Raw genomic sequence first — 70001 nt, 5'->3', positions numbered from 1 at the left:
CTTTTACTGCCCATCACACAGATCAATCAAATGACCAGTACCAACATCGTCAGTTGGTAATTACAGTTTTGACCCAGAATGCTGAAATCTCGGCTAAAATTGATTCTAATTCAGTTTGAGTTGAAGCAACACTGCTGTTACTTCTTGCACAGCACCATCATGCTTAATTACAAAGGAACAGTGCTCTCTACTAGAAAAAAAAGATAGAAAACCTGGGGGGTTATCATACAACATCAGTCCAGGAACCAGGTGTGCTGATGAACATGTTGAGGTGATGCAGGTGTTCAGTACCTGCAGGGACTCTGTGCCCGGCTGCTGCAGCAGCTTCACTGTCCTGCCTCCCGCTGTTTTCTGTCCTCGCCCGTCATGCCAGGTTAGATTCCCACCTGTCCGTCTACTCAACTGGTGCTTGAAGTCCTCAGGCAGAGCCCTGTACTCCACAGCTGGCCTGCAGAAACTGAAACTGGATGCCGCTGGAGAGATAAAAGCATCAAGTTCAACGATTAAACAACCAGGCCTAACTATAATCACTGATCATGTAGAAACAGCATGAAACTTATTTGCTCTGCAAAAACCTCCTTCCCTCTGCGTGACTTGAAAACAAAAGCTAGAGTTGAACCCAACCAGACACCCTGTCATTCTGGGATGATCTCATTATAAAGTATCTGCTCATACCTGCTCTACACTAAACTGAGAAGGCATGAGGCAATGTTCAAAGTTATCTGAGCCTGGACAAGCTCCTGGGTGATTCCTGGAAGTCAGTGTTCAGGTGTAACTATTACTTTGTGCAGACCTTGTAGGTGAATGTTGGAGCTGTTAGACAAGCCACTTTCTCATCATTACGAAGAGGCCTGTAGGCAGACATCCAAGCCCACTCAACAGCAGGTGGCTTCCCAACACCCAGTAATTAAAGAAAGTGTGCAACTACAGTAAACACACTGTTACTGGCACAGATTCTGGCAGAAAGCCATGGGTCATTACTGATTCATGTGCCAGATTGGAAGGATTTTCTTGCTGTGTTTGAAGCTCTGCAGATGTGTTTGTGTGTGCGTAACGTGCACGTTCAATATCTTAAATTGACTAAGAGAATTTGAAAAGAGGACAGAATGAGAGGCTGACACGGGGGATGAGGGTTTGAAGAGATGAAAGAGTGTCTTTTGGTTTTTCTAGCTTTGTGCCTTTTTTTTCTGTCATTCATCATCTCCCGCTGAGAGTGGAGCAAAGCCAAGTCCCGCAATCATCAAGGCAAACCAGCAGCATCGGATTATTATGAATAAAACTCTATATGCAATTTTTTGTGTCTTTGAGGTGTAACCTCAAGACTGTGCACATGTGAACCCTCCTCTCACAGTGTTAATACTCCCCCAGGCTGCTGCTGTAAACACAAATGTGCCTCTTTCAGAGATTGAATACGGTTAATTAAGACCACTTGTCAGACTGAGTTTTTACCTCCTTTAGTTTTGCACATCTATGGGAGGAAAAAGTCCTCATTAACAAAGACATATACTGCCAGCACTGCATAGGAAAACACTTTCATGAACCAAAATCTTACTAAATGTGCTCTGAAGAGCCTCCTGCCAACAATATGCTTCACTTGATATACTGGTTCAATCTAAATTGTAGATTAAAGCTTATGTTGGTAGTGTTGGAGGATTTCTGCCACAAAAAGCAACAACCTTCACCTGGTTGAGATGCCAGATACTAAAATTTCTTTAAAGAAATTTACAGGACTGGTAAGGGGAAATTTGTGGATGAAGAGTAACTCTAAAAAACTGAGGACAACAGTCAGACCATCAAAGTGGTGATGCTGGCATCCTCCAGTGAGCTGTCCGTTTCAGCACCAGCTCACTGTCCACCAGCAGACCACCCTGCCTCCCCCTGCTGTTTCTTCAAAACACCATAGTGTTCCTACAATGTCCCTACAGGCGCTCATACAGCTCTGAATTAAAAGTTGCCGTACTGTTCCGTCATACTGTATCTTATTCCGGATGGTGTTGGGGAGATAGAATGACATTGGCGGCGTTTTTAGCTGTTGATCTCATGTTTTTACCCCATGTTCATACTGAGATGATAGTACAGCAGGCGTTTTGTAACCAGACGCGACCCCTAAAACACCTGACAAACCGGTCTCGCAAGTATTGAGTGTATCTAACGAACTCATGGCTTCAGCTGAAGTTTGATCCTATTTCAAAGAAAACTTCCAAAGAATTCAACGAAATTTAAACAACAGAAAGCTGCCTACCGTCCACAGCCATGGTGTTTCTGTGCCGTAGTGGATCAAGTCAAAGTCTGCCCATCATAGCCTCCGGTGACGGACACACAGGCTGCGGCGGGTCGTGCGCCCAACTCCCCTCCTCTCCGCGCTGTGTCTAGCGACAAAAGTTTGAGCGAGGTCTGTCAGGAGGAAGCAGGCTCCACATCCTCGCAGAGGTCCCGCTGGTCTGACGGGGGATATGCCTTAAAACCAGCTCACGTCGCCCACGGTGTCGTTCGCTGCTGCTGGTGGTGTCTGTGTGCTGAAGTTGTTGACAGACAGACAGGAATGTCGCCGAGCAGCTGGATGACTGGTTCCGCTTGCTCGTACGGGCGCGAGAGTGCGTGCGTGCGCGCGTGCTGCGTGTATTTGTGTGTGGTTTCTATCTGTGTCGTGAGAATCAGACACGCGGCTTTTTCTCAAGAGCCTGCATGAGCGCAGTGAGCTCAAAGTGCAGCCCCGGGCCCTGTAATTAACTCAGCCAGTGGAGACTGAGAAAAAGCCGGATGAAAAGGCTTCTCATCACTGCTGCATCCAACATAAGGAATTCCCCTTTGCCTTTTCTTAAAGAAAGGGAGCTCTGTGCGCGCCTGTGGGCAATGGGCCCTCTCTGTGATGGACCCTCTATGTGGGGTTTGTCCAGAAGAGCTGCAGGACATCAGGGCAGATATCAGAGAGCACTGTTCCTGCTCCCACCTGCCCATAAAGCCACTTCATTGATCACATCTGCTCTTGGATAGCCGTGGATGAGGTGATCTTTGCCAAACACAACCACAACCAATCATAATCAAAAAAGCATTAACTGTTGTCACTTCATTTTCTTTCTTATTTTTAGCTTTATTTAATTTTTATTGTTTTGATTTAATGTCATCTCTTCCACCATTGGGTTGTGCTTATAAGATCAGATATGGAGGTTTGAACATAAAAGATGAATACATTCACATACAGTCAACATACAGCCAAATTACATATTTTATTGATTTTTGAAGCCAAAAGAAGTAAATACAAACCCAGCAGTAAACAAACATTAAACATCAGCCTTTGCTTAAATGTTAATGGAGTTACTTTTATGTCATTAACTTAAAAAATACAGAGAAAAAAAAACACATGGTGCCCAAATTTTTGTTGGCTAATAAATGTTTTCTGAACAGCTGTGGGTCTTTTCAAAGTTAGTTCATGCACAAAAAAGCTCTCACATGGCCCAGAGTCCACTCTTTGGTTTAAGGTTTAAAAATGACTAAATAATTACACTTCAAGTGTTAAAGCATTACCTCAGCAACAATTCCAGAGTTGCTCCCAGTTCTGGTGGATAACTGATGTTGAGGCAGTAGTGTGTTGCAAACATCAGCACAAGGCCTTTGCCAAAATTGGGAACACTGACATCCCTGATGGTCTGGTTTATTGCAATCATGAAGTGTCCAGCTGTCAGGGGAGACTTGCCGATGGTACACAACAGAGGAAAAAGTCACAATTAAAGTAAAAAGAACAGCATCATCATCAACTAACATCATGACCATCAAAAGCCATAGTCAACTACTGTAAAAAATATTTTGTCATTAATTGGCTTACATGTTTGCACAATATGGAGAAAACACTCATATCCAAATTTGACCTTAACTTAATTTTCCACTCAATATGCTAAAATATACTTAATGAAATTAAACGTAATACTGTTTTGAAATGTTAAAATATTTGGTCCACATGGTTTATTTAGTTTATTTATTTTTACTGGTAGTCCCATGGCGAATTATGCAATCAGTGAACACAACGATGCATGGTGTGCTTAGAAGCTGAACAACTTCAGATGGCAGACACATTTCATCAGCTGTCAGGAACAACTTGCCCTGCTCTTCACTGAAATGGTTCAAAAGCAGCACAGGAAACCAGGGAAGATCAGGATCTAGATGCTTTGCTTTGATAATTAAGGTTTCCCCCTCATCATGTTGTCAACTCTTCAGCTTCTTGGTAAGAGAGTCATAACCACTACCTACAACTTTATCTTCAATAACATGACAGAGGATAGGTTCAAATAATCTTCCTGGCAATTTCACTAAGATGTTTCTTCCCTGGTCTAGGGCAGATGGTTCAATGGTCTCCCCTACAATCAGGTCAATCAGTTCATGTCTTTCACATCCTGTTGACTGCTCTTTGTTTTTGAGCTTCCTAGTAATCTCTGATGGCAAGTGCCTGTTGTTGTCCACTTGAGTGTGTCAATGAGAGGTTGGGAGTGCACTTGAGCTTGATGTAGACAGCAGAGAGCTGGAATTGTCCGCACAGTATTCACCTGTAGAGGGCACAAAAAAGTACATAGCAATACTGATTCAATACATTTTCACATTCACAATTGGCCCTAAACACAATTAAAACAATATTTCTACAACACACACAACATTGTTGACAGAGACTGGCTTGTTTTTTTTGTCTCTGTTTAAGCATCAGCTATACCAGATGTACTGTAGCTCTTATCATGCAACCCATAAACCTCTATTAAACCTGGTCACAGAGCTCAGTTAAATGATTCATCATCTGGCTGGTTTGATGCATACACATAGTACACCAAGATGTTTTTTAGTAGGTGGGGAAGTAGTCTAGTTTCTTAGTGATGTAGGGTAGTACACAAAAAGGAACAGGACAAAAAAAAAAAAAAAAAAAAAAAATCAGTTAATTCCATAACAACTCACCTAAGACCTTGAAGTTAATGACCTGTTCTGCCTGAAGTGCCTTGAGATAACGTTGTGATTTGACGTTATATAAATAAAATAGAATTTACTGTCTTGGATTTTCTTGAAAAGAAAAATCATGGAAGCTTCTGTTAAATTCATTCATGGGACCTGGCAAAACCCTATAGCTCTACTTCAAATAATGTTTTAGTTATCAATTTTGAAGTTTGGCCCTCAGAGCAAAATTTCATCATTTTTGTGAGTCTTTGCAAGCCTCACCAATCACTTATTTCGCACTGGACTATGATGAAATTTGTACTGAATATCCAAGAAACCCTAAGGATAATTTGCAAACATGTATTCATGTAAATAGTTGTTGCTTAATGGTTTTATTTCCTGAACGCACAATCTTTAATTTTAAAAAAAATAATATTTCCCTTTTTTGCAACCAAAGTTTGATTCTGTGTAGTATTAGATTTTCACTTCTAGATGTTGCTTGGTCCTGCATAAAAAAGAGTGCTACAGATCTTGGTAAATTTATTTCAATTTTTTTTTTTATTGGGAAAGTGCTAATATTGCATATATATAAGTAACATAAAGATGTTATATTACTCCTTTTTTGAAAATACCCTTCTTCTTTTTTTTTTTTTTACTATACCCTGGCTGTAATATTACATTTAGTGATTTTATTCAAAATGTTGTACTAAGGTTTTCTATCTCTGTGTTTCCAGCTAGGTGCCAGGCCACAGCTAGCTGCAGGCTGTAAACCCCCCCCTAATACCATGAATGTGTGCCAATTCATTTTGAAAGAGCAACAGCCAATGGGGAAACGCCAACATATGGCCAATGGTGTAACTTCATGACTCAATAACGTGACATTCTGCTGACCAATGGTGTATCCTGATCATTCAACTCTATCACTGACTCACTCAGTCAGTCAGCCACAGACATTCAGGTTTATAGGGCTGACCCCGCTGTTGCAGTCCAGCCTAAAATAAGAAATTGTTGAATTATTTATGTCAGGCTCATGGGATGAGTGTTTGTGTCACATAAACATAAAGTTTTTATGTCATTTTAACAGTCCTGAACATTTGTGTGGATTTAATAGTAAAATTTTTTGTCATGGATGTACTGGGGTTTACAATGGTGGTCTACGGTGGCCTATAAATACATAAAAAGGCCCAAAAATGAGGGCAAACTGAACTTGTTTATCCACGGCTACAAGCCTTACTAGAGCTTCAGGGAATAGCCGAGGGATTGCCCCTGAAGGATCTGGACTAAAATAAATTTTGTGGTTCTCATCTGTATTTTATAAATATTTCATACTTTTATATCAGGCTGCTCTGGCTTTGAAACAGTTTGCTTGAAATTGACAAAAAAGCAAAAACAAAAATCAGAAAAATCTGACAATGCAGCTGTTTATATTATTAAGTAGGAAAAAAATGAAATTTATTTATTTTTTCTCGTACAGACTAAAACATGATTGTCCTCCTGTGACAGATTTTGGCAGGGCACTGTAGTGATGAAAGTGTGACGATGAAAGCTGATTAGAGAGATCAAGGTGGCACATGAAACCCAAAATATTAAACAGGTCTGTGCATGGAACTTGATAAGAGAAAGAGGTGAATGTGTGCAGGTGTCCTGTTGTACACTGACGGATAGACACAGTTGTTTGTTACAGGATATTTGCATACTTTTTGAATACAGGTTTAATGACCGTGAAAATTCTAAACAGCCCCAAAAGAAAAACATATATTTTCAGCTAAAGATACTCAAGACTTTAATACTACATCTTTACTTTAAGTTAAACAACAGACACACAATATTATCATTATTATTATTATTATGAGTTAAAATGCAGATCACTGCCACAAAGGGTGTATGACTCCCTCATGTAGTCTAACATGATTCTCATACAAATAAAGCTGTGGAAATTGTCACTTTTGTGAGATATCAAATAAAACACAATTAAAAGACTGAACAGGCACGCTGATATGTGCTATTGTACAATCTGTCTCAGTTTAAAGTCAATTACTCTTTCCTGAAGGTTCAACATTCTAGTTTGACATTTTGGGAAGTATGTTGATTCACTCTCTTGTCGAGAGTTAAATGAAAATATCAATTAACACCTCTGGTGGAGGAAGCATTCAGATGCTTTACTCTGATAATAGTAGCAATATTACAGTGTAAAAATACTCTGTTACAAGTGAAATATTAAAATGATCAAATATTACAAATATTACTCAAGTAAAAGCACAAAAGTATTATCAGAAAAAATGTTCTTTGGTGTTAAAAGGCAAACCCTAGTTTGTATCAGTTTTATTTATATATATATTATTAATTTGTTACTGATGCATTAATGTATAAGGAGCCTTTTCATTTTGTAGCAGGTCTATAGGGAGGTAGAGCAAATTCTGACTACTTGTTATGCTATTATACTAAGAAATGCATCATATTTATATGAAGTGATTATTTATTTTGCATATATAAAATCTTGCCTAATTACACAGGACAGTGCGACATGTACAAACAGCACCTGATTAACGTCTCTTTCCCCACTCTGTTGGTCATTCTTCAAAATTGTACTTGAAGCAGCTATGATTAATATTTTTGTGATAACAACGTATTAAATGACAATGTGAAAACAGTTGGACAGTGTGAAAGGAGTTGCTCGATGTGTTGAATCTACAGAGAATTATCAGCAGAATCTGCAGCTCCCTTCAGCTTTACACAGGTTTATGATGAGTGTAGGTTCATTGTTTATATTAGCCGTCTGACCTGCAAAGTTACTGTCTAGTTTCACTCAAACTGCTCTCAAAACGTTGTTTTCAGCTGCAGAAGGCAGCAATCTTCAGCAGAGAAGCTTTAAAAACTCATAGCATGAAACAGCAGACAGACACAGTTGGAGACTACCTGGTAAATATATTGAGCAGCTGAAGAGCCAGATACCAAAAACAGACCTAAAGCAGACTTAGAATTGGGTTAACATTCACCAGATGGACACGTCTTGTTTCTTTAACCCATACAAAAAGTTTAAAAATGACATGCTGATGTTTTACTCAGCGAGCTTTAGCTTAGATGTGCTGGTAGGCAGATTTTCTTAACTTTGGACAGAGCCAGGCTAGCTGTGCCCCCTGTGTCCAGTCTTTATGCTAAGCTAAGCTAACTGTCTCCTGGTTCTAGCTTCAAATGCAGCGCACAGACCTGAGAGCAGTATCGATCCTCTCAGCAAATATACATTTTTTCTAAAATGTCAGACTGTACCTTTTAATTGAAGACATTGTAGACCTCAAATTTCAAAAACAAAAATTGAGACATTTTAATATTAAGGGACCTAAGGAGAAATGAGGATGAGGGGAAGGTGGAGGTGGCCCAGAGTGCCCTTCAATTCATGGAGTCCACTATACACCTGTCACGTGTCACTCCAGGTGACTTGAATGTCCAGATTTAACTTTCTCTCTCTGGGTTTATTAGGATGAAACGATGCCAGGAGTCCCTGCTGTTTTTGATATTGCGTCATGCGATTGATCTTTATTTGATATGACGCCACACTAGATAACAACATCTGCCAGATACTCTCCTACATCCTCCCACAACCAGTGCCTTAAATACTCTCAGCAATGTTGCCATTCACCACTGGTGATTACTGCCTCATTGGCTCTAGCCTGATTTTTGAAAACAGTGGTCACAGAAACACATTGTAGTTTATCCCAGTTACACCACAGATTCCACATGGGATCATAAACCCAGCTGACTGGTGTGGCTTTAATTGGCTTGGTGGGTATGAGAAGTTTCTGCAGATGTTTCTGAGGAAACAGAGACTGGGGCGCTGGAGCTCCTCTTAAACTTTAAGCATTGACACATTTGGCCTGGTTAGAGTGCTAAAAGATGAAAAGGCTCACTTAAATTAATAGTTTCCACAGGAGAGAACTTCAAAGAGCCTCAAATATTAATAGTATACATTTGAGGTTTACAGTGAGCAGCTGCCTTTTGTTTTAATGTTTAACTAAGGATGTCTTTTCATCAATTGTTTTTATGGTCATTTCAGAGTGAACTAGAAAATCCTGTCCAGTTTATTATTTTTACCCCAAACAATACATTAAACATATTATACTGTAACGCTACGGCCAAGTAAAAATTTGACCCATTTTTGCCAGAGACAGGGTAGAAAGTGTGGTGGCAGTTTCACATCTAAATCAATTGTCAACACAAGGGGGCAGTCTTATTCTGTGTGGAGTGAGTTATATAGTACTGTGTGTTGGTGGTGAGGAATATGTGATGCTATTATTTTATATCAAATTTACAATGTTTTTACAGTTGGTCAAATACCAGTATGCTGTCACTGTCAAAGACAGCCACTGCAAATGATGCAAAATTTCTGATGATAACATTATAAGATTAGCCATTTTGGTTTTTTAAGCCTGTTTGATTTTCTCATACCACCAATTAATATTCAATTACAAAACAAAAATGGCAACTTTTCACTTTACAGCATGTACTAAAGTCAATATTTTTGCCATTTTTTGCATTCATAATAAAATTATGTACACAAAATAATCTCCTATTCATTCATAAACCTATCCATCTAACTACCTATCCATCTGTTTATTTGTATACTGCAAATAGATTGATTTAGATATCAATTTTACTGTAACTCTAATTCATTTAATGTTTTTTGTTGTTTGAAGCATTCACATCATTCAGGATGGACATTACGCCACGATGCCGTCCCTTTGTTTACATGCTACTGGATTGAATTTAGTAGTAGTTTAATTTCAATTAGTCATTGCAATGTAAAAGAGAATTTAGTTACTGTGTAATTCTGCTTTGTCACATTAGATCAGATAGAGCATATATGCAAAGATTATATGAGCTGTGAATGAGTTCTGCTGAGTCCACACAGACTGTTATCCAAAGTGTATAAAAAGGGAAATTAGGGGCAGATTTTTCTAGGCAACTGTAAAAAAAATTATGACTTAAATAAGGAGAAAGCATCTAATGCTCATTTAGAGAAAAAGTGTCTCTGTAGAGCAGTCTGCCTTTATGGAGACATGAGTGTGTGAGTGTGAGTGTGAGTGTGAGTGTGTGTGTCTGTTTTTGTGTGTTGGCTGTCTCCAGATGTGTACACACTGCCGTGAGTCTGGCATCAGTAAACATACTGAACTTCTTGGCTAACGTGTGAAGTGTGCCATGACATGTGGCCACCAAATTAGGTTTGTTCAGGCCAACATTTGTCTTATTTAATGACTTAAGTCTTAAGTTGATTACAGTTCAGAGTGAAATTCACTTTCACATGTATGAAAAAAAAAAAAACATGTTCTCTCAAAGATATCTAAAACTAGATTCAGCTCTTGCATGAAATAATTCTGGGTGAACTAGTGCAGGAAACAAGGTTAAGGTTTGTGAAGTGTTTCGACCAATTACTGCTGTTTGTTCTTTTACATGGCTGTGAACATACAAGAGCAGATATAGGCCACTCTAAAACAAACAGCGCTGCAAATTAGACACAACTTTAACCTTAACCTGGATTTCCAACATTTAAAATTCTTGTAAAATTAATCTGAGGAAAAGGAAGGAAAAGCTGCATTTTCTCCCCGTCAGGTTACAGCCACTGATTTTGTGTATAATAACTACACAGTGCAGGAGGGCGCCAGCTTTGTTGAAAACTAAAGACACACACACAGAGATTGACAGGCGAGCTCAGAATTTGGACCTCTGGTGTTAAAACTAAATAGACACAAAGAAATAGAGAAGGGATAAGCAAAAATCTATTTCCCCATATGTTGCACAGACTTTCATAGACTCATGTGGCGTTCACTTTTTTCATGAGCATGCAGGCAAATCAGGCCTCACCCTGTTCATAATGCTGCAATGTCGAGAAGTCCACCAACAGCTTAAGTCTGACGTAAGCGTTATGACGGGCAGGTGAGTGGAAGCTACAACAGCTGTAACTGTGTGATGCCATTCAAGGAAAACTCTGGGTGGAGTTGCCACCGGTCCGCAGAATAAAGATTCATTTGTTTCATGGGAGCAGAAAGTACGGGCCTGGATGCTGTGCGCTCTGTGACATGTTTCACGTGGTACAATGAGAGCCTGTTTACAAATCAAAAGGGTAAAAGAGCTCACGGAGAGTGTATAGCACGCACTCACACACTGTTGTGTATCTGAACTGAACAGGGTGTTTCCAGGTAAAAGAGGTGGGACCTGGGACAAACAGGATACAGGAAATGGGCCTGCTTCTAAACAGGGTCAATCAAAAGGTCCATGCAGAATAATGGACACAGTGTTTCTCTTGTTCAAAATCGGGTCACGTTACAATGGTCACAGCAAAACATTTTTCCAAGAATGTCTGGCATTAATGGTGGTCCATACATACTGTATGCTCAATGGTAGTGCTCCTAAGTCCTCCATTTAAATCCTACTGAAGAAAAAGTAGCATTATCAGCAAAATGTACTTAAAGTATCTAAAGTTAAAGCACTCACTCTGTAGAAAAATGGCTGTTCTGACTGATTTTTGTTATATGATATTATTATATTGTTTATACTGATGGTCAGTGTGTAAACAGCATTTTACTGTTGCAGCTGGTCGAGGTGGAGCTACTTTTAAGTACTTTATATACAGTTTGGTATTTCAGTCCAGTGGTTCCCAACCTAAGGGTCAGGCCCCTCCAAAGGGTCACAATATGAATCTGACATGTCTTGAAATAGAGGAAAAAACTTATGCAGTACAATTCTATACTGTTGTTTTGTTGTTGTTGTTGTTTTTTATGTTTTTTTTTTTGTTTTTTTTTTACCTCCACCAAGGAGGTTATGTTTTCACCCATGTCAGTTTATTTGTCAGCAGGAATATGCAAAAAGTACTCACCCGATTCGCACCAAACATGGTTTAGGGATGTGGATCATTTACTATGAATTTAATTAACTTAAATCTGGTGTATTTTGTTTGACATTGCCCTTGGCAGAGGTCTGGGCTCTCTGAGAGCACTTCAAGTTTATGTATTGGATACTGCCAACTCAAACAGATATCTAAATAAAACCATCTGGGAAGTGTAGAGAGGAAATGTGTCTTTGGTGGAATTGATAATAACTTACTTCTACACTTTTTTGTCAGGGGGTCACAAGTCAGAGGTCACATGTCAAAATAGACTGGGGACCACTGGTGTCATATTTAACAATGTATTGTACTTTATAATTTCAATTGTTTTTATTTTTTGTAAAATCTTAATCTGAAAAGTAACAAGCAACTATAGCTGTCAGATAAATGAAGTATAGTAAAAAAGTACAATATTTTGCTCTGAAATGTGGTGGACTAGAAGTATTAAGTATCATGAAATGGAAATAAAAAAAATGTATTGCAATAAATGTATCAAATTACTTTCCATCATTGTATATGTTAAAAGAAACATACACATACAACACAGACCTTCAAACCACCCACTGATGGAGATAAACTGTATTTCGTTTTCTCATCCACCTGTCTACATAGTCACAGACCGCCTTGCGATAATAATAATAATAATAATAATAATAATAATAATAATGATAAGTTAAGTTTTTACCTTGTAAAAGAATGACATACTCATTCTAATGATGCCCTGCATTCCACTTTGCAATAGAAGAGAAGCATAGACAGGAGAGAAAGGATAAATAAATGCAATCAACATTTTTAAAGGCCAAAAGAAAAAGCTGTTTGGTGAATGTTTGCTGAATGGTTTCATTTGAAGGTTTTGATTTTATTCAAAGGAGTGTTCAGTTTGTCCTCCAAAAGCTGAGACTGTACATTCCATATTTCATTTTGAAAAGCGAGTGCTGAGATTTGTTAAGGTAAATCGATTAAGATGAATATATGCAGCGACAATGTGGCTCCTTCTGACTGGCATTTGAATGGAAAGTGGCCTCCTTCTGTACTAATGGTGGTGAACTTCTTCAACTATACAACCACTTGTGTTGTGAATGAATGTGTTGGTTTGTGGCCCAAGGGACTCAGGGGCCTGGGTGTGTACTGTCACAGCCTTCAACACAGCGTATTTGTTTTTATTTGTTCCTGCTCCTGGAGGTTTGCTGTTAGGTCGGGGTTTAGACTGTGTCAATGTGCATGTGTGAAGTAAAAGAGCCCAAGATGTTTCACAGATTTCACTGTGAGACTGCCAAGCCTCTGATGTCTCAACAATATCAGCACCAATATATTAACTCAGCTCAGTCATTCCAGCATGAGAAGGTGCGTGTGGACTCCCCTTCAGCACCACATACTAATGCTAAATGAAACTATAGTAGAGGATTATGATGATTTATTAATTGTTTAAGGCCTTCATTAAGTCAAAAGACCAAACATTCTCTGGTTTCATGATACTTTATTCTTCTTCTGGAGGTAAATGTTGCATAAGTTAGTTGGACAGAGTTGGGTATTTTTACTTAAAATTTTACTTAAAATATACAATACTTATGATTCTGTACTTTTACTTCAATACATTTTCAAATGCAGGAATTTTATTTGTAACAGAGTATTTCTACACTGTGGTATTGATAAATATTGTAATACTTTGTCTACCATTGCACCTTGGATTCTGGGAAACTGTGACGGACATTCAATAATGCACGACAACTGAATGTATGACATTCATAGTGAATGATATATACAGATACTGTGTATGAACTGAGGAGAACAGTAGCTCGAAATGGATACAGAGGATGATGTCGATATCACACACGGGGCTTTTAAGGAGCACTGGCATCATCAAAAACGCTTTTCATCGATGTTGCTGGCAGCTTTTCTCATTTCATTAGGTCGAAGGATGAGCCAGGTTTTGTGACTGAAAGGCTAATGTACGGATAATGTACTAGATGTATAGTAGTAGTAGTAACATTAACAACGGCTCTGTCCTATTCTAGTTTCACAGTTAACCATTCATGTGCAGGTCAGGTCCCTGAAACCAAAGCAAATGGAATTCAGCCATATATTTCTTTTATTACTCACACCAGTGCTTTTTCTACTGTGACATCTCAAAATGTCGTCTGTGAAAAAGCCCTTTATACATTTAAATTTCATACAAAATACAGGGTGAGTGTTCTTTACTCTGTAAAGGATAAATAAACATCAGCTATGTCCACTTGTCATCTTGGATTATTATTTATTTCCACCATTACACTAAAATGTTTAAGAAAAAAACAACCAAAAGATGCTATTTTGGGATAAGGCCTGGTCTTGTACACTCTGGAGGTGATGCACTATTTCCCCTCTGGTTTGCCGTGATGTCACCATGGGAAAATAGTTCAGCCTTGGCCCTGATTGGTAGAGACAGCCTTCAAACTAGATGTATCATAAAAACCGTATTTTCTATAAAGTTGAGAACGTCGAGATACTACAGCAATAACTGCTAACTGTGAAAGTGAGGGCTGTCCTCTCTACTCTAATGTCAACCTGGTGTTACTTTGAGGAGGTTGAGTGGGAGGAGATATGCAGATGGTGCCAGTGGGGCCCTATTAGTGGTGTCTGTAGTCCACCAAACCCACAGTGGAGTGCTGTCAGTCTAACAGAGTCCAACACACCCACAGTCAGCATCAGGCTCAACATTCACAGGGTGGAATTCTGCTTTCTAACAAAGTTTGCACTGCAGAGACTGAAATCTTTTTTATGTCAATTTTTTTGCCTTTTTCTGAGTTTCTGCATGTTGATTTATCTTTTTTTGTCAGAAGCCTGGCAATTCAATAATTCCCATATCAAGTGGATGGAGTGGAATATTAAGCTTATTGCTTGCCCTTGAATGGAAGAATACTTTTTTTCTTCAGTGAGATTAGCTTGAAGACTCCTTTCACTGAGCTTTTTATATAACACGTGGATATTCAAGGATGCATCCTGTGATGGCTGTGAGTCCTTTTGTCTTCCTGACTCTATTTTTGTCAATGGTCGAAACCAAGTTCTACAGACCATTCCAGTTTAACCAGTATAAAGCTGGGCACAGTCAACACCATGACCAAGGGAAACCCACCAGCAGACACAAGTAAGTTCTGTCTCTCTCTCGGTCCTCATCTTGTGCTCCGACAGATCAAGTACATCATTTAAGATATTAATTTACATTGTACGGCATTCAGCCAACTAGACATTATATTTATGTGCCACACTTCTGTCATCTTTTATCTCCTCTCTTGAAGGAACCACTGTGCTTATGTCACTGAAAAGACAGTTTCCTTCACCGTGCAGGATGGGGCAGCCCCCTATGTAAAGGCTGAGTACAACAAGTGTTCCTGGGGTCAAAAATGTCCAACTCTGATGTGAGTAAACAACTCTTATTATGTTATGTTAAGATTTATCTCTTGATCTGAGGAAACTGGGACTCATGTCACTTACAAAATATTGGAGTCAAGTGTATGTTTCTGACTAATAATTGGTTGTTCCACTCAGGTATCGCCTGATGTACAAACCATTGTACAAGGTGGCACATAAAACCGTCACGGAGCTGGAGTGGCGTTGTTGCCCAGGGTACTCTGGTTATGGCTGTATGGAGGGTCCTCCAGTATACCAACACCCCATGAAAATGACGCCACCATTCAAGGGTCCACCAATGAAAGGCCCACAGTTTAAGGGGCCACAGTTCAAGAGCCCACAGTACAAAGGTCCCATGTTCAAGGCTCCCATGTTTAAGGGCCCACCTATTAACAGTGCTGTGAAAGTCAACCCATGGAGTCAACCCAAAGGGCCGCCCACTAGCAGTTTTAACTCTTACCCAATGCGTCACTTTGGGCCTCCGAGTTCCTCCTCCTACCCAGACTCCTCCTTCGAGCCCTATCCGCCTGAACCAGAGCCAATGCCAGAGCCAATGCCAGACCACCAGGAGCCACATCACACAGAGCATGACCAAGAACATGAGCATGAACATGAGCATAGCCAAGGACCTGAGGAACATGTACCAGAGGAAATCCCTCCTCCTTCCTCTGGTGGTGAACAGCATGAGGGTGAGACCACAGGTGCGTCCTTATTTCAAACTACTTTCCAATGCTAACTGGATCTGACTATTTAGTGGACAAGTGACAAAACAGGGCACCCTCATACTTTTTTTCTAATAATAGAATCATAATGGGCTCTGAAAGAAATTCAAACTGCATTCACACCAAAGCACCTTTGCGTAATATGTTTGTTCCAATGTTAACAACTTTCTTTCTCTTCTTAGGCCAGGCTCTAAACAGTGAAACGGAGGAGCGAATATATCGAATGGAGGAGGATGTGCGACGTCTAAACCAGGGTCTGGAGACCCTGAGGGGAACTGTGAATGGACTGGAGGATAGTCTACGAGCCTCTCTGAGAGAGGATGCCAACAGGATGCTGTCAGCTCTGCTCTCTGCTGCCCCTGGTCCTGTTCCTGCTCCAGCTGTAGCCTCTAGTCCATCCAGTGTAGGGTTTGGAGAGATTCCTGGGGGACATCCTGAGACAGAGGGTCTAGATGGCACACACGTGTTTCCAGGTCTTACAGAACTGAATGGAAGGGTAGAGGAGCTCAGGACAGAACTGCAAGCCAAGACAGTAGAGCTGCAGGAACTCAAAGCAACAGTGATGGGACATGATGGAGAACTGAAGAAGATGTCAAATAGAGCTGGAGTGGAATCAGACTCCACTGACAATCTTGGGGGAAATGCCCAGAGAGCTACAGAGAAGCTGATGGATGCCAAGCTGAATGCAGCCAGGACAGAAATTCTTGGTGGGCTTGAGAAGCGTGTTGAGACTGCAGAAGGCCGATGCGAGGAGAAAGCTGGAGATGTGCATCGTCAGTGCCAGAGGGAGCAAGGTGAGAGGCAAGAGCAGATGGAAGATGCTCTGGTTGAAAGTACCACAGACTTGAGAACAGAGCTGAGAAACCTCCAGGCACAGATCCATGGTTTAAAGGCTACAGAAAACTGCTGTGGCAGGGTGAGTGGACTGGTTGAAAGGGTGCAGCTGCTGGAAACATCAGTGGCAGGCCTCAACCAGTCCCAGGGGCACCTGAGAGTGGAGCTGGGTGGACACAAGGACCACATCGAGGGAATGCTGGAGGGACGTCTAGGGTATGTTGAGGCCAAGCTCAACCTGACAGGGCAGATTAAAAGTGATGACTTCGGAAAGAAGAGGGGTGTCACAGACGGAGCTGAGACAGGACAGGACCTGGAGGCCAGAATGGAAGGTAAGCTGAGGGTTCTGGAGGGCCGTTTACTGATGGCTTTGGAAGAGCTGGGCAATGCCACTGCCCCAGCACTGTTGGAGGGTCATGCTGTTCCTACTCTGGAGACAGAACTGGAGTCCCTCCGGGGAAGACTAGAGGTGGATGTGGACAGAGTGAAGAAACACCTGAGCAGCCTTGAGATTCTCTGCTCTTCTTCCTGTTCCTCAACTCAAAACCCATCTGCCATCCAGGGAGACTCTGCTGCACCAAATACTAACCTGGCAGAGGAGCAGAATGTGAAGGAGGTATTGGACATACAAGATGACCGTTTGAATACCCTGAATGTTACACTGCAGAATATCCTGAGGCGTCTGACCCTCAGGGACCAGCAGGAACAAGCAGAAGGAGATACTCCCATCCAGGGAGAGCTCACAATCCTCAAGTTTAATGTCCGCTCAGTCAACCGCACCCTGAGAGGCCTCCAGGATTCCCTTGGAACAATCGTCCACCAGGTGGATAAAGCCAACAGCTCCTGGCATGAGAGAGAGGTTCGTCTAGCCAAGCAGATAAAGGGTGTGGTCCAGCTAGTTGGACATCAGGCTTCCATGCTTGGGGCAGGTGAGCGCAGACTCACCCGACTTAAAAGTGAGCTGCATGAGATGAAGAGGCGGCTAGCAGAGGAGGTCCGGGGCTGCCGGAGTACTGCCATGGGGGTCCAGAAAGAGGTAACTGAGGTTGGTGGACGTGTTGCCAGTGTGGAGGATCAGTGCAAGGGCCTGAATTACTTGGCAGAGGATCTGGAGAGAATCAGGGAGGAGCTAGAGAGACAATCAAATGGGCTTCTCCTGCAAGTAAATGGGACTCTCTCCAGCCATGCTCAGCAGTTGTTTGAGCTGAGAGGCGAACTCAGAAACTGCACCTCCAAGGTGGACCCAACACAACAAAGTTTAGAGCCGGAGGCAGAGCCAAAACGAGGGGACACCTTCATTTTGAATTAGTTCAGTTTATATGGACAATTTTGAATGAAAAATCTTATTATTTGAATTGCAAAATACAAAGGTTTTGAACCTGCACTGAACTATGTATGGTTTTAGTTAGCTTACAGTATGCAATTAAAACAAAAATGGCAGCTAATTCCAACTGAACTCATGACACAGACATGTGAAATTGTATCATGAAGGTGCTAAGATGAACTGTTTCTTTCAATGGACCATTATTTAGAGCCACAGTGATTAAGGAAAACAACAGCAAAATGCACCTGTCTTACTTTACTGTTTTCCTAAAAATTCTCATTGGAACAGATGTTTAAAAATGTTTACATGTTTAAGTTTTTATATTGATTTTTCTTATGTCTAGACTAGAAGTATCAAAGATATTATGTTTTTTTATGGTTTCACTTCTTGAGCATTTGCTTTTATACAAAATATAATCCTGCATAAAATGTTACCATTTCAAGCTACAAACAGTTTCTTTTGAAGGTTTTTCAGTAATGATAATCCAATAAACTTTTACTGTCTTTACCGCTCATGCTTTCTTGGTTAACCGACATTTCACACAATATATATGTATCTGACCATTAAGGACTCTTCTGGTGTCTGAATTGAATCTCTAAACAACAACATCGAGAACATCAGAAACTAGTCATGTATTACTTTGGAGGTGAAACGTGTTGATGCAGAAAAGTGGGGAAACCACAAGAGGGCAACAGAGAATTATTAATGCTGCTGACTGCTGGGGACTAGGGAGGCCTGACTTGAATGAAGCTATGTTCATGCAGAGTTTAAATTTTGCTTCCAAAAATTTACTTCATGGGGACAGCCCTTTCCTGCCAGAAGAAAATTACAACTTGGCATCACTGCCAAGGTGATACAGACAAATAACCATGGAGCACTTCAGCACAGCAGCCTACCTCTCATTCTCTCTCTAGGCTACAAATCTACCAGCCCAGCTTTCTGAGCATATTTCTTAATGGATGTTAGAATAGGGCAATAAGTGACCTTGCCTCCCCTCCTCTGTTAGTTCCTCTACCCCTATCGGACAAACAAGCATTAAAATGACACCTATGTGGGAGATGAGCTCACTGCTGTGTGAAAATGTTTAAGCCTGATACACGTGGTGAATAATAACTAGGGAAATGCCAAGGAGGAAAAAAGGTCAGACAGAAAAGATAAACATCAAATTTTGGTTGGAAGTGCTAAGTGACGGACGGAGTGATTTCAAGCCACAGATTCAGTATAAACCTGGGTAATGAGGCCGGCATCTCTGTCATGGTCCAGATTTTTGTTTAAATTTCTTTTCTGTATTCCTTACATGCCTCCTCTAAGTTCACAACTCACACAAACCCAGACAACAACACATTAATCTTGTTTGTTTCCAAGTAGACATTTGGACAGAAAGGGCAGTCAGGGGCTCTGGTGAATTTGTCTCCTCTGACTAATAGTCTCTTCACGGCTCACTCATGGATCCGATTCTGAGTTATGCTCCTGCAAACCTCGCAGACTGTCACTGGCCAAGGCGTGCGCCCAAATCACAAAAGGCAAAGCTGGCACTAAGACAGAGGACAGAGGATATTTGCGTAAACATGGGGCTGCAGTGGTCTAAAATGTGAATCATCCTATATAATGTCCTCTATAGAAGCTTAAGGTGAAAGGAGAGTTTTTGTCCTCATTATAGTGATGGTCAGAGAACGGAAAGTTTTTATTATAGCTGGCATACATGAGCTCAGTACAGGGTCACCTTGAATCGAGGACTTAGAGCTTCTTCATAATAAGCGCCAGCATTTGACATTTTTCAAGAAACAGTAACATGTAACGCTGTAGTGGCTTTTGTTCTCTACACTGAACAAGTTGTTGGTGGAAAGTTGTATTCATGTTTACAAAGCATTGTGAAATCTAGAAACATGAATGTCATAAATGAGAAAATATAACAGATGAAGGGAGACTACATCTTCAATCTCCCAGCTTTTGTTGTGTCAAGAAGATGAAATACTGAGTCCTTATCTCAACACTTCTCTATGTCTAGCCTGTAACACTCACAGAAGATGGATTTCTGCCAGAGTTAAGTGCCTAAAGTACAATTTGGCTCAGTCCCCAAAGTGGAAGATTATTAAGACAAACAACATTAGCAGAAGGGAAATTAATTCATGCCTATGTAGCAAAGACCCTCCATGAACATGAAGATTTTATGAGTAGAAAGTGGAGAAAGGTCTTCCATATAAATCTCAGGACTTAATTATTTATCTTATGAACACTGGATGGATGTTAGGAGCATGAAGTACACAAGGGTCACATGCAGATGTACTGTATACCAACAAACACCCATTTCCTTTCACAGCCTCTTATGTTTTAAAAACATTGTGAATTAAGGTTTTTATTTCTTTCATCAGTGTTATTCACACATTAACTATTCACATCATTTTTAGCTTTAACCGATACTTTTACAAGGTTGGACCCCACCCTCGCCCAATGTCAGTTGGGATTGGCTCCAGCGCCCCCCGACCCTAAAAGGATAAGCAGAATGTGTAATGAATGAATTAATGATAGTTTTAATGTTCATATAATTTTTGGGGATCATGATAAAAAGATAACAGGGTCTCTCAACTAAAGTAACCCAGGTTTCCGCTTCATAAAACAATGTTTAGCAGGGGTTTTTTTTGTTAGTTTCTTTTTACCCCGAGAGTTAGATGAGAAGATGTTCATTGAATATGAAGCTAGAGGATAGATTATCTTAACGTAGCATAAAGGCAAAGCCCACAACATCCCATAAAACAAAAACTTGTCGTTACATTTTGGTTTGTTTACAGATCAATCTCAAAAGACAGAACATGTTAGTTAGTGAGCTTTAGAGGTGCTGGTCCAGGTAGCTAGTCATCTCCCCCTACCTAGTTTTGATGCTAATGTCATGTTTGCATCAAAGTTAAAGTAATTACACTTTCCCTCTTGTAAATAGCGTTCAAATCAAGTTGTAACTGTGAAAATCAAAGATTTCTGAAAGTTCTGGAGCTAGAAAATAAACAACTGCTACCAAAGCCAACTGTTTAAGGCAAAACAATTTGAAATGTATCTATTCAATTTAATTTGATATAGTGCAATATTGAAATAAGCACTATTTTTAATCCATTTAATCACTCTGTGTTATTACACTTTAAATTGTTTAAATTACATGCCTGTTACATGTCGACATTGTGTTTTCGAGCAAACAATTTGCATGGTAGACAGTACGACCTTTGAAGAAATGTAGCAAAAATGTCTTTGTACTTTGTTTATTTATTAAGACAACTAGAATCTCCTGTAATGGGTGAGAAGCAATAGCAAAAGATGAAAAGCCATCTGCCATCTTGAGTTGACTGATGACATGAACACCCGCAAGTTGTAAACATGGTAATCTTTCCAATCATTAACTTCCACCCCACATGACGTGAACAATGCAGAAGCTAAGCTAATAAACTCCTGCCTACAGCTCCCAAGTCAATAGACAGACATGAGAGTGGTATTGATCTTCTTATCTACCTCTAAGCTAGAAATCTAACAAGGGCATTTACCAAAATGTCAAACTATGATAAAGAAAAGTATCATTGGCTGCAGCGCAATATGCTGCCATACTGGCCCAAATGACAAGACTCATTTTCGTAACTGAACCTTTGATAGCCTTATCAGTCCCAACATCATCCAGTTCAGTTTCAGTTCCCTTAAAATAAGCAGCAACAAAACTATTCACTTAATAGTCTCCATGATCCTGGTCCTCCCTAGTCCTTTTCACTGCGACACCGGTAGTGATGTCATCCCTCACATGTTCTTAGTTAAATCAAATTTGCCACTCTCTTCTTTCCTCCTTAAAAACTCATGAAACTCAATTGTTTTCTAACAAAAAAAGAGAAGCAATAACAATGACTAGTATGAAACTTATTTTCACAGCTGGAGGACAAACTGAACGGCTGGGTCACTGGATAGACGCTCTGAATGATATAGTTTCAAATTGTTCATGCTTTTATGATTCTGTCAGCCTCCAAGGGTTGCAACTAAAGTCCACAATGCTTTAGTCTGCCATATTGATTTTTGTTTAAATCATTTAATAAATAGTTACACACCTTCACATAGAACATTGTTGTTCACTCACTTCAATGATGACAATGTTTAACCAGGTAATAATTACACCAGGTTTCAAATTATTATTATTTTTTTTATTCTTACTTTTATCTGTGAGTGTGTGGCTGTTTAATAAATCAACCATGTGAGTGGTTTGCAGCCCGAGATAAAAACCTCACAGAATGCATTAAACGTACCCCTCTGACTCAAAGTGCTGTGACCGGGACATCGTGGCCTCAGCTTTCTCTCTCTGAGGCCACCCAGACAGGAAGGAGTGTAAAATGATCATTTAATACTCATCATGAAACAGAGGAATGACTGAAAATCTAATCAATCTTATGCTAATGACAAAGTTAATATATAAATGTGTATGAAACTTTTTTTTTTTTTTTTTTTCAAAACTGACCAATCCTAACTTGTAAGAAAGGAAAAGTGGTCCTTTAATAGTTTCGGGTGAATCGAACATTATTTCATTTTTTTGTGATGTGACACTGTTTTATATTTAAAAAACATAATTAAGTTAACTAAAGTTGATTTAATTATCAACAGAGGATCTTTTTGACCCAGCTGACCACGTACTGGATACACATTGTTTCAGATATTTCCGATATGAAACCAACAAGATTTGACATTTATTTCACCAATACCTCAAATGTGCTCTTCTCATTTTCTGTTGTTCTCCTTTGTCTTTGGGCAGAAGGTAGTTATTCACTAATTGGATTGACAGTTAGAGTGATGGGCTACATAAAATTAAAAAAAAAAAAAACTGAGAAAAGGGGTCTTCTGAAAAGATGTTCATTATTCTACATTCACATTCAAATTATTCACTGGCAAGAGGCAGACAAAAATTTCCAGCAGCGCCAATTAGTCATATTGCAGAAGCTCATCAGATTAATTCTACAGCCTACAGCTTTGTAATCCAGCCTCTCAAACGTTGAGGGATGGCCTCTGCTCTCAGTCGACTGCCACTGTTAAACTAACACAGGGTTGGATGACTGTTTCAGCTCAGTATCCAGCAAGAATCAAAGTGTAAAAGTAATTAACAGATATTGACTGCATGGGTTAGGTCCAGGATCATTTTTACAGTACTAATAACCATGATAATAATGAAAAATACATCGAATTCAGTGAGTTGATGGAATGATGTTAAAAAAACAGCATAAATACAAACAAGATGTGACCAAAGATGCATTTAGAATTGTTTGTGTCCAATATTCACTCTTGTTTCTCCACCAACTGCTACAAGAAAAGCAATTCATGGCAATTAGCCACTATGTTCACCTGCTAGCCGCTAACTGCGTCTGTCTGCTGTGTGGTTCTGACCAGGGAGTGTACAGTGAGTTTTCAGAGCTTTTTCACTGAAAACAGCTGTGAACCAAAACAATAAAGTTGTGTGGTCGGACAGTTAAACAATGAGCTGAAAATCACTATAATTCTCTGCAGGTTCATCACTACAAGCAACCCCTCTCACATGGTCAGTGTTTTTATATTGTCGTATAAAACCGGATGATGGGAATATCTGAAAAGTCAAAGGATGACCAAAGTTATTACAATACAAATCCTGATGGGGCACATGAATGTTTGTACAAAATGTCATGGCAATCACCCCAGTAGTTGTTGAGAAATTTTACTCAAAACCACAAAAGTCAACCTAGGAGAAGTCGGGGGATCATCAAAGCCATTGAGATACACGGGCACCTTGTTTATAAGTAACACACAACGTTGACCTGCTGCAGCTGGAGGAAAAGCCACTAGGATCAGCAAAGTCAGTCGGATTCATCTCTGGACCTTGAACATCGGGGCCTTGAATGTCATGGCCAATAGCTGAGACATTTCAGCCTGGACAAAAATGGTAGAGCGACCAACTTATAGACATCTGCCATGTCTTTATGATCTGATGGAAAGCGACTATTCTCATGTTCAAATGATCTCTCATAATTTGCCCTCATTCTGATCATTTCCTGCCTACTGTCATCTCTAATAAGCCACTGAAGGGACTTCATCCTACAAGCGGACCACAGGCTGTGACACTAAGTTCATAAATGTGTCAGAGCAAGAGGGCTGAGAAGGACCAGGACCCTGCGCCGAGGTATTAATATGACAGTGCTGCTCTTTACAGCTTTCTGGCAGCCCTGCAGCCCCTGGCGCGAGCCCCAGCGAGTGAGCCCATGCTCCCTTAAGCAGCTTTCCATGACTGTCAGTCAGAGAGCAGCACTGCTGAGAGCAAACTGCATGGGTGGGTATGAAGAAGTAGGATGACACAGCGCTTCAGGTGCAGTTCAAATGCTCCCTCTCAGGACTGCATTTACTGTGTGACAGAGGATGACACCTTTTTTTTCTGAAGTGGCTTTCGCATTCATTTTGCACCGGTGAACTAAGTAGCATCACTTAACAAATCTCACTCCAGTCACAAATTATGCATCAAACATTTTGTAATTCTCATTACCTCCTAACAGTAGCATTCACTCAGGACAATCATCAACTGTTTCTTCGTTTCTTCATCGTGAACTAGGACCATAATGAATGATGGGCATAAGCAGTGTAATATCCTATTGACACGATAAGAAACTGCAATCATGATTTTTCTCACTTTGAGTTTTATCTTAAATTACCACTTCAGAGGCACATCCTGCAATATTAATACCCCCATTAAAATCATATTCTACTTTGTATTCAAAGAGAAATATTCTTCAGATGTTAAATAGGATCAAAATTCACCTTGACATTACTGCATCCATAAACCAACAGCCAGTTTTCCCTCCTTCAGGTTCTGACTACCACCTTTACAGTCACTGATCAAGTGATCTGTATATGCACACACAGCAAGTACAAAATATACACATGCACTGTTGCTCATAGGTGCAGAAATGAGCGGCTGTGTATGAGTAAACTGTGGAAACCCACCTTACATGCATGATTCACATAGATGATGTGAATGTGAATGAATAACGCAAAGTGTAGAAACAAATCAAAGTGTAGGGGATAAGTACAGCAGGAACGTAGCGAGTTAGGACGAATAGAGGAAATGGGGTGGGGAGCGGTACTTTGAGTCATCAGTGACACTCAGAGTATTATACTGATCCCTCTCCCTCTCTCTCTCCCCCCTCGCTCTCTCTCTCTTTCTCTCTGGCTGGCCTGCCGTCACTGTGGGCTTTTCGTTCTACATCAGTGTGGCTCAGTGCATCTCCACAATTATGACGAGTGCATATGCTGTGTGAGAGAGCGAGACTGTGTCCACCTGACCGGACGTGTGTAAGAGTGTGTGTGTGTGTGTGTGTGTGTGTGTGTGTCACTGATGAGGAGGAGGATACCTGAACTGTACTCTTCAGTGTGAGCCAGAAGCAGGTCCAGTGCTCCCCCCTCTCTCTCTCGCTCTCTCTCTCTCTCTCTCTCTCTCTCTCTGTCTCTCCCCCGTCTCTGTCCCCTCTCTCGGTGACTGGCCGAGCTCCTCTCCTCTGTGTCCTGCTCTCCACCTGGCCTCCATGTGTTTGACTGAGGACAAGCCATTCCTTTCTGGAAGGTAAGCAGCACAGCAGAGGGAAAGAAATTAGACAATAACAAACAGGGGGATCATTGATGATGAAGCAGGTGTTTGATCTTCCACGTTTTAGTGATGTTGTTTTCGATGGTTGCTAGCTATGGGTAATCAGACAAAGAAGCTGACATGACTGAAAAAAAATAGATTCTGTCATTTCACTTTCTATGCAAAGGTTTGGTAGTTTATTCTGACTTGCAGTGGTTATCTTACAATTCTCCCTCTGAAATGATAAAACGTGGTCGTGTTAAAACGGTATTCACTGAAGGACATTCAGTCAAGGTTCAAATACTGTCTCAAGGAAGTGAAAACGGATTGTGCGGGCTGTTAAGGCTGATGAGATGAAGGCACAGACATCACAGCCAACTTGTGGGATATCCGGCAGGATTAGTGACAAGATCACTGATGATCTGTCTCTGTAAAAAAAAAAAAAGACTGCTTTCCTTTATCTTTTAGTCAAAGTTGAAGTTGTCAAAATGCTGATTGTATTCAAGACAGACTGTCGACTTTCTCTCCGGCTGCTTGCCACATATTGTTTTTCTGGGCATGCATGCATGAAGTGCCTATTGTTGTTGCCTGCACAGAAGTGTATGTGAGTGACAATTCATTTGTCTGTGTGTTCGCACTCTTGCCTCCCAACAGAAAACCTATATATTTTGACAATGACCAATTATAATGTCTTTCTTTTGCATAAAATATGATTTAACATGGTGAATGACCTTCAACTGAAGATTAGAGTCAAAGGCAAATAACATATGAAAACATATGACCCACCACTGACATGGAAATATTTGCTTTCCCATACTCAATCAGACTGTGGTTATGTAATATGTTTGTGCCATGAAGAGGAAGCAGTCGTGCTGGAGTGATGATGACAGGACTTACTAGGGTGGCAGAATTGTACTTATTTATTTATTTTGCATTCTTTGTGGCTGTTGTCCTTCCCACAGGCGTGGAGATCAGAGACTCAGAGACAATGAAAGAAACAACATTTTTAAACCAGATTAACATCAGGGATACTTTATAGCATCTTATAGAAAGAATTCTGATGAGCATCCCATATGAAAAGTAATCCAGTTAAGATTAAGCCCACATCGAATGACCAATGTTTGTGTTGTTTGCATTAGACCCTGCATGATAAATTGTTTCTGTACCAATCAGATGCATAAGAATCTCCCATCTCTGATACCACATCTTTGTCACCCCTGTCCAACGATTGAATCTTCCTGTCTTCCTTTTCATTGCTCCTATCACACTGGCTAAAATATCTGCAATTACATATAGATTTTAATCCTCCTCTTTAATTTAAAGTTGATATTGTAAGTTGTTTAATTTTAGGAAATTGTCAAATTTGCTACATGTCAAAGCTACATGTCAAAGGATGGTGTACAAGAAAAGCAAACAACAAAAGTGTGAGTGAACTTTTAACAGGCTGAAACAATTAAGCACAAAAATCATGTCAACATTTAAACACCTGTTCAGTCTTCAGGTGACTTCATCATTCCTGATTAATGGTCACATTGTTGTACTGCATTGCTCTGCCTCCTAAACACATCACGTTAGGTGCACATTGTCTCACGTGATCATTCTCCACAGTCATTACATAAGATGTGTCACAGCGTGCCCTGCAATGTTTGAAAGGGTAGCCTCTGGCCACTCTTTGTCATGCAGCTAAAACATGGTGTAAATATTGTACCGTGATGACATTCACTTCCACTGTCACTGTCAGTCACTCTGAGAGGAGGAGGCAGTTAGACACAGCAAGGGTGAACAGACACCACTTCAACCTCGCAAAAGGTCTCACAAGGCCCTCAGGGGATGCGCCACACAAGCACACTGTGTGTTGTATATGTTAAGGTTTGCCTTTTAAATGCTACACAATGCAGTGAACCACAAGCTTAATAAAATACTAATGATACAAATATTTTGCACACAAATAATTTGGATTGGTAATGTGTTTAGTTGATTAGTCAATTGAAAGAAAATGAATTGACAACTATTTTGTTAATTGTCATTTTTCAAGCAAAAATGCAAAACATTTGAAAAGTAAATGAAATGTCTTTGGGTTTTGGGCTATTGACTGGACAAAACAAGCAATCTGAGGATGTCAGTTTAGACTCTGGGAAAGTGAAAGAGTATTTTTCAATTTTTTTGGCATTTTATGGACTAAATGAATAATTGATTAATAGTGATTTTTTTTTGAAGAGTTAGTCAAAAGTAAGCTTCATGATGCAAATACAGAGATCAGTAAACAAGTCAACACTATTAAAGGTCACTGCAACATCATAATGTTGCAATAGGTAGCTGGAAAGTTTTTCTTATAACATTCATTTGCTAAGATGTTTTTAATTTGTAAGAGTATAAATAATTAATAAAAAAATCCAATATTGCATTGAAATTAACAAATGAAAGTAGTGAAGTAAATGAACTAGAGACCATCTTGCAACAACATTATTACATGAGTACTCGCAGGTTGGCCCACACAGGTACCTTGCAGTTTTCACACTATCACAGTGAGAAAATCTGTCCACAGACAGACAGATGAACTCCTGCCAAAGTGTCCTGCTCAAAACTGCCTCTGTGGTACTTCCCGCTACAGTAGGTGTCTCCAGGAACACATTTTGGCATGATGACACACACACACACACACACACACACACACACACACACACACACACACACACACACACACAGTGAAAACAATACCAGCAACGCTGTCATGGCTGGTTACAAGGGACAGGGCAGGCAGATCAACCCATGCATTCAAGATACAATGCGACACTACATTCAGAAACGCGCATGTTTTATGATTCATAACGTCAAAGGCACAAACACTGATGTTTGATTGTGAGTGTAACATCACAAAGATGATGCACTGGAGACTGCTTCAAGATAAAATCAGAAATACCAATGACAACACTATTTCTGCATTTGATGGAAGGAAACACGTCAGATAATATGGACGAGAAAAATTAAGATTAGTCTGACTTTAATTTGATTTTTAATAAACATTAGTTGTCACTGGGATTTTTTTTAGAAATAGTCGTTGCTTCATTATATGCAGAGGTCAGATTTAAACGCAAGTCAAAGATTGAGCTATGCCACCGGCTGCCAGTCTCCGACAACCATGCAGACACTTTCACTTGTAATTGTCACTGCTCATAAGCTCGTGCACGTGGTTGCGCTGCCCTTGCACTTGCACACCCTGACATGCCTGTCAGCCTTTAAATGGCTGCTTATCTCCTCTGACTACAGACATTTAATGGTTATGAGTGACAGCCCTAGTTTCAGTGGTATCACATGAAAATTTTGATGACATGCAGCAGGAATTACTTGTCATGCTGACGACAGCAGTAAACTGCATATGGATAAATTAAAACCTTCTCCTCGGTAAATTATACAGTCAAAAATGTTTCCACGGCGACAGCACACTTGGGCAAATGGGTCAGGGCAGGATGCAAATGTGGATCAAAAATGAAATAATGGGCTGCATAAGCCAGGTCAACAGGCGATATACGGTTTACCACATGCATCATCATCATCATCATCATCATCATCATCATCTGGAGGTCAATGTCACGGTCTCACAGGCGCCCAGTTAATCACAGCTGAACAGAGTTATTCGGTCAGGCTCAGAGAAATGATAACAGTGGTGTCACAGTTCAGCCAGTCTCAAAATACTCAATCTGTCACTGCGGACCAAAGGCGCAGTTCAGCCGGTTAAACTTTCCCCAGCTCTTTGTGTCTCACTTTCACACTCACATGGCTGAGGGTGGTGTAGGTTTTGTTTCTCTGGTTACATAAACACACTCAGACACAGAGAATGAGTTCGCTTTGACAGAAACAGTCTGTCTGTGTTACTGTTGATGAGGCGTTCATTTGTTAAATCAAACTGTGCTGATGCATGGGATGGTATAAGTACAGGGATTGTTCAAAAATCAAGGGGAAATAGCGCTCACTCATGCTTAGTGGAAGAGCTGGAGCTTAAAGACCAGCACACTTGAGAGAGAGAAGAATCCGCACACTCAGATCTGTGCAGAAGTTGCTCTGATTAGTGCAAGCTTTAAATCTTCCAGGTGTGACAGTTCCAAGAGCTTGCATGAGATAAAACATCTTCGGCACAGATCTGTGCAGATGTATCTCTCTCAAGTTTACTTGTAGAGGATGGTTATCACCCGGGAAATAATCCAACACAAACTGAATTGTCTTGCCGTTGTGTACTCAAACTGCTGTGACAGAAAAAAGGGATGATGATTTATGATTGCAGGAAGAAAGAAAGAAAGAAAGAAAGAAAGAAAGAAAGAAAGAAAGAAAGAAAGAAAGAAAGAAAGAAAGAAAGAAAGAGGTAATCATTGTGCTAATTGGTGTTTTGAGGCTGATACTAGCATTGATTTCATATCTAGTGTCAGCCTATGAAAAATAAGAGTGATACAAATGCTGTGAATAAAACACTATATTCATAATTATTTCTGCACATCTGCCAACATGTGCATCAATACTGACAAGTCTGTAAAAAAAAAAAAAACATGTTTACTGATAACAGAGCCTGATAATCTTCACATGCTGACAGGACAGTAGAGTTCTTATATTTGAGTGGTCATAATTACTTTACTGAGTCTCCACCACTCAGACTGACTGGGCATTTCATCATTGACTGGTATGCTGACTTGCATAGCAATGAAGCCTCATTCTTTATCCTGTGTGATTGCTTAAGACCTTGAGTCAATGCTGCCTCTGCATCATCTCTGATAGCGCTCCCAAGTGTTGCTCCAGATTCATCCCTGCAGAACTCTTTCCTCCCCGATTTTATTTTTATTTTTATTTTTTCATTCTTCTATCATTCAAAGTGATGCTCAGTCGTCTTGTTTGCAGGTAGCTGGGCAAGAAGATTCTGACTCGTAACAAAGAGCATGACTACTGACATGTTTCAACTGCTGCTCAGGAGGATCTATTAGGTTAATTTATAAACTCTTTGAAATCCTTGAGCACCTGTCAGCTCTCCCTCACGGCCGAAAGATCAAACTCTTACCTACGCTCATTATGTGTCTATCCTATCACTCCATGTGTTTGTATTTGCGCTTGTGCATGGTTGCATCATGTGTAAACACGCCTCAGCCGGGGACAAAACCTGCAATTTCACTATCCTTTGATCCGGCAAATTTGAGTGTGTGTTATCTTAATCGTAATTGTTTTGGTCTGTGGTTCCTAATCTCTCATCTCATACTCCTGTTGTAAATCCTGAAAGGCACAGTCTCTCAAATTCTTTCCATCTGTCAATCCTGCTTTGCTTTGTATATTTCAATTTAATATGAATTGTCCTCATCTTTTGCTAAGGATTATTTTTTATTTAAAACAGCTTTTTCATCTATTTTTACATCTGATCCCACGGGCTGGAAGTATTGTGCAACAAAGACAGTAAGAATGCACAGCCTGCACTTCAGACAGTAAACCACATTTTAGATGCTTTAGAAACAAAACTGAGGAAATGTTTATTTGGTTTCAAATACTGAGACCAGGCACTGAGGAAATAGCTTTTGCTGCTGTAATTTAAAACTCTTTCAACAATACATTCGCTCCATCTTGAGAGTTTTCATTCAAGTTTACATCATCATCAGTGGCGTATCGAGTGTCTGTAAATTCTTCAATCACTGCATTATTTACAATTAACTCGTGTGTGTGCTAATGTTACCCACATTTCAGATGGGAAATGATTCAGACACATCTGCTGTGTTTGCCTCCACCATCTCCAAGGAGTACGACATCCTCATGGGTTCGCTCTACGGTGTATTTTGTAAGTCTGCACGAAAAGCCGATTCCTGCTGTGTTGATCATTTGCTCACTCCACGCATGCATGTCAAATCCCCACAGGTGCACAATCTCTAGCCAAGTTCAACCTCTCTCTCTTTTTTACAGGTGTACTGTCCCTCATGGGTAATTGCATTCTGCTACTTGTTGCATATCACAAGCGGTCGACCTTGAAGCCAGCAGAGTTCTTCATCATCAATCTCTCTATCAGTGACCTTGGGATGACGCTCTCTTTATTCCCACTGGCAATACCGTCAGCTTTTTCACACAGGTACCTCATGTTCCCCCTCTTATCTTTTTTTATTTATTTCTCAATGAACAATAATCAATAACTGCTGACAGCCATAGGCAAATATTATAGTATGAACTTAATTTATAATGTTTTTTTTTTTTTTTTTTCAAGCAGAAAAGCCAAATGTTTAATTTTTCCGGCTTCTTTATTGTGAGAATTCTCCGTCTTTCTACTTTATATCATTAGTTTTATAATCTTTTGGTTTTGGACTTGCTGGTCAGATAAAACAAGTCATCTGAGGAGGTCACCTTGAGCTTTAGGAAATTACAACAGGCATTTTCATTATTTCCTGAGATCATACAGACCAAATAATTAACCACCTAATCAAGAAAATCCGCAGATTAATGAATAATGAAGATGACCATTAGCTGCAACCCTAACCTCCGTCACAATTCCCCTTTCTCTGTGCATACAGGTGGCTGTTTGGAGAAATCACCTGTCAGCTCTATGCTATGTGTGGAGTACTGTTTGGTCTGTGCAGCTTGACCAACCTCACAGCCCTGTCCTTAGTCTGCTGCCTGAAAGTCTGCTTCCCCAACCATGGTGAGGGGCTGATAAACTAAACTGTTGAGTATGTTGCTGTTGCAAACACTGCTGATTTTTATCACAAAGCTGAGCAGCATGAGGGAAATAAATAACCACTGTAACTGCAGCCCTTTTCTTTTCTTTTTTTTTTTTTTTCTATCTCCTGTCTGATCAGGTAACAAGTTCTCCTCGTCACACGCTCGCCTCCTGGTGGTCGGAGTGTGGTGTTACGCGTCTGTGTTTGCTGTAGGGCCCTTGGCACAGTGGGGACATTACAGCGCTGAACCTTACGGCACAGCCTGCTGCATTGACTGGCATGCACCCAACCACGAGCTTTCAGCTTTGTCTTACATTGTCTGCCTTTTCGTCTTTTGCTATGCACTGCCCTGCACCGTCATCTTCCTCTCCTACACTTTCATTCTGCTGACAGTGCGCGGGTCACGTCAGGCCGTCCAGCAGCATGTGTCACCACAGACCAAGACCACCAATGCACACGCTCTCATTGTCAAGGTCAGAGGATATCAGTGTGTCGCTTCAGCATCACTGACTTCAGGTTTTGCAGTTGGCAGGATTTGAGCAGGATATGAGACAGTGAATTATTCAAAGGTTATAAAAATAATGAATCTTTGTAGAACTTTCTCATGCATATGTAGCTATCTGTGTGTGTGTGTGTGTGTGTGTGTGTGTGTGTGTGTGTGTGTGTGTGTGTGTGTGTGTAGAAATAATAACAGGATGATATTACAGATATTTGTATCTACACCATTTATGTTTAATACCACTGGTATGAAACTAAAGAAATCTTCCGCATGACATGTTTTTACGCTGTGTGTCCATGCATGTATTTCTTTATGTTTCTTCTCCATAGTTGTCAGTAGCAGTCTGTATAGGCTTTCTGGGTGCCTGGACACCATATGCTGCTGTGGCCATGTGGGCCGCTTTCGGGGACGCCACACGAGTTCCTCCTGCTGCCTTCGCCCTGGCTGCCGTGTTTGCCAAGTCTTCCACTATCTACAACCCTATGGTCTACCTGCTGTGTAAGCCCAACTTTCGCGAGTGTCTCTACAGAGATACGTCCATGTTACGTCAGAGGATCTACAGGGGGAGTCCACAGTCAGATCCGAAAGAACGCTTCGGATCCAACTCACAGCGCCATAAGGACATGAGCATCTCCACGCGTTTCTCAAACGGACAGCAGGAGAGTTACGGGGCGTGTCTGCACTGCACTGAGAATGCAGGGCTGTGTCATGTGACACCGCCCCAAAGGACTGCCTGCGTTCTGACTGGATCAACCTACAGAGAGGTGACAGTCAGACAGCTCTCAGCCAAACCACAGGACGACTTCCTCTAGTGGCGCAACCTCCTTCTCTCATGAGGATAACAAGACAGGAAGGTACCCAAAAAGGGAGAGAGATTACTGTGTGTGCACAAGTTATAACAAGCGCGTGTCACTGAGACTTTATAGCGTGACAACACTTGCAAGGACCTTCAAAGGCATTCTTCCTGAAAGTCACTCAAAAGTGGCCCTGTCATTGTGAAATGCCCAAGATTTCCAAAAGTCCACACTGCTCTTACTTCGTCTGAGAAGATGTGCCACAGAAATTTATACTTCTAATATTGTGACGCCTACTTCTGTGTCGGCTTGTTTCCTGTTTCATTTTACTGCACTGTAACTTCACTGGATTCTGAAGGAACAGACGAGGTCTAGCTTCAAGGTTAATTAGACAAATGTGTGAGATTTTTAAGACGCTCATCGCCCTTTGTGTACAGCCGGAACATACTGCTTAATGTGAGGATAAACCCTGTTTGCCAGTGCAAACAAAACAAATGAAAAGAAAAAAATTACATTGAATTATTGTGAAGGATTGTGAAGGAGATGAAGAAATTGTTTACGGTCCCTTCTGTGGACTCGCAGATTAATATGTAACCAATTAAGATCAAGTTTTATAAAGACACGTGTAACTGTTGCATGAATATGTTAAAGTGGTACTCAGCCCAAAACGATCAAGCATTTGCCTGCTGTAGGCTTGAATGTTTCTATGGATGTTTTCTCCTCGTCTCCATTAGAATCTACAGGTTTCAAGTGTTTGATAATAAAAAGAAAGATTTAGTCACTTTGATGAAGGGGTCCATGCTCGACAAAGCTCCACTGTGCTACATAGCCTGTAGTTATTCTCCTACTACAGAGAGTCGGGTAAAACCGGCAAAACCAAGTTTGCATACTGTCGGCCTTAATACTGTTAAATCTGATATGAACACTGATTTTAAAAATTGGACTAGAAGTCAATTACATGTTTAGTCATTAGTTCTGACAGAAATTCAGACTTTTATTTTGTGAAAACCAGCCCTTTCTTTTAGCAGATTCCTTCATTCATCAGTGCCCTTAATCTTCCATGCACATTAGATTATACTGTCGATGCTCTTATGTTTGTAGTTTCTGCTAAATAATGTGCATTTACACAAAGTATTGGGTTAAAAAGTCATCAACTAAATCAGTCGATCATAGTAACAACCATGTCGTGCATGTACAGTATGACTGACGAGTAGCTTTCCTGAAAAGTCAGAACACCCAGCACTGTACTGTATTTCATTCTGCTTTCCCTCTTTAACGTGGTTACTGTGCTATGTGGCGTCATGTATGTATATAAAGGAAAACATACTGTGTGTGTTGATCAAAATCCAATTCTTGTGCAGCCTTATTTACTAAAGAATAAAACATTCAGTGGAAGTTTGTTATCAGATTGATCTGAAATGCTTTCCTGTTTTCAAACTAGGAGGCCCAGTGTTTTTAAACATCACAAACATGTCATGAAGATCAATGATAGAGTAAAATATGGTTAAGGGAGAATGACTTGACTCTAGCCAATTCTAGCATAACAGCGAAGTCAAAAGAAAACACTTAAAAAGTTTTTTTTTTTCCTGTAAAAATGATCCAATGATGTAAAAAAACAAAAAAAAAAAACACTTCTGTGGCTCATTTTAATTTGTGAGGACGTTTTGCTTTGGGAACTGTTCATTAACTTGAGAGCCCACAAGGTTCAAATTCACTTGCAATCTCATTTTCTACAAAGGAGTGGACTGACATTATTGGCAGCACCTTGGTGCGGTGTCTGTTTAAAATTCCTGGGTTGGTGTGCAACATTTCTAAAGGCTGAAACAGCAGCTTTAGTGCTTCCGAAGACAGAGAAACTGAAAGATTAAGACCAAATAAAAGTGTAATGCTTGCATTCCAACATACTCGACATTTTAGGACAAAGTGCCTCAAAAATCAACAAAAACCAAAACAACCGTGTATTTCATATTACTTCATTACTTAATTAGCTTAAATAGCTAATAAAATAGCTCATTACAAAAGACTGTCCATCCATCTAATCATTTGTCTACATAAAAGGACAAATCAGTTTTTTGGTTAAGCACTTGAAGGTGTAACCATGTCACTGACTAAAAGAAAAAACAGCCAAACAATTAATGAGATGTTGAAATTGATGTTTCACTTGGTAGATTGGAAGCCTATTCTGGGAGGGCACTCTTAGAGGGAAATAAAATATTTCCCACTTAATGGACTGTAATACTTCCATTTTACTGCAGCTTTTTCATATCTTTGTTTTCCAATGAGACGGCTTTTTCAGAGGAGTATCTTTGACCACACTGACTGAAATCATGATGACAGCAAAGCTACAGCTGGGAGGGGGGGTTGCCAAGCCTTTGAAGATAATATGTATGTGCATCCAAAAAGCGCATATAAAAAGCCCATAGGATGTTGAATCTTGGAAATACAAAACATTAATATGTATATCTATATCTACTGCAGTAATTTACTTCTAACAAGGTTGAATTGAACTGAATTGAACTCCTATGCCAGCAGGGAGCCAACGTAAATATGCACAAAAGATCAACTGAAATGCAAAGTTATTTATTTTTCCCCAGTATAATATTTTAAAAAAAAACATTTAAGGAAACTGGCAGAATAATCCTGCATGGACACATATAGTAGGTGGGTATTTTTCAAAACCTACAATTCTTTGTTTCTTGAGATTCTTGATTTTGGGCTGTGCAGGCTTTTTTTGTAGAGACAGACAGAACCAGATGGAGTGAGCGTTTACCCAGCACAGCACCCGAATATAAAAGAGATTCAATTAAGAGTCACATCAGAGATAATGACAGTTATCTTACACAGCAAAAGATCCAAAATATAGTACTGCACATTCTTATCGTCATCTGGTTTTCCTCTTTACAGTCCCACTCTCACTCACCAGTCCTCTTCTCTTCCATTTCCCTAAAAACTCTGACTCTTAAACTCTGTCTCTCTTCCTCTCTGTTGAAATGCAGACTGTGACCTGCCATACCAGCTGTTCTGGCGCAGCCTCACAACCCCAGGCATGCAGTTAATACAAAACACAAATTTATTTTGGCATGTTTAATTCTCGGACTGAGATCGGCGCCTCAATGGTGACTTGAGGACAATCTCTGTTCTCAAGTATGTGTGTGTGTGTGTGTGTGTGTGTGTGTGTGTGAAAGAAAGAGAGAGAGAGAGAGAGAGAGAGAGAGAGAGAGACAGAAACAAAAAGAGAGAGACAGAAAGAAAGAGAGTGAGACAGAAAAAAAGAGGGAAAAGAGAGATTAAGGGATGTGTCTCTGTGTGTAGGCTCTTACCTCTTGGCTGAGAAGTCCACAGTCACGTCTCGGAGGTTCATCTTAACATCACACCCACACCCTCCTGTATTAATCAGAATGAAGCTAGTTATGATGCTGCACGGAAATAAATAATTAAACAATCTATTCATCTGTATATTGTTCCAAACTTAAAAGTCTTGGAGGAGGTACCTGCTATATGGCCACTATGACTAAATATCTTTTAATTAACTATTTACCGGTGTTTATCAGGCTCCTTTTGTGTCTTTTTTTTGCCTCCGTTTTGAATCAGTAATGAACATAATTGTTAGCTGCAGCTCTACAGCAGATGACAAACTCAGGCTCAAACATTTACCCAAGAGTAGAAACAACTCTCTGACATACGCAGTCTTAAGATTGTTCTTAAGTAAAACTGTTGTATTGGGCTGAATTAGAGGCAGTATCTCGGTGACTGGCTCTGTGCTTATGCCCTGGTGCCCTCTAGTGCATACAAATGGAAAAATATGAGGAAGCACTGCCAGGCAAACTGAACCAACAATTCTGGCCCCAAATTCCATTTTCATAATTTGATGGCAACCCTCCATCCAACCCTCCATCCTTGTGCAAAGACTGAGTCCAGGTAAAAGACCCCCCACCTCTCCTACATAGGAACAAGACTCCCAGACTGTCCACATAGTTATTCTCTCTTGTCTCTTTATGGTCATTTTGCATCTTTTCTGTGGCCATTGAGTGATTTTTTTGCATCTCTCTTTTTTTATCATTAAAAAAGCTTAAAAATAGCCCCACTTACCTCAGTCTTTTTCTAGTGGAAGCTGCTTATAAGCAGTAGTTTGAGCACCTCCTCTCACTCTGGTGTGTATTCACAAATAGCCTGCAATACATAGACAATATTTTAAGATCAGATTCTGGCAACATGCTGTCGTCTCAGTGCTGTTGCTGTCATTAAAAATATCAAAAGACACGCTTCTGAAAATCATAACAGACACACTTATCAATCACAAGTTATCCTGAGCCTGCTGTCAGACACAAACGACCAACATCACTATTAATATTCATTAACTCAGAAACTCAGTCAAGTCTGAACACAGACATATTTTGGATTCAACGTGACGTACCCTCTTCTATATGATCATTATCTCCAGTGTTTCTCAAGTAAACGTCCATAAACCCAAATATAAATCATAGAAAAAAAAGACGCTTCTCAAAAGTGCAGAACTTCATGTTTTATCATCGCGTTTTTTAACTTTTTTTGTGTATCAAAGTAATTAATTGTCAGAACATCCAATGGTACAGAGCAAAGAAAAACTGTTTACAGCGAATTCGGCGTCGTCAAATTTCCAAATGCAAACAAACACATACTATAAAGTCAATAGTTTAATATGAAAACAAGCAACAACAATAAATGGGGCTCAACTCATACAGCTAACTCACTGAATCCATGGCAACGTTTTACTAACCCCTTTTTTTGTAAAAGTTAATACATGTTCATATGTGAGGACTTTCGACGTTTAATGTGACATTGTTAAAAACGTAAACGTTTAGACTAATACCAAAGCTCCACTGGGCGGGTTTTTGATGCTCCGTTGCTCCTCGCGGTGATTTGCACGTTCCTTACATCCAAACGCGGTACTTTCAAATTTAAGGTAGGTTGTGTAGCTGATATCTAGCTAGCTTAATAATTGCATAACTTCCAAAGAAATTAATTAAAATAAGCTTTGTATGTTTCTACATAAATTGTGAGATGTATTAAAAGATGTGACGCCGCCATGACGTTTAACTAACGTGCAAGCCGAAAAACTAGCCTGTCTTAAAGTTACCTCCTAGCGAACACGGTGCGCTAGCCGAGTTTGACCCTGGAAGTTAGCAAACTTCGAGCTTAACTTTCGGTAAAATAGCTCTGACAAAACGCCCAAATACTCTCTAATATCAGTGTTGTGTTTGTCACAGGTGACATCCAAGTTTCCAACATGTTGTTCTACACGCAACTCTTCACGTCTAAGCGGGGGCCTCTAGCCAAAATTTGGTTAGCAGCGCACTGGGAAAGAAAACTCACCAAGGCTCATGTATTTGAATGCAATTTGGAAACAACCATCAGAGACATCATTTCTCCACAGGTAAACTCTATCAAAAAGGTACACCCGGCACCGGAAGTTGTACACCAAGTGTGCTGTCTAAGATGTATGTCTGATCTTTGCAGATGAAAATCGGTTTGCGTACATCCGGTCATCTGCTCCTCGGTGTGGTCAGGATCTACTCCAGAAAAGCAAAGTATCTCCTGGCAGACTGCAACGATGCCCTGGTTAAGATTAAAATGTCATTCAGGCCAGGTATCACATCATGTTTGTTTTGTAAACAGTTATTTAAATAGCTCTGACAAACAGAGGCACCACAGGGTTTGAAAGCCTGTGGTTACATTGGACTGGCTGAAATGTTAATTATGGCTGTGCAAAGGAAGGGAAGTGACAACTATGGCCAAGGGATGCATTTATTGAATGGAAAAAAGATAACATTTCAAAATACAAACTGCTTAATGTGCAATTTTAACCAGTCTCTATTTTTGTATGTGTATTTTGAGTGTGTATGTGATAGCTCCTCTTGAATAAATGAGGCTAAAACCTGTTCTGTGAAAAAGCAGACTGTGGTTTAACACTGCAGAAATTTGGCTTTTTTGCAATCAGACTGGAAGGATAGGATGATTGTGCAGAAACTAAGTCATTGTCACAGTTTCTATGCACAGATATACAGAGCTTCCCATTTTTTAGGTACACCGACAGGTGTTTCTATTCTTTTGTCCAATTCATATTAATGAGAGTGGCCCAAATAACAGAAACACCTCTGTATAATTCAATACTGTGCAACAGCAGTCCAAACTATATTCTCCAAAATGATCATAAAGTTTCAACAAAAACTGAACATTATAACCTTCAGGAAGGAGGATTTGTTACAGGCCTGTTGTGTTAGACCGCACTAGTTGTAGCTAAGTGTACCTAATATGCTGACAACTTAGTGTAAATACTGGTTGGTAACTTTACTTAAGGCCAACCACCAGAGGGTGACATAGACATAATTACTTAACCAACATATTTTGGAAAGCAACGTGCTCACTGCATTCTTAGAGAATGTTAAATGCATTGATGGACTCTCAAATGTACAATATCACACAGAACGAACAGTCCCACAGGACAGACACAGAATGCATTCAGACATTTCTGTAGCTAAAAAAATATTCTAACACACTTCCAACAAAGAAGTTAGCATCTCCGAATTCAATACACTACAATATAATTTATAGATATACTACATTAGCTCAGCTGACAAATATGCATGTGTAAGATCCTTAAGATGTCTATAAATTCAGATGTCTACTCAACATGAGCTTTTTAATACCTGTAAAAGCAACAGTACACTGCCTATATATTTTTTTCCTTTTGCCGGTTCCAAAGAAATATCTCTCTTCAGAGTAGTGCATGTTTATATTCGCCTTGTTTTTCTCTCAACCCACCAGGTCAGACAGATATGCCTGAGGAGGGACTCGAGGCAACAGTAAAAGCAATTACCTTGGTCGAGGATTTCACTGCTTTTGATGCCCATCTGCCACCCCTCGGGTACTGTTATCTCCTATTCTCCATTACATCCTAACCTGTTGTTTATGTACTGCAGTTTTCAAGTTATGTTGCAGTTTAAAAGGCACAACCAGGTTTATTCACAAACGCAAGTGAAACTTTTCTGTCACAAATGGAAAATCAGCAATTTTATATTTCTCAAATGCTCATAATTGAGACTCTTTTCCTACAAACATTTCAAATCAAGCTGTGATTTTGTGTTTTGAATTCTGGAAGAAGGACTAACCTGTTCATTTACATGAGGTTCACTGATTGTTTCTTTAATACTAATTGATAAATATTCTGTCTGTGGCCACACTGTGTTGTCTTGATACTGGGACACCAGTAACATAGATGTGGTGGACCACTTTTCATTGAACCAGAGTCGATCAGAGGAAATCACTTTGAAAGAGGATTTTGGAAATGACTTTCTGAACTTGGCAGACATCGGTAAGAACCTGCTCTCTGATGTGTTATTTTGATTTTGTTAATGCAGAACCTTTTGGTATATTCAGCATAATTTTATTGCTGCATTAAACTTTTCTATAATAATCAAATTTAAAAGATGTAATAAATCTGATTTTATTTTTCATGCTACCAACAATGAACTAATCCTTCTACATATTCTCTTCTGTATTTTCATTCTTCTGTGCTCCACTGTTGTCCAAAAACTACTAAAAACATACCACAGCATACCAAATATGCTATATACTACTGATTGAGTAACATTAATTCAGAAATAAAGTCCCCAGATTTTTTTTTATAGTAATGTACAGTTTTGTAAAACAGTTTCGTAATGAAAGCATATTTTTGTGAACCTTTTTCAAAGATTTGTGTCGGCAACAAGAATGAACATTGGGGCTGTGTGCCTTAGGACACAGTCAGATTGTATTGAGAGACAAACTAACACATTGTTGGTTCTAGTCTTTTCACAGGATTTGTTGACACTAACAAAAATGTGTATCATCACCCTTCTTCTCTAAAGCTAGATTTATGTGCAGAACTGGCATTTGATATGAGCAACTTTTTCCCTCCTGTTTGTTCTGATGGGTAGGAGCAGAGTCCCAGAGCCACCAGAATGCACTGCTGGATGTGAGCTTCCATAGCTTGGCTCAGCATGGAGACACTTTTGGAGATGAAGATAAAGTATTCGACCTTCTTGGTAGTTATTGTAAATTGATCAGTTTTTGCCATATTTTAACCTGAATCTTGAGCTGAAAAATATATAATACTTGTGTCTTTGACTTATTTACTGTTGTTGATAGTGGCTTGAGCAACATTTTTGGCAAACCAGGCAAGTACCAGTTACCAATTAACATACTAATATACTTTATCTTGTAACATTAAATATGTAGTAGCAAATTTCTTTTCACCACTTGGGGGCAGCAGAAATAAGTTGTGAATACAAAGTTGACATACCATCATATTTTAAGTTGATATTATGATATTACTTGTAAGCGAACACTTGCCTATTTATACAATTATCAGTTAGGAAGCAAAGCTATCATTCATTTGTATTCGTGTTTGAGTCCACCTGGCACTTAATATTCAATATCAAGGGAAATCTCTGGTTCCTTTAGTTGCTAAATGCTCCACTATGTTCACCAGCTAGTTGCTAACTCTGAAAATGATGCTATAAGAGCAGTGAGAGTGAACCAAAACGGTTAAGTTGCAGCCTGACAGCTAAACATTGAGCTGAAAATCACTACCAAGTTCTGTAAAGCCGATCAGAGGTGCAAATTTGGGTAATCAATCTACGAACAAACCCATTCATATTGTCAAATAGTTTGGACATTGTCAAGTCAAATTTTACTTACACAGCTCAAAATAACAAATCACAATTTTTTCTCAGGGGCTTCACAACCTGTGCACCCCCTTTTAATGGGGGAAAAAGAAAATTCAGACATTGTTATTGTAAAAAAAAATATCACTTATATAGAGATACCTTGAAGGAAACGACTTGAGTAACTGCATCCCAATTCAGGAGCTGGATCTTCCAAAATCAGCATCTGCTGTCCGATTATGTCATAAAATATGACATAATTAATTATGTGATAGAATTTTTCATTGTTTGTTCTTGTTGTTATATAATGGACCATAAGACATTAAAAGAAAATCAAAAGGTACATGGATATATTTACCATTAGTCTGGTCCTATTTGCCAGACATTTATTATGTGTTTCAGTGAAATGTCACAACTCAAAGTGTAAACTCATACGAGGGTGTCATGGACTTGCCCCAGTTTCCCAGTGATGTTTGCACTTTGTCAACAGTTTAAGGGCAATGTCCTGGTCATAAACTGTGAAATATTTGACTTCACAAGTTGACAGGGATTGCCCAAGTGCACCATTAGGTTTGGTCTCTGTGAGGCTAATAGCTTGTCTCATTTGGGGAGGAAGCACAGATTCAGCCTGGCCTTCAGGTTCTCTGATGGGGTGTATCCTTTCAAGGACCCAGCCTCTGAACTGGGATGCAAAGAAATATATAGCTTCACTGTTTTATCAGTTTTTGATAACCTTTCAATGATAACCCAATAGAAAAAGATTCTCTCTGCCTTCATTCATCATTGTTGTTTCTTTGTGGCAAGGAAATCCCACATCTGCTACAAATTACAATAAAATACTAAAACAATCGAAATCTTTGCCCATCAAAAAAAGGTAAGTCATTATTTGTGCTGATTCTCTTGCTGCTTGAGTGACCAATTCTTGTTATTTTTACTGACCCTATAGACTTTCTGACAAACTCCAGTGATAAGGCTGAGTCCACCAACTTCATCACAGAAGATCCAGAGAATCCAGATAATTATCAACAAGGTGATAATACACCAGGATAAACACTTTATCATTATTTACATCCTGTGTTCACTTTCCACTAACAATGTAAAGCACTTCCATTTGAATAGTTGCTTTATAGTAGTTGAATGCCTGTATTTTGTACTTTCCACTTGGGTTATTTGTACGGATAATGGTTTTGGTTGATGGCACAGCAGCACCACTGGATAGTGTTGTCATCAAGTGAGTACGTTTGCATTCAAAGATTTTTTTAAACTCAGAATTGATTCTGTATTTTTTTTTTTTTTTACAGATGCTCACAGAAGACATTCAGTGGACGTAGAGACCCCTACAGTGAACGAGACCACCTTGCTTGCTGATGAGGAGGAAGCCTTTGCCCTTGAGCCTGTGGCCATCACTCGTAGGCGTGCAAACTAACACCTGTCAAACTGTGGTCCTTTAACTCTCAAATGCATATTATAAAAACAGTCAGTTATTCAAGCACTATCAGAAATGCTGGCGTCAACCCTCTGAAACTCTACACATTTACAATGCTTACAAATCTAAACATTGTTAGTCGAACCAAAAAACTTATAACAATTTATCCAGTGTCCATTCTGTGCCACATGTAGACTGTTTGTACTTAAAGTAAAACCAGCACTCCTTTGACCTTCTACCGTTTTTCTTCAGCGAACTCAGAAAAGAAGAGGGGGAAGAGGAAACGCAAGTTGATTGTGGACCAGGCTAAAGAGCTGACCAATGAATCCATCAGAAAGCAGCTTTCTGATTATTCAGACCTGGTTGCCCCTTTGGACATGGCCCCCCCGACCTTGCAGCTCATGCAGTGGAAGGAGAGCGGAGGTGCAGACAAACTTTTTGCACTGCCATGTTCCACTGTAGTAACTCCACAGATAAATGAGGTATAAAATCTCTCTGCAGTGTTGGTTTATATCATAAAACAATTAATCTGTCTGTACTGAGTATTACATTACAGTGTTAAATCTCATTTTGCCTCTTCAGCTCTTTGCCAAGAATGTTTTCCAGGTGAAATATTTTGGTGTTACTGAGGAGGCTGAGGAGATGCGACAGGATGGACAAGAAGGTAGGAACTTATACACAGTATTCAAGCAGTGAGAGATCTATTATATGAATTATAATCTCACACTTTAGTGTGTCACTGGTGTTGTCCTCTGTTCTTTCTCCCCCTCCCCAAATCTACATCATTATGTCTGTACAGTTCAGAGGGACATGAGTGCCCTCACCACAGACATCAGTGTCGTAGATTCATCAACCAACACTGAAAAGACACACCACACTGAGCTGACAGTTCTTGATCAAATGAACAACAACCAGAATGAGAGTTACTCAGAGGTAGTATCATAGTATAATTTCTGGTGTATAGAAGATTAAATTCTCATTCATGATGCTCCTCCACATTTTTTCACCTTTAGTTTATAATCTGCTCTGTGTGTTTACCAGGATGAAAAGAGGTCAGGGTTCACTGATCCAGAACTCCCATCAGAAGTCTCCATGTTTGTCCACCCATCTCACATGGAGCAGGAGACTCAGTCAACATCCCTCCACACTCAGGTGCTTTTGAGCACACACAGTTTCAAATGGAAACAGGGCAGGGAATTAGACTCTGTCAGACTCCACATTTCACTCGCCTTTTTCTTTGGGATGAAAGTGAACTAATAATAGATGGTTATCTGTGAAAATGGCTGGTACAGTAGACAAGCGTTTGACAGATGGCGGGTGTTAATTTCACATGCTGCCTTGGAGATGTGCCGAGCATCCCTAAGTGAATTATGGTCCTCTTTTTCTAACCTGCAGTGTATGCTGGACAGCCAGGACTTTGAGGAGAAGAGGATAACCAGGCGAGCACAGAAGCTTCTGAACACTCTGAAAGTAAGAACCTAAAAATAAAATTTCACATATTAGCATCACAATAACACTAACTACTCAGTGTCACAAGTAAATTACATTAATTCAGAGCAATGCGTTTGTAATGTCTGCATGTCCATGACACAGGACTGTTGCCACAGTGGACAGGGATTTAAAGATGAGAAAGCCGGGACAGGATTAGAGATGATGCAGTGAAATTAAATTTGTGTGTGTGTGTGTGTGTGTGTGCGTGCGTGCGTGTGCGTGTGTGTGTCAGAGCCAGGGCGACCGTGAAACCACATTCAGCTTGAAGGCACTCTGTGAAGGGGGCAATCGCTCGCTGGCTGCAGCCACTTTCTTCTGTCTGCTTGTTTTGAAAAAACAACAAGCTCTCCACCTGCAGCAGAGCACTCCCTATGAGGACATCTTTGTCACACCAGGACCCATGTTCTACAATTGGTAAAACAGGAATTAGCTTCTTAAAATAATTGGGTTCATAAATGAGTTGTGGTCCTGGTTCTACTGGATCTGACTCACAAGAGTTGCACAGGTTAAATAAATTTTACCCTGGGAAACGTTTAAAAACTGTCTGAAAAGAAAACACTAACTTGAATATATGTCACACACGTTTGTACCAGGGTATGTGCAGGTCTTCAAAAGCACTAAATTCAGTTCGGTAAAAGAAGGACCATAAAAGTTATTAAATAAGTCTTAAATTTCATTTACAAAAATCATAAATATTTTATCTCAGCTTTGTTTTCTTGTTCCGTTCGCCCACCGTTTCAAAACTCCGTTATCATTTACCATCATATACAACCCAAAAAGCATCAAAGCAAATTTACATTTTTTACTTAGTAAAACCAGCAAACACAGATTAAATGTTTGCATTAAAAATGACAATGAATCAATTATCTAAGTAGTTGTCAAAAAATTTGCTTTATTTTAATAAATTATATTATCAGGAATTATTGTTATAAACTGCAGGGAATCACTGAAAACTGTTAATCATAGCTTTATACTTTAGCCGGTATGATGGTGAAACATGTATGTTATTCTATGTGGGATTAAAAAGCTTTAAATTTGGCAAAAATTTGGTGAACCTGCAAAAACCCTGTGTATGTTTGTGTGTGTCTTAAATGTTGTAAATATTCTTTGTGCTTGTTCTTGGCACTTTTCATTTGTGAGAAAGCGGAGGTTATCAATGACAAAAACATTTCATCTAAAACTCTTCAACTCAAAAATATTTTAAATGGTAATCTCAAAGATCCTATGAATGTATTTATTTTTTATATTGACAGCATGTTATGGAGCATTTCTTGAGGTCTTTTAGGTACTGTGCTTTCCTGCATATTCAGTGTTTGACACAAATTCCTCATTTATTTATACCAACTATTGTTCTTCAGAAAGTAAACTTGTATGCAAGACCTGTCATGCACCAAGTGCCACTTGAATTCCTGTTGTGTTTTGTCTGAGAGAAAAAAAGCACAATTTGGCAATTAATAATAAGTAAATGTTGAAAATAATTGCTTTGTATCGGTTCATTCCTCAATACTTCCTTTTAAAGTATCTATTTAACATTTTTCTCTGTTTCAGGGAGTAAAATAAATATTTGGCATTTATATGAAACAAAAATATGGCTGAATATTTACTTTGTGTACATTGTGATGTTCTACAAACAATTTTATGTTACCGAAGTTTGGGACACGAAGCTCAATTAATATACCAGTCATTCTAATTGTCTAGATGTTATGTTCACCGTTTTCTGTCTGCAGCTTAAATCTATAAAATGGAGTCATCAGTTCTATAGCAACAGATGGTGTGACTCATGTTCAATTATACAGTGATAGTAGATGTGTGAAATGTATTATTTAATATTTATTAGGCTACAAATTGTCAGAATTTGACTTTAATTCACCTTATTTTGTGCTCAATGCAGTCCTGACATCTCACATTAGAGGGCAGAAAAATAATTTTCTTTTATCACAGGTCCAGACATGACACTGAGGGACCACTAATACATACCATATGTTTAGAGGGCATAGGGATGACTGTAAAAAACTGGAGCTGAGTGACACACCCATTTCCCACTTGTTCTTGGAGTTCATTATGTAAGAAGTGTAGAGGATTTATTATAGAGTTTAAGCCATTCTGAAATTGTAAATATTTTGTAGGGATGTCTGCGGATGTGGGTTGTAATAAAATAAATGGGTCTGTTTTTCATGTGTTTCCATCATATCATACAAACTTTGCTCTACCTGGCCTGTAGCCACTACACAGTGAATGAGTCTCTGTACATCTATCATCTGAGGTGCTGTACATGGTGTACCACTCAAACTGGACACATCATCACCCTGCCTGCTGTCAGTGCTGGACTGAGGAGCTTTCTAATCTATCAGACATTATTATCCCTGCCATGAAAACGCTTTTAATAACCACTCATGCAGTTAGTTCCTGCCAAATGAAGCATTATTATCCCCTACTGTCACTTTAAGAAGCACCGATGCAGCAGACGCAGTTGCCTCATTTCATCTCCGGGCTTCATGGCTGCAGGATGGACTCTCATCATCACCATCAGCAGCATCTTCTCTTCCTGCGGCCACCACCAGGGACTGTTCAGCGACCATCAAGTCTGGCGGGAACCGAGGCTTTTCTGCGATGCACAACTCCCACCTGCCGAAATGGTAGCGTTTCATATAGGCATTGTTAGTGTTGGCTGTGTTGGTGTTTTGTGTGTCTGCGGTTGCCAGAAGAGACTCAGAAACCCGGTGATATCCTTGTATATAGGACACAGCTGGGACTAAAACAGTTAGTCAGCTGTTTGTATCAGAAGCGACCGGGCTGCGTTTTCCTTCATGGAAAGTATCTGCTGGGGCGTTAAACGTCCTGTTTGTGGACCACTGTAGTCAGTTGGCAATGAAAAACAATGGTGAGACTTTTTTCGGCTGCTGTAATCCTCCTCCTCAACATCATCACACTAGACCTTTCTGCTTATCTAACACGGCTTTATTGTGGGCGACAAATGCAAACCCTGCGATGTAATGCCATAGTGATTATTAATGGATGACGCGCATCATCCCTGCGCCTTACGATGTTTTATCCTGGAAGAAAAGCAAAAAAATCACCGCCTCTCATTTCCATGTCTAAATGCTGCTTTAAGTACAGTTTCATCCACCTGCTGTTTGATGCTTGCCTCCACAGCAAACATCGATACTCACACTTACGTAAGATGATGGCGTATTTCTCACCAATAACATACTTGACACTTGTTGCGCAGATAGAGGAGAAGGAGCTGAGATTTCCTGCCTCATTGTCCTAGAATTTAAATATAGGACAAATGTGATGCTTCCGTTTCGTTTAGTCTGCTTTTCATTATCAGCAGAGTGGAGGCCTGTTTATGTCTGCAGCCACTTCAAAGATTTATCCATCAGCAGGTGTATTTTAGGCCTAGATCAGCAGGTTCCCTAAGCTTTTTACAGAGCTGCAGGGACTTCTGAAGAAAGCTGAGAACATTTTGTCCTCATCCTGGATTTTTTCCGCCAGACAGGGCTCAGCTTCTCTGTACCTGGGATGGTGACAAAACTAACCGATACCGAGGGGAAATAATCTGAAATTGCTCATTACTATTACTTACTAGGCAGCATTGTAGCTACTATTGAGGTCACTGAGGTCATGTTTTGTTTTTCTTTGGATGTGAGGGTTTCAACAGTTTTCTACAATTAAAAACTTATACATGGTGAATATTTCACAGGCTAATTCAAGTATTTAGACTTTCACAGATTTTAGGCCAACAAAATATAGTAAAAATGAACAAAAAGACTAGGGTTGACTAAAGACATTGGTGCCTAAAGACTACGTCACTTTGGGGAATATTTACAAGTTTTGGCACCTTTTTAAAAAATATATTTCAAAATGTTCAGTGCATTATGGAGTCATCAGTGAACACACTGTATGTTTTATTTACAGTGACATAATTTATGTATTATGTAGAGAAAAGCTGCCAGGAGTCGATTTAAAATGCTAGTGTGGGGCGTTCTCATTTATGTCTGTAGACCATAAAACCTTTTTTTAAAGAAACCTTTAACTTACTGAATAGACATACACAATGAAAATGTTGTTACAACAGTAATGTTTTCAGTGCTTATGATTAAAGATTTGTAAATTTTTATAGGTTTCTGTGTAATTTGTCTTGTATTTTAGGGCCGTGGCAGCTTTATACTTTGTTAAATTGACAAAATGAAAGTCAGAGTCATAACTGTGCTGAACAAAAGATACCGTACATGTTCGGGAAGGGCAGTTTAAAATGTGCTAAACAAACACAAACATGAATGCATAGAAAGTCGAAAGTGAACTCAATACATTAATTAATACAATGAAAAGATTAACCCACATAAAATACAGTCTTAAGTTAGAAAAAAGAGGATAAGGAAATATCTGATCATATTCTTTGATCAGATATTTCCTTATCAAGAATAAAGTAAATGAGCCTTAAATCTGACTAAGCACTTGATTATAACTTTGAATACTTAAAATGTTTCAATACTCTTTATGTTGGGAAGATAAATAGAGGCAATATAATTGATCAGTTAACAGCAAATAAAATATGAAAACTACAAATAATTAAAGGGTGGCTATTATAAGAGTGAAATTAAACTATTAATTATTAAATTATTAATTTCATCACCTCATGGATTTTCTAAAGTACCATTTAGTTATTTCCAAGAATTTCGTCTTCTTCCACTGATTGCACCAAGATCAGCTCGTCCCTGTTGAGTGCGGTGCTCACAATGACACCAAACAGCACAAACAAGGACTCCATTTGAATTGGCTGAATGACTAATTAGAAGATTGAAGACACCTGTGATACTAATTGAAGACGTCAGTCTGCTGGAAATATCACCACAAACCTTTTATTTATCACCGCCTCTCAGGGGTACCAGTCATTTTTGTTCAGGCCATTTTTGAAAGTCGTAGTATAAACAAGAATACAGCTCTTTTCACGGCGTTTTATTCTGTGTTAAAGTAAAAACATGGAAGTGTGCAGGACAAAAGAGGTTTAGCCTTCAACACTCTTCAGGAAGAACAAGAATATTGTTTCAATGAGATGTAAGGGTACCAACACTTTTAGCTGTACGTAGTATCGGAGCCACTGTAGCACTGTATACAGGAGTCCGCCCCTGCTCGATCAACAGTAGAGGGAAATTCTTAACCGACTGTAGACAGGTAGTAACCCTAGTGACCCCTCTCGACTGCACCAGCCACCAAATGTCCAATTTTCCTTTGACACCAGTTAATGTGAGTGTTTCTCATGTTTATCTGCAGCTCTGCAGACGCGAGGACACAGCTCAGAGAGAGAGGCAGCTGCACTGACTGTGAACTCACTGTGTCCCCTTTGTGTCGGCACAGAAAGGAGGCTTTATTTGCTGCTGGCCTAGACTATTTTTTTTTTTATCAGGCTACTGTCACTGACTTCCAGTGAAGAAGCCCATAATGACCCCAACGCAGTAGACAACCGTTTGGAAGGAAAATTTCTTTGCTTTTCTTTACTGAACACTGTGATGTAGATTAGTGAGGAGAGCTTTTCGGAATACATTCTGCATCTTTTTTTTTTTTTTTTATAGTTCAGATTATCATCAGCCGATTTCATGCTTTTATGCTTGTTACAGTGCGGCTGTGAGGGCTCCTAGCATCCTTCTCTAGAGACAACCGCGGAGAGGTTGGAGGTCCCTTGCACATCAATGTCTCTCACTCCGAGTCGAAAGCCCTCATCAGGTCAGCGCAGGTACTGTTGCTTCCTTTTCACGCCTCTCTTTTTATACACCTGAATGACATATTTGTTCACATACAGTATTTAGTAAATGAGTGTTATACGATCTCTCCCTTCAAGGCGCTCAGTGGGCACTAGTGGCGGCAGTGGGCGATATTCCAGTGATACATCCAGTACCCACACCTACCCTGGTCGGGGCAGGGCAGTGGAGAGCAGCCCCACCGCCCGGACGTATCCTAGTACACCCAGGTAAGATCTAATCATATAATTCTCTTTATACAACATCAGCTTTTCTTGTCCACTCCTATTTATGTAAATTGGGATGGACAACATTCGAAACACTTAATGTAATAGTTCAACAAGACCACAAACTAAAACCCTCCCAAGTTACTGTGGAGTTGAATCAACAAATTGCTGACACAATGTCAACAAAAACTAACCATATAAGCTTCATTACAGGTTTATTGAAGGGCCTTTGGTCGGTTGCTATGCTTCACACTGCAGCAGTGTATCAAAGACGTTGTTAATAAAGGGCAATATTTCATTTATTTCAGCACTTTTATGAACTACTCATGTTTACTGTAGCTTTGTTCATTGCCTCCAGGGCGTAGTTCAACAGCAGTTTGATTTGCTTCATTTGTTTCTAGTGTACAGACATCTAATAACACAGGCTTTGCACAGTTCACTCATGGATGGATTATGAGAAAAATGGGCCCATGGGCACAGACAGATAAAAGTCACCCCACCCTCCAATATAGGGTTCCCAGACTGAAAGAGGCACAAAACGGTGGTGGTCACTGCGTTTGTAGTTGTTTTTTGTATTTATTTTCCATTTTTCATCTCTTGTGATCATTTTATGTTTCTTTGGGGACATATTGCGTCTCTTTTTGTAGTCATTTTTAGCCTCTCTGTTACTGTTTTGTGTCTCTTTGTGGTATTTTTGTCTTTTAATTGAGCTCTGTGACTTCCAAACAGGAAGCATTAACAATCACTTCATGCTGAGGCTCTGGCCCAGGGGGGTCCTCTGACATCTCAGGCCCCTGGGCCTGTGCCCAGTAGGCCCATTCAGTAATCCATCCACAAATTCACTAAAGGTTCACTAGAAGCACTTTGCGTAAATGATTTCTTTATACATGCGTGTTGATTCAGGCGTCAGGCAAAGCACACAGCCTGCAGCGACAACCATGGGATCAGGCCCCCCACCCCGGAGCAGTACCTTACACCTCTGCAACAGAAGGAGGTGTGTATACGACATCTGCGAGCCAGGCTGAGGGAGAATGTTGAAAGACTACAACACAGGTAAACCTTTTTGTCCTTCAACATTTGTTGTAACCAGTGGGCAGGGCACAAGTTTAAATCTTATCTTTTTAGACTTCCTGTGCACAAAGCTGTCACATTTGGTTTCTATTCAAAGAAAATTAACTCTGCTATCCAATTATTATTTACACTTTAATAGGGACTGTGAAATAGATGAGTTGAGGAGCCAACTGTACAGGATGCAGGAAGACTGGATAGAAGAGGAATGCCACCGCGTGGAGGCCCAGTTAGCCCTTAAAGAGGCACGCAAGGAGATCCAGCACCTCCAGGAAGTGGTAGAGTCAGTGAGGTCCAACATTGGTGCCCGTGAACAAGACCCCCACGACCACAAGCCATACTCAGGGTTGCAAGGAGCTCGGCCAGGGGGGAAGTCTCGCTCCTGTGGCTGTTCCCCGGCCAGCACTTTGAGCCGCAGCACCACCTACACCCGACTGAGCAGCGAGGCTCTGCAGCTGGAACGCAGCTCAAACGCTCCTGAGGTAAGTGGAGCATCTCGCCCAGCAGGACAAACCCACCTGCTCCTGGAGGCAGCTCTCCTGTCAGAGCAGCTGCCATCACAGGGCCACATCCGAGGCCCCCTTACTGTGCCACGCTCTTCTACCTATGAAAGGCTGTGCAGTGGGGGGACTGTGCTGCCGATCTCACACTCCTGCCACACTCTCAGTAGCAGCTGTCGGTGCACTGGACACTCCTACCTCCCCCATCATCACTTGTTCCTGCACTTACCTCAGGAGGAGGCCCCAGTAACAGCAGCAACTCCTGCTGTCCCTGTCACTGACCCTATCCCCACTCCTGCTCCTGCAGCAGAGAAAAAGCCAGAGGTCCGCTCTCAGGCCTGCAGCCCGACCATGACCTGGCTGTGTGAGGAGAGCGGTGCAGAGGAGCTGAGTGTCATTTCTTTAGCCACAGCAGACGTCACTCCCTCGGAGACACATCTAATCCCATCCTCTTTCCCTCCTGCGTCCCCTCTTGAGCATTCATTCATCTTAGAGCCGCTGCCACCCGACAAACCAGAGGAGGTAATGAAGATGCCAGCAGAGCCCCACACCTGCCAGCCCCACCCTACAGCTCCACTGCCAGTGAGGCAGGAAGCTACAGTACTGGAGATAGAAGAGGACAATACAGAGGAAACTGAAGGAGCAAATGAAGACGGGTATCCCCCTCAGCTGTGTCACTGGAGCCGGTATTTCCTCATAGATCTTTTGGCTTTGGCAATGCCGGTGGTCCCGACCATGGCGTGGCTGTGTCGAGGGGCACCACGGGACATCATGCCAGTGTATCATATTGGGTCCCTGCTGAGAGGTTGCTGCGCTGTGGCCCTCCACTCGCTTCGCCGCCAGGGTGCAGGCAGGGGACGCAGGCCTACCAGCATGAATGGAACAACAACGATCTGACATTTTGTGCTCCCTCTGACATTCAGAAAACAACCTCCCAACCTCTGCAAGCGCAGCCACAAAAATGTGTTGGATATCTCCTCTTATAAGATTTTTAGATTTTACATAACGCCCTTGTGATTTTGTGGTCATGCCTTGCCTTAGAGAACAAAGGATTAGTTGTACATTATTAAATACTTTAAGTACTCAGATCTATACTTACTGCTACTGCCTGCAGTTTCAGTGGTTTTCTCTTTATTTCAATTTGCATGTCACCCACAGTTTGGTTGGGTTCTCTTGCTTGAATTAAAAAGCCCCTACCTGGATTCATGTGAAACATCTGGGCTAAAATATTCAATTTATTTTATCAAAAAAAAAAAAAAAAAAATTCTGAAGTTGGATGCTTCCCTATTTTCATCATTACGTTTTAAAAATTGTTAATAGGAAAAAGAAATTTTTTCTTTGGCATCAACATCCTAAAAAATAAATTACAGTCTACTACTACTTGACTGACTTGTGCAGAAGCAGTTCGTAGATTTACAGAGCACTCTGAGCATAGGCTGCAAAAAGTGTAAGGCATTCATTTTGTACTTCCACTCTTGAAAATACTGAGTACGTTTCGAAGCTGTTTGGGACTTTTACCTTCAGTATTCTAGTACTCAGGTGCAGAACAGACAGATCATTGATATTTTGCCAATAAACAAACCATGAGAGTTTAAAACTGTACAGGCTCTTATTTCTTTGCTCCTGATGGGACACTAGTTTTTCAGTTACAATCTATCAATGACCTGAAAATAAAGAATAATAAATATCTGCAGTTTGGAGTTATGACTGAGTTAAATTGACATAATGGAGATAATCCCAAACTCTAAATCATGTTGAAAGAAATACAAGGCTCTGTGCTTCTATCTTTTCAGCAGGTCAGCCATTTGTTGCAGTTTGGATCTAAAAATAAAGCCTTGAGGTGGGTGTGTGAGCAGGACATGAATATGTACCAGACTTCCACTGCTCTGAATGCACTGTCTGCTCATGTATCGACAGTTACAGATTTCTATAAACATTACAGGAGAGAGGGAGAGATAATTCTTTAAGATTTAACATGCAGTAGTTTGTGATCCACACAGCTGAATGAATGAAGGACTTGGATGAGGAGTTCTGTTTACTGGATTTGTGAAGAGTTGTTTTTGATACTGTGATATATTTTCAAATTTTACATGACACGTAAGATCTTTGCACAGCTGCGAGTAAAGACCAACACTTGAAAAGTTATTCTTTGTGTCAGTGTAGGTCATAGCACTGTATTGCAGTTTATAAGGATGTACAGTATGTATCATAACATCAAGTGGCCCTTTTGTGTGTCAACTGAAATGGCTCAATAGTAACTACAAACTATGATGTACAGTGTGTATATGGTTACCAATGTCAGCCTTATTATGCAAAAATAGCAATGTTTTAGCTTTCAGGGATCTTTCCAAAAAAGTTTTACTAGTTCAATCAATGATTCAGCTTAAGGCAAAACAGCTGTTCATGTAAACAGCTGTTCGTGTAAATTCAAACCAGTGGAAAATAAAAAGTGTCATTTATCTGTGGTTTGAGCAGTACATATTCTAGCGTTTGAACTTCTCACAATTTTCTTATTTTCTATTTGTTTGACTGTGGTTCCAGAGCAACTACGTTTGATCCTTCATGATCAAAAAAGAAGCGCTTCTGAATTTGTAATTGCTCGATGTCATTTATCGTTCTCCATGTACCTCTTATTTATTGCATAGCCTGGACTCAACACGTGAAAGACTTTCCATCGGCCTGTACTGTACATGCAAAAGAAATGAATCAATGACTGACTGTAGTATAATTGCACAAGAAACAGAATATTGCAAAATGCCCTGGATGTTTCCTCTCCTCTTGGAAAATAAAACATGATTCTTTACGTCTTCTTTTATTGTTAGTGTATTGTAATCCGATTAAATTATTAATCCATCAATCAGTGGGGTTGATCTTGCCTATTGTAAGGGAATACTGAGGTTAAACAGTGAGTTACAATCACCCAAGGGAAGGAAAAATAGCAGTTTGTGTTAAAAGTACTCTTTTTAATGTGTTTAGAGTAATGAACAGACCTTTTACAACATCCACAGCTTGTTACACACAACTCCTTCAAATAAAGATAATCACAAACCCCAAGATGTGCCTAAAAATCTGTGGGGGAACTCACCATGCAAGTTTAGAAACCTTTCACCAGAAACCAAATATTTTTCCCATAAGACCTTCTTTTGGCTTTTTACAAGCAATCAACAAGACACAATGTCCAGCTGTCAACGTTAGAGCAATAAAGTCATTTCACTCATATAAATTAAGAATTGATGCTGCAGGATAGACAAAGAAATATCTACATCTGCAGAGACCTGTGGGCTGTTCATGGCATAAATGTGCTTGATTCGTAAATCCCTGGTTACAATGTATTCCATACTTCTTTTTTTTTTTTTTTATAATTTCGCCAAATAACAAGTATCACAAAGTTCATTCATAGAAATATCATTTGTGTCAAACAACAATTTATTCTTATTTTTATTCAAGACAATTCATTACCCGCAATCAATACAATTTTTGTGTAAAAGGCCACAGAACCACAGGAATGAGATTGATTCAATAGTTCTGACACTTATCTAAAACCTGGTCCTGATGGCAGACACATTTTGCAAAATTTAAGTCAAATAAAACAAAAAAGAAAAAGAAAAAAAAATACAAAAATACATAGCATAATTTGACAAAATACATGGGATGGGATGGCCTATGACTTATTATCGTATGGAATCTAAAGTATAGTATGAAGGATAAAGTTTTAAAGCAAGTGACGACAAAATATGTATCGAAATGGAAAGGAGAGTGAACTAGTGAATAGGTCCTATGCAGGAATCAAGAGCAGGAATCATCTGTTTACATTTTTCCTCCATGTTCCCGAGATAGGAGTCAACCTGCAGTGAAAAGAAGAAGCGTCTTAGAGCTGTGATTAAGGAGGAGAGGCAAAAGGGGATTACAGCATAAACAGACTAAAGCTTGTTATGCTCATACCATTTACTATCTAAACATCACAGAGTAAATTACAAAGGCTAAATGTATAGTCAGTGTACATGTGTAGTGCTTAAATGTTATCACAGTGCTGAAAAAACGAAAAGGCTTTATGGGCAACCCAGTATCATTTATCACTGCATAACCACCACTTGCGCTTTGAGATACTTTAAAGTGACACAGTTGCCAAATCAATTACCCCATCTGCACCGTATATGATGCACATAATCATGTTGTTTATACAAATTATTTAAAACTTCTCACCCTGAAAATTTGAGTGGAATTTAACAAAGTGAGTGCACAAGTTTCAGGCTTCCAGGCTCAGCAGCTCCACATCGAAGGTGAGAGTGGCGTTGGGTGGGATGATCCCTGGGTGCCCTTTGCTGCCATAGGCAAAGTCTGGTGAGCAAATCAGCTTTGCCCGCTGACCTACACTCATCTGTGGGGGAGATGGACACGTTACTTCTACTACTGTTGCTACTGAATTAAACAACACACACAATATTTAACATATCTCATTCAAAAACTGCAATAATACATACAGTATATATACACTCCAAGGCTAAAACCATATTATTTTCATTATAAATTAATCTGGTGATTATTTTTCTCAATTATCAATTTTGTATATACTGTAGTCTGATGTCTTCAGACATCTTATTTTGTCTGACCAACAGTCAACCACCCAAGATATTCAGTTTACTATGGTGTATGACAAAGGAAAGCATCAAATCCGCTCATTTGAGAAGCTCGGACCAGTAAACATTTGGGATTCATCCTTAATTAGAAGCTAAAACTATCAATCAACAAATCAATTAATAGTTGAAGCTCTAATACACTCAGTGGCCTGTTTATACAGACACCCATCTAAAACTGCCTAACAACAGTCCTGGAATGAATAATGCTTTCATGAATGTTATGTTTTTGTTCATTTATGTTTAAATGGTTTGGATTGTTGATTCAACTAGGTGGCTACAGTTTATTTGTATTGCGTTATACATTCGGGTGTTACTGTTATTTTGTCCACCCCTTTTATATAATGAGGATTAACAAACACCAAATTTAATGCAACAGAGTTAAACAGAACAAAACTATATCCTCCAACTGAGAACTGAATGTCCAGTAATAAGCTTGAGCATTTCAGTCAATGGGAAAAGTTCCTCCTCACCTGGGCTACTCCTTCCTCCCAACCACGGATAACCTCCTGGTGTCCAATCTTGAATTTGAACGGCTTCCCCCGGGACCGCGAAGAGTCAAACACTTTCCCATCTGCCAGTGTGCCTGATAAAAACCAAGAGAGGGGAAGCGGGTCGGCGATTTCGGGATTTATCATTCGACAAACAGCTTGGTTTGTTGAGTCCCACCTTTCTGTATCCGGTGGTGGAAGAGGTACTCGAAACGCACCAATACAACAATGTAAAATATCCCACTACAAGTAACACTCCTTAAGTAAAATTACAAATGTATGATTTTGAATTATGATAATGTTATATATTTATCTCTAAAGTATTAGATTGTTAATACTGAAGCATCAATGTGTAAGCAGTGTTAAACTACTGTTGCTGGTTGAGGTGGAGCTAGTTTTAACAACATTATATAGTTCGGTAGTGTAAGTCAGTGGTTCTCAACATAGGGGTTGGGCTTCTCTGATGGGTCACAAGATAAAGCTGAGAGGTCATGAGATGATTAATGGGAAAGCACAAAAACAAAATCCTGCTACACAAACCTGTTTCCTGGTTATTGATTTTTCTCTAAACTTTCTTTTTTGTGAAATGCAAGATCATTTTCACTCTTTGTGCCCATGAACAGTTATGAAACCATCTGAGACGTTTAGAGGGGGAATGTCTCTTAAGTGGAAAAACTAACTACTCAGACACTTGAAACCTGTAACAAGTAGGGCTGGATTTAAAAAAAAAAAAAAAAAAGACTTCCAAATCAATAGCTTTTTTTATATGAATGTTCCAATAAGGATTCTTAAAATCCCAAAATCAATCTTTACTCAGTACAGTACATCTGTGCTATATGTTCTGTATATGTGGGTTAGTTGACAGTAGTTCAGGTAGGGCTGCATGATGTGTAAAATGACTACTTTGTGGAAATCATCGTTATTACAATCTGCACTACAAGGTAATCTTAAATTAAAAAGTAACAAATATAACTAGCTATGTGAGCCGCCTTGAGACACAACAGTCTTGTAAACTATGACATGAACTGTTACAGTCTGGACTAGCTGCAGTTTGCAGGACTGTTGTGATTCAGGATGGTTAGCTGACTCTGGTCATCTCGTGATGGATCGTAGCTTTGAGAGGGACAGACTAAAGCTCCGCGTTTGTGTCGGTGGAAGAGATATCATCTCTGGCTACGAGATGTAGTCTGTCCCTCTCAGGAGCTAACACTAGCCAACAGCTGTCTGCAGATATCAGGTTGATGTGCTGTCAACACAAACAGTGCACAAAAAGTTTAAATGAATTAGTGAGCAGACTTTCACTTTCTGCCCTGTCTGAGCTCAATCTGATCATTAAAGTGGATATGCTGTACTTACTTGAATTATCTGCTACTGACCATCCACACACAGCTGTATGGGATAGCATTAGTTTATTAAAATATGCATGATGATTATGTACAGTGGTGCAAGTTTTTTGTTAATCTTGCTCAAATGTTCAACATGTAGACCTAAATAGATTGAAGTATTATGTTTTAAGTCATTCTGCACTTGCTAAAGAAAATAAATAGTTGGTCATCAGTTTTATAAATGGGAAATGTGTTCACAATTTGGCCAATAATTTGCATTTCACACAACTTTATATTCAAGGAAACAGTGCAACACTCTTGTTGAATGTAGAAGAAATTCAAGATCCCAGGATAAATTCTGAGAATCGCAACACTGATATATTACTGATGTAACTGAATCACCAAAAACTGAATGGAAACAAATCAAAATGAATCCATTCTGGACTTTGTGAATTGAAAGCAGTCGGTGATGAGTGCCAATACCCAGCCAAATTAACAAGAGGCCCCAAGGAGACAACTTTTTAAAGGGAGTTTTGTATTGTAATCAGTGAGCTTATCCTGCGTCTTCTTCTTATGATTTTGCAGCTGTCAGATAAATATAATGGAGTATAGAGTACATTACACTCTGAAATGTAGTGAGGTAGCATTATAAAGTAAGTAAACACTAAAGTAAAGCACAAGTACCTCAAAATTTGACTGTAGTAAATGTTCTTAGTTAGTTTTCAACACTGTCTGTGCCCAGCAGTCTTCTAACGGTAACAGAGCTAACGTTAGCCGGCTAGCATCATGGGGCTGGTTAGCTTACGTTAGGCGGCTGACAGCAGCTACGGTTCCGTTAGCTCGACTACTCTTAATGCCTCGCATAAGGACAACACGGCCCCAATTCAATTACGGAGTAAATGACACGAGTTGGCCAGCAAATGCCCGGCTCTAATATTGCATTGGCTAATGCTAGCCGAAAAGACACAAGAGACAATTTATTTAACAGGGCATTGAACGCTAGCTTCAATGCTAACAGCACAACAAGCCGCTGTTTCCAGTTTCTACTAGGTCCCCTAGTTCAAGCAAACACTGAGCACCTCTAACGGATAGCATTAACGGGATGCATGCGGTCAATGTTCGCTAAAATGAAAACATTTTGCTTGCAAATCTCTCAGCTCCATCCAGTAGCTCCGGCTGTACTCCAGCTTCTCCACTCACCGACATAGTGAACCACGACGCGCTGCCCCTTCTTCGGGAATGTCCGTCCTGGAAACCAGGAGAAAATAGAGAAAGCGTGTATAATAATGAACCAGACGCTCTTCTGGAATATAGAATAACGCCGATAAGCAAGTACAATTATTCTCACCATCGCCCGGAGTTATGGTCTCAATTTCTACTCCCATTTTCGCTCTTCGGTATCCTTCCTCTCAACCACCCTACAATGCGAGCGGAAGCAGGAGACAGGGGCGGCCTGTCGACGGGCGGGTGAGCATAGATGGGGGGAAACGCACCAAGTCACCATGGATATAGATATATATATATATATTGCCATACATAATTTCATGTGAAAACTGAACATCAGTCCACATAAGAAACCGTTTTATAAAGTGTGTGACAGTGACATGTTTCAACTTTGTGTAGGTCCTACCACTGTCTGATTGTTTAAAAAAAAAAAAAAAAAGTGTTTCCTGGGTGACATGATTAGAGGTGCTTCTGGGGGTCATACTCCAAGCTGTCAGGAAAAATATCTGAATTTGGTACTAGTCCTATATGACTTCTGCGAACAACTGCAAAAACACAAAATGACCTCACTAACTACAAAAAGAAGCAAAACAACTACAAAGAAAAACAAAATGACCACAAAGACATTAACTACAAGGAGGCACAAAACCAAAAAAAGATGCGAAACTGCAAAAAGAAGAAAAACAGTGTTGCTCCTATATGTAGGAGGGGTCGGGGGCCTACATGTCTGTGCCCAGGGGCTTATTGTTATGTTATGAGCCAATCAACAAACTTTTCTCTTAGACATTTTGAAATGTCACAGCTGGAAAGGCACAGGTGTAATGAATAACAAAATTACTTAGAGTCAACAAGCACATTGTTGCAGTGCTCTGCATGTTGGCTCGCTGGTGTAGCATCAGCAGTACACAAAGGGAATAGAGCAATCATCGCTATTATTGGTTACACCTGTGTTTTACCTGCTTCAACAAGTCAAAGTGCCTGCAGTGAAAACGGCCTACTAGTGAAAGGGGTTGTTCTTATGTTCCTTACTCTGACTTCTTTTTAGTGGTAACACTGTTGCATGTTGATGGCTGCTGAGCCATTAACCTCATAAACAGGTAAACAGCATGAAGTGAGGAGATCATTGAAACTATGCAACAGACTCATTGAGAACTGAAGACAATCAGAAAGAGCACTGCAACATTGTGGCATTATGAATGATGATGCGATTACTTGTTTAGCTTAAACTTGCAATAACTGATTTCATTGTCATCTCTAAAAAAAAAAAAAAAAAAAACTGACATTGTGAACTTGTTAGCAGTTTATTTACACATTCAGCAGTTACAGAGCAACATCATCATTCATCTTGTTTCTGTCCATCTAGTCAATGTAAATCCAATTTCACTTTACTTTTGGCTAGTTTTTTAGAAGCTACTCTAATTTCCAAAAGTCAAGTCAACATAAATCACAATGACAGCAAAAGCTTCCTTTCCAAAACAGACATTTTTCACAGAATTGTATAAACAAACAAATCAAATAGAACAATTGCAGTCTGGCCACAAATGCAAGAATAACAGTGAGCTCAAAAGTGCATCTATAAAAGCTAGTTTTTAGAGATGACAGTATTTTGATACCAAAGTTTTTGAGAAGATCAATACCACTCTCATGTCTATATACTAAATATGAAGCTGTAATTGTGCTGGTAGGTGTTTGTTTTGTTTTGTTTTTTTTAATTTGGACAAAGCCAGGCAAGCCATTTCCCTTTGTTTCCAGTCTTCATGCTAAGCTATAAGCTAACTAGCTGCTGGCTGTAGCCTCACATTTAGCATACAGACATGAGGTGTCAATCTTCTCATCAAACTCTTAGCTCAAACTCAAAGTGAAAAGGCATATTTCCCAAGATCTCAAACTATCACATTAAGGTTTTTGACTATACCCACGAAACTTTGGATCTCACATTTGATCTGCTAGAGAAAGACCCTGGATCATTTTCAAGAAGATTTCTCCCCAAGCTAGCTTCTCCAGAACGCTGGTGAGAGCCGAGTCTCTGTTTATGACACTGAGGTTTTACATTTGACTGGACAACTGATTTAGGTCTGCTGTATTTTGTAGATGGGCGGTTGAGTACATCTGAACGGGCAGATGACTTCATCGAGCATTTTTTCTCATGACTATGAAAACAGGGTGAGGAATTTGACTTGTACAATCTGTTGGTCTTTGTGTTATAATGTTTAGTTGATGTCACACCAACATGGGGCTGCTCTACATTTTCTCTTGAGTCTGATGATGGTGATGATGATGATGATGATGATGATGATAATGACAATGAGGTAGCTTCTGGGCTAGATGAAGAATAAAGAGAAAAATAATAACTACTGTATAGTTGCAGCAGAATCAAACCATGTACAGTATGTTACTATAATCTGATAACTGCTGTTTTTTTTTTTTTAAATTGTCCCAAGAGGCCAATATTATGAATCATGAAAGAGTGAGAACAGTCTTTGCATTCATTGCTTGTTACTTAATTAGACTAGCTATTAGCTATTGTGATGCAGCTATATGGTTTGACTACTTGGTCTTCTCATGAAAAACGCTTCAAGGAATAGTTTTACATTTTGGTAATAAACTTTTTGCTTTCTTGCTTAGATGAGAAGATAAATATCTCTCATATCTTTCGACTTTAGCGTAGCTTAGCACAAATAAGCTTACTAACATCCCTAAAGCTTATTAATTAACATTTTCTAAAACATTTTCTTTCAGCGCCGTTTTTGGTCTCCACCAGCTCCTGATGTCTACATCAGCTAATTGTTAACTTTGTCTAATGTTTGGTGCTGGATAGAGACCAATCTTTTTACTGGAAATATCTGCCTGCTGTGGTCAAAAATGATGCTATGAGAGGTTCACCTCTACAGTGACCTCTTTCACATTGTTTTCACAATTGACATTTTATCTGATACACTGTTAAAAAAAAGTTTAATATGTATAAATCCCCATTATAGTCACTTTAAAGTTGACATGTCATGAACCATTTGTGGCTTCATCTCTTAAGAGGATAATACACCAAAAAAAAAGCCACTTACTGGACTGTGGTCAGTTGTTCCTGGAGCTGCCTCTCATTGATTGGGTAGGTGCAGAAAAAGACCAGCCCCATCAGCAGAAGTGCAATGGGAACTGGCGAGAACAGCACAATCAGAGCCATCACCACTCCATCAGCATGGTGACACGCACCCGCTCTGTAGCCCGCAAACCTGCAGAGGGAGTAAACAAAATGTGACGGATCAACAGATGAACACAGATAACACAAAGTGAGATGATGGAAGATTGACTCACTGTAATATCATGGCTGAGATTCCAACAGACAGGCCTCCTGCCAGCTTATTGCAGAAGGCATAACAGGAGAAAAACAGAGGCTCCAGGTCCTTGCAGGAGGGATGTTTCATGGCAAAGTCGTCCACCACATCTGGGAGCATTGACCTGTAGCCACGGGCAGATTGTGAGAAAGTTATGTAAAATGCCCACACCCTCCTACATAGGAGCAAGTCCCTCAGACTAAGAGACAAAATATTGTTTGTAGTCAGTTTATTTGTCTCTTTGTGATTGTTTTAAGTCTATTTTGACTACAAATATTTTGTGCCAATCATTCTGTGTCTGTGGTATTTTGTGTCCCTTTGTAATCATGTTGCACCTCTTCGTAGATTTTTTGTGTATCAATATGGTTTTTGCATCTTCGTCGTAGCTTTGTGGTTATTTTGTGTGTCTTTCTAGTCGTTTTTCTTCTTTGTATTCTGCTGACTTTCCAAAGAGAAAAGTTAAGTCACTTCAAAGAGAGGCTCTGGTCGGTAAGCCCATTCAATAATCCATCCATGCCTGTAGCAGATACTGTACATTACAAGGTGACATAACATGTCAAGCTTCAAGTTTATTGTCATATGCATTTAACGATGGGATCATCGTTGCCAGCAATGCAATTCTTGGTCTCAGAGCCAATTTACATATGAAGTAAAAAATAAAACAGTATTTAAATAATTAATTAATAATTAATGTTAAATATAAAAGTCTTAAGTACAACAAATAGGTGTAGTGTAAATAGTATAAAAAGTAATTACCTAAAATAAAAAGAATATAAGTGATAGAAATTAAAGTGACAAGTATAAACAGTGTAAACTGCAGTTTTCCTTGACGGTCCAATCAATGTAGTATCTGTATGTCATTGTGTTACTGTAGTATATGGTGTGTGTGCAAGTTTAAATGTCAGCAGTTCATTAGCCTGATAGCTTGTGGGTAAAAACTGTCTGTGAACCTGCTGGTTCAGGTCCGGACACTCCTGTACTGCCTGTCTGGGGTGGGAGATGATCAGCGCTGGATGTAGAGGTCCTGGATGGCGAGCAGCTCAGTCAAAACCACATGTCAATTCAGATGAGGAAACTGACCAGTCAACAAAACCCACTGATGCTAGAATATTCATCAGTGGCCAGGTCAGGTAGAGGCGATGTGAATGATTCATGTGCACATTCAGCTCTGATTCTGATCAGATCTGACAGGGGCCTTGGAAAGGACTGAGAACTTTGTGTCCTAGCAGGGAAGTGACTCACCATGGCAGCAAGAATACAGTCGCTATGCTGAACCCCATCAGAATGCACATAGTCATGAAGACTGGCAGGTTACTGGGAACACAGGCAACTATGATCACTGCAGGGATGAAGAGCTGAGAGAGACAGAAACAGGCGTCTCAGGTAAGAGGAGATTTAAGGTGTGCAAAATGACTTATTACTCAGATTACTGTACAGGGATATCTGATCTGTGATTTCTTACTGATAGTCCGATGATAACTGTGGCCTTTTTTCCTATTCTCAGAAGAACTGCTTGCCATAGAGGAACTGCTATACAGGCAGAGCCCTGTGGAAATATTAAGACTGTGTCTTTGTCTTCTAATCATGCACTTTGTGAAGTCCATAGAAGGCTATTCAAAAGTTGCATTTATTAACATGCATGTGAGCAGAGTGTGTGATTCTGGTTAGCTGCATCTTACCAGCAGAGCCAGCAGCAGGTACTGGAACTGGGCTCCCAGCCCAGCTGCATGACTACAAAACAGTACAAAATTACTCCAGGACATCTGAGATAAAAACAGATTGGGAATAAAAATATCACAATATCATTTCATAATCATTAAATGCATTCTTTGAAAAACGAAGCAAATTGAAAAAATATAGAAACCTAATTGCAAATATGCAGAGATGATTAGGATTATTAATGTACGTCACAAACCGAACCTGCATTGCAAGAGCACTGAACACAAAGCCAAGCACCAGTCGTTGGTAAGGAATATGGCATATCAGCATCTTCAGCGAGGTCAGATAGGGTGGTCGTACTTTGTCATCAGAGCAGAGAGGGGCTGAAATTAAACCAAACACTGTGTAATACCAAAATATATACAATTCACTCACAGGATGAACTTTAGCTAAAGGGTATGCAAGGAAAGAAATGAGTCAGGTTTGTTATATTAGTTGATATTTATGAATTGAAATAGATTGTGATGATTCATCTACTCTATTTTCATTTGTAGTATTTTATTTTTGGCCATTTGTGACTCACCCTGCTGCTCCTTCACCCCGAGGAAGAGAACCAGGCTGCAGAGGAAAAACAAAGCGCCCATGACCAGGGATGAGGTCAGGAAAGCCTTTTGCTGGGGGCAAGAAAACACATTAAACCTTTTTAAAAAAAAAAAAAAAGCATATTATGCCGTCTACAAATAAATATCCAGAGCCATACAAACACAAGTAAACAGTCCTCCCTGGTTTGTGTTATTCAGTTATGTAATCTTGTTGTTTGGGGTTACTTTGCCTTTAGATCACATCAAGTTATTCCACTATTGTTATAGAGTTTTTAACACTTAACACTCTGTTAGATGAAAAGATTGATGCCACTCAGGTTTGTGTTAGCTTAGCATAAAGAACGAAAACATGGAAACAGAGCCTCACTAATCAACATGCTACATCTTGTTTGATTAATCCTTTGAAAAACTGAAGCATTAGATATATGTTGAATGGATTGAAAGACAACAGGCCCCTTGGCACGGACATTTAAAAAAAAAAAAAAAAAAAAGTCTCAAACCAAACTGAGAAAAACAAAATAGTTTCTGCACCTCTTCGTGGTAGTTTTGTGTCTCTTTGTAGTCTGTACTTGTTTTGTCCCTCAGTGTGGTCGTTTAAATATTTTTGTAGTGATTTGCTTCTTTTTGTAGTTTTGTGTCTTTGTTTCTTGTAGTTTTCCAGCATGTCTTTGTGGTCAGTTTGTGTCTCTGTATAGTCTGTTGTCGTTTGACTTTCCAATAAAATATTAAGTCACTTCAATAGATTCTAGGTTTCTGATTTGAATGGTTGGCTAAGCTAATTGCTAAGCTAATCATTTCCTCACAGTGGCTTTAATTTTCTAACTTCAGTAAAAATAGTGTTTATATGACATAATCTTCCTGTATTAGTTTCTCATTTAAATTAACTAATGGTTTGTTTTTGCAAACACGTGTCTAATTCCATTAAATGTAATGTCCCTCCTCGACCTTGTCACATTGTGTAATAACTAACAAAACCAGCCTGAGAGCACACACAGACAAACACAACAATGTCTATGTCAGGCTACGTGCAGTAAATTACAGGGTAACAAGATATCCCTGGGACTATGCGAGTACAATGCCAAAGCAATGCTACTGGACTGCTGAAGAAATCCCAGTGTAACCTCAGCCAGAGTGACCACTTTGATTAACATTTCAAGTGCCATTTCTACCGTTTCCTGAAGGGATGCGGTTTGTGGTGGAGATGTGCTTTGAGATGTATCATGGGCCTGGCCCAGCTGTTGACAAGCCTCCTGCTTCTCTGTGTTGTACACAGCCACAACTTGACCCTGAATTACAGAAGCCAGCAGCATCGCCACCATCTCCACACTCATTCCTAGACAGAGATGCAGAGATTGTGATAAAGCAGAGGGAAATCCTGGTCAACATTTTGTTTGCCCTTGACCTGGGAATAAGGATAAGGTCCTCTTACTGTAGGCTGTGGCAGAGTCTCTGTCTCTCTGATCGCCCCCCAGGAACATGTTGAGTGAGAGGTAGGGGACGTTGTAGCACTGTTAATGGGCGACAGGGGAAAACATGACAACTACTGACAGCGCATGAGTGGTGTGAAACTGTCACCATGGTGACACAGCTTGGAGCAAAATGGCAGAATCAACTGACATGAAAACAGTATGAAACTATTACAATGAAAAACTATTACTATGAAACTAAGATGTTGCACAGATGGCAAAGAAATGTGTACCAGCAGTGGTGGAAGAAATACTCTAAGCCTTTAGTACCAATATGACAACGGAATAATATTCCCAAATGTTTTATATGATCATCAAAATGTACTTTAAGTATCAAAAATAAACACTGATGAATTATTCATTATGATGTTGATGCGTCAGTGAGTAAACAGCGTTTTACTGTTGGAGCTGCTCTAGGTGGAGCAGGTTTTAACTACATATATAGTTTGTGTTAAGTAGGAGGTTCAGAATTGATTCACTGTCACCATGGGCATCAGGTCAGGATGAAAGAACGAAGGCCATTAAACATATATCCAATCCAACAAAGGTTTATTCTCAATTATTTCAACATGAAAAAGGAAGACACGCACACATGGGCTGTGGGTTCTGAAAGGACAATAAAGAATAAAGATTGAATTTAACACAACAAATCAAAATAGTCTCATGATGTACTTAAAGAAATAAGGATAGAGAAGGTTCTCAGAGACTAACATACAAATTATAAGAACTAAAGCGAACAAACTTCTCTTACCAGAAACTGCCACCCCATGTGAAGGTGAAAAAGAGTGAATGAGTGGAGGGAGGCCCTTAAATAATCTCCTGGTGCCCAGGTGAACTCTATCAGGTAAATGAGGGGTGGAGTGAGAAATGAAAGGAAAAGAAGCGAGATAGTTGAAGAAAGGAAGAGGAAAATGAAAGAAAATTGGGATCTTTACTACAGTTTGGTAGTTTAGTCTGGTGGTTCCCAGCCAGGGGTCAGGCCCCCGCAAAGGGTCACAAGATAAATGTGAAAAGTTCTGATAAAAATCTGTTTTCAGTTTTTGGACTTTTCTATAATCTAAATGTAATGTAGTAAAAAGGACAATATTTCCATCTGAAGTGTAGTGGAAATATAAAATAACACAAAATGGAAATATTCAAATGAAGGAAATACCTCAAAACCGTACTTAATTACAGTATAAGTAAATATTTCACCACTGGGTACCAGATGGGGGACAGGAGGGAGGAGTGCCTGTAACACTTGCACTGACTTACACTCATGAGGGTCTCGAACAGGCAGGCCGCTGTGAGGAACCACAGCACGCTGAGAGGCTCAGACATTAAGCCTTGTGGTTCAAACCACAGCAGCAGATAGGACAGGACACCAAGCGGAGTGGAAAGAAGCAGCCTGTGAGATACACATTGATGGCTCTGTTGGAAACAGCACCCGAGGAAGAATCGGAACTTGATTCAAGATGAAGTGTGCGTTAAACACGTGGGCCCACCAACCAACCATGGAGTGAGTTTGCCGATGGGTGTCCTTTTACTGCGGCTCACCAGATATCCAACCAGAGGGTCAGTCACAGCATCCCAGGCCCGACTCACAAATAAAATCATGGAAACATAGGAGGCCTGCATCTGTGAAAATGTGTAATTCAGCTGTTAAAAGACAAGCTGACATACACCATTTTGTTGTACAGAGGTCAGTATAGTGGGAAGTACAGGTCAGTGGTCCTCTTTGCAAGCGTTAGGACAAATTAAACTTTTACCTGCACAACATCTAGGAGGAAAATCTGCAGGGAAATGCCTATAGATATTGCAGTAATCTGATATGGGACCCCACCCACAGCATAACACAGCTTCCTGGCCAGAGGAATCCCCCCCGACCCCTGTGAAAACCAGGGTGGAGAGAAGACAGGAGGGTGGAGGTTGTCCATAGTAACCACTGAAACATGAGTTCAAACATTTTGTGTATTCACAGCTTTTCTCCACTAACTTGATGCAGCATTACCAGATGTTTCTCTCTGGTTTTCACACAACTATCACATAGAAAGTGCAGGAACATTTAATATCAATAGACTGATGTTGTGATGCTCTGTGTTGACAAAGACAGTGAGGAGTGATTTGTTATGATCGTATTAAGGGTTTTGAGTTTTGTCATTTGCTATTTTTGAAAAAGAAACAGTTTTTGTGTTCGTGCTACCGACTCTAAAATGCACCAAAACAATTGAGAAAAACTGTAATATTAGGTATGACGAATCTGCGCTGAAAAGGTTCACATTCTTCTTCCTGTGTTTTGAATGTTTGCAACAGCAGAAAGAAAAAAGAGAAATAATCTTCATTTTGAAAACTTACCCCCAGATGCTGACCTTCTCTGTTTCTGCCCACGTTCTGTTTTAATACCCGACTCTTTAATAGCTGTAACTGATTTGTAAAATCCTGAAAACAACTCATTCTTGGAAGTTAGGGAGAATAACACCACTCCTCAGTTGCAATATTCCACCGCGTGTAGCAGACAACAATAGCTCCCTTCATGCATACACAG

General features: G+C 39.9%; 7 protein-coding genes across 7 annotated transcripts in view; 4 read left to right on the top strand and 3 right to left on the bottom strand.

The window, feature by feature from the left end:
- The window catches only part of LOC111234925 (sterile alpha motif domain-containing protein 10-like), an 8142-nt gene extending 5648 nt beyond the window's left edge, over positions 1–2494 (bottom strand). Inside the window, exons 1-2 of the mRNA XM_022763144.1 lie at positions 2243–2494; positions 292–473 (exon numbers count right to left, since the gene is read on the bottom strand). Of these exons, the coding sequence (XP_022618865.1) occupies positions 292–473; positions 2243–2255 (195 nt within the window). The 5' untranslated portion in view covers positions 2256–2494. The remainder of the gene's footprint in view (positions 1–291; positions 474–2242) is intronic.
- Positions 2495–14814: 12320 nt separating this feature from the next.
- On the top strand, positions 14815–18040 carry LOC111234861 (EMILIN-3-like). Its single transcript, XM_022763058.1, has 4 exons — positions 14815–14912; positions 15064–15183; positions 15314–15876; positions 16080–18040. The coding sequence occupies exons 1-4, from the start codon at positions 14815–14817 to the stop codon at positions 18038–18040; spliced, it is 2742 nt and encodes a 913-aa protein (XP_022618779.1).
- Positions 18041–31361: 13321 nt separating this feature from the next.
- Positions 31362–33631, top strand: LOC111235118 (opsin-5-like). Its single transcript, XM_022763448.1, has 5 exons — positions 31362–31452; positions 31575–31737; positions 32174–32301; positions 32459–32793; positions 33149–33631. Exons 1-5 carry the CDS (start codon positions 31362–31364, stop codon positions 33629–33631), a joined length of 1200 nt encoding a protein of 399 aa, XP_022619169.1.
- Positions 33632–38879: 5248 nt separating this feature from the next.
- On the top strand, positions 38880–45632 carry LOC111234860 (double-strand-break repair protein rad21-like protein 1). The gene is made up of 13 exons (XM_022763057.1): positions 38880–39026; positions 39110–39239; positions 40418–40517; positions 40861–40964; positions 41569–41676; positions 43244–43327; positions 43599–43706; positions 43976–44205; positions 44306–44387; positions 44523–44656; positions 44765–44875; positions 45119–45193; positions 45447–45632. Exons 1-13 carry the CDS (start codon positions 38880–38882, stop codon positions 45630–45632), a joined length of 1599 nt encoding a protein of 532 aa, XP_022618778.1.
- A 2088-nt stretch (positions 45633–47720) lies between these two features.
- Positions 47721–53797, top strand: LOC111235014 (syntaphilin-like). Its single transcript, XM_022763296.1, has 5 exons — positions 47721–47850; positions 50833–50948; positions 51054–51182; positions 52083–52232; positions 52390–53797. Exons 2-5 carry the CDS (start codon positions 50905–50907, stop codon positions 53642–53644), a joined length of 1578 nt encoding a protein of 525 aa, XP_022619017.1. The 5' UTR covers positions 47721–47850; positions 50833–50904; the 3' UTR covers positions 53645–53797.
- A 2290-nt stretch (positions 53798–56087) lies between these two features.
- On the bottom strand, positions 56088–60653 carry LOC111235015 (peptidyl-prolyl cis-trans isomerase FKBP1A-like). The gene is made up of 5 exons (XM_022763297.1): positions 60546–60653; positions 60398–60445; positions 57855–57967; positions 56951–57125; positions 56088–56592 (listed from the first exon to the last, which is right to left on the bottom strand). The coding sequence occupies exons 1-4, from the start codon at positions 60580–60582 to the stop codon at positions 56994–56996; spliced, it is 330 nt and encodes a 109-aa protein (XP_022619018.1). The 5' UTR covers positions 60583–60653; the 3' UTR covers positions 56088–56592; positions 56951–56993.
- A 2823-nt stretch (positions 60654–63476) lies between these two features.
- LOC111234859 (sodium-dependent lysophosphatidylcholine symporter 1-like) lies at positions 63477–69393 on the bottom strand. Its single transcript, XM_022763056.1, has 12 exons — positions 69226–69393; positions 68970–69094; positions 68732–68864; positions 67441–67519; positions 67181–67344; positions 65993–66083; positions 65671–65792; positions 65430–65513; positions 65213–65296; positions 64993–65105; positions 63731–63874; positions 63477–63648 (listed from the first exon to the last, which is right to left on the bottom strand). The coding sequence occupies exons 1-12, from the start codon at positions 69391–69393 to the stop codon at positions 63477–63479; spliced, it is 1479 nt and encodes a 492-aa protein (XP_022618777.1).
- Between the last annotated feature and the right edge of the window lie 608 nt (positions 69394–70001).

This window comes from Seriola dumerili, unplaced genomic scaffold (assembly GCF_002260705.1).
Source record: "Seriola dumerili isolate Sdu_G_001 unplaced genomic scaffold, Sdu_1.0 BDQW01000468.1, whole genome shotgun sequence".
NCBI classification, from domain to species: Eukaryota; Metazoa; Chordata; class Actinopteri; order Carangiformes; family Carangidae; genus Seriola; species Seriola dumerili.
The sequence above is the reverse complement of the archived record's forward strand: the minus strand, read 5'-3'. Positions and strand labels throughout refer to the sequence as shown.

What these genes read in the sequence shown, in the direction of transcription:
- LOC111234861 (XM_022763058.1), top strand. Translation starts at nt 14,815, where the DNA reads ATGGTCGAAACCAAGTTCTACAGACCATTCCAGTTTAACCAGTATAAA. An exon ending in CAAAAATGTCCAACTCTGAT is followed by an intron (nt 15,184 to 15,313) that starts GTGAGTAAACAA and finishes TGTTCCACTCAG; the next exon opens with GTATCGCCTGATGTACAAAC. An exon ending in GCATGAGGGTGAGACCACAG is followed by an intron (nt 15,877 to 16,079) that starts GTGCGTCCTTAT and finishes TTCTCTTCTTAG; the next exon opens with GCCAGGCTCTAAACAGTGAA.
- LOC111235118 (XM_022763448.1), top strand. Translation starts at nt 31,362, where the DNA reads ATGGGAAATGATTCAGACACATCTGCTGTGTTTGCCTCCACCATCTCC. An exon ending in AGTCTGCTTCCCCAACCATG is followed by an intron (nt 32,302 to 32,458) that starts GTGAGGGGCTGA and finishes CTGTCTGATCAG; the next exon opens with GTAACAAGTTCTCCTCGTCA. An exon ending in CACACGCTCTCATTGTCAAG is followed by an intron (nt 32,794 to 33,148) that starts GTCAGAGGATAT and finishes TCTTCTCCATAG; the next exon opens with TTGTCAGTAGCAGTCTGTAT.
- LOC111234860 (XM_022763057.1), top strand. Translation starts at nt 38,880, where the DNA reads ATGTTGTTCTACACGCAACTCTTCACGTCTAAGCGGGGGCCTCTAGCC. An exon ending in TGAGCCTGTGGCCATCACTC is followed by an intron (nt 43,707 to 43,975) that starts GTAGGCGTGCAA and finishes GTTTTTCTTCAG; the next exon opens with CGAACTCAGAAAAGAAGAGG. An exon ending in AGAATGAGAGTTACTCAGAG is followed by an intron (nt 44,657 to 44,764) that starts GTAGTATCATAG and finishes TGTGTTTACCAG; the next exon opens with GATGAAAAGAGGTCAGGGTT.
- LOC111235014 (XM_022763296.1), top strand. Translation starts at nt 50,905, where the DNA reads ATGTCTCTCACTCCGAGTCGAAAGCCCTCATCAGGTCAGCGCAG. An exon ending in CCCTCATCAGGTCAGCGCAG is followed by an intron (nt 50,949 to 51,053) that starts GTACTGTTGCTT and finishes TCTCCCTTCAAG; the next exon opens with GCGCTCAGTGGGCACTAGTG. An exon ending in GTTGAAAGACTACAACACAG is followed by an intron (nt 52,233 to 52,389) that starts GTAAACCTTTTT and finishes ACACTTTAATAG; the next exon opens with GGACTGTGAAATAGATGAGT.
- LOC111235015 (XM_022763297.1), bottom strand. Translation starts at nt 60,582, where the DNA reads ATGGGAGTAGAAATTGAGACCATAACTCCGGGCGATG. An exon ending in GACCATAACTCCGGGCGATG is followed by an intron (nt 60,446 to 60,545) that starts GTGAGAATAATT and finishes CCTGGTTTCCAG; the next exon opens with GACGGACATTCCCGAAGAAG. An exon ending in CGTCGTGGTTCACTATGTCG is followed by an intron (nt 57,968 to 60,397) that starts GTGAGTGGAGAA and finishes GGTTTTTATCAG; the next exon opens with GCACACTGGCAGATGGGAAA.
- LOC111234859 (XM_022763056.1), bottom strand. Translation starts at nt 69,393, where the DNA reads ATGGACAACCTCCACCCTCCTGTCTTCTCTCCACCCTGGTTTTCACAG. An exon ending in CCGCATCCCTTCAGGAAACG is followed by an intron (nt 66,084 to 67,180) that starts GTAGAAATGGCA and finishes TCTTGCCCCCAG; the next exon opens with CAAAAGGCTTTCCTGACCTC. An exon ending in TCAGTGCTCTTGCAATGCAG is followed by an intron (nt 65,514 to 65,670) that starts GTTCGGTTTGTG and finishes TTTTTATCTCAG; the next exon opens with ATGTCCTGGAGTAATTTTGT.